At 42.2% G+C, this 64,656-nt stretch overlaps 6 protein-coding genes and 1 long non-coding RNA gene across 10 annotated transcripts; 3 read left to right on the plus strand and 4 right to left on the minus strand.

Annotated features, from left to right (window-relative positions):
- Positions 1-3,459: 3,459 nt before the first annotated feature.
- Positions 3,460-8,525, plus strand: LOC139667424 (NF-kappa-B inhibitor alpha-like). 3 transcript variants are annotated; one of them, XM_071546895.1, is made up of 6 exons: positions 3,460-3,788; positions 5,408-5,513; positions 5,758-5,968; positions 6,912-7,000; positions 7,284-7,544; positions 7,922-8,525. In XM_071546895.1, the coding sequence occupies exons 1-6, from the start codon at positions 3,535-3,537 to the stop codon at positions 7,955-7,957; spliced, it is 957 nt and encodes a 318-aa protein (XP_071402996.1). In that variant the 5' UTR covers positions 3,460-3,534; the 3' UTR covers positions 7,958-8,525. The 3 variants fall into 3 exon arrangements, with proteins under 3 accessions (XP_071402996.1, XP_071402981.1, XP_071402988.1); XM_071546880.1 differs by having other exon boundaries at positions 3,484-3,788; positions 7,284-7,565; positions 7,931-8,525; XM_071546887.1 differs by having other exon boundaries at positions 3,484-3,788; positions 7,284-7,550.
- Positions 8,526-10,293: 1,768 nt separating this feature from the next.
- On the minus strand, positions 10,294-16,671 carry LOC139667415 (proteasome subunit alpha type-6-like). The gene is made up of 7 exons (XM_071546869.1): positions 16,512-16,671; positions 15,427-15,521; positions 14,572-14,653; positions 13,757-13,912; positions 13,028-13,206; positions 12,180-12,274; positions 10,294-11,483 (listed from the first exon to the last, which is right to left on the minus strand). Exons 1-7 carry the CDS (start codon positions 16,585-16,587, stop codon positions 11,426-11,428), a joined length of 741 nt encoding a protein of 246 aa, XP_071402970.1. The 5' UTR covers positions 16,588-16,671; the 3' UTR covers positions 10,294-11,425.
- A 755-nt stretch (positions 16,672-17,426) lies between these two features.
- LOC139667593 (mitochondrial ribonuclease P catalytic subunit-like) lies at positions 17,427-30,781 on the minus strand. The gene is made up of 9 exons (XM_071547087.1): positions 30,704-30,781; positions 30,188-30,422; positions 28,150-28,436; positions 27,808-27,855; positions 27,097-27,229; positions 21,209-21,313; positions 18,575-18,723; positions 17,855-18,053; positions 17,427-17,632 (listed from the first exon to the last, which is right to left on the minus strand). The coding sequence occupies exons 1-9, from the start codon at positions 30,748-30,750 to the stop codon at positions 17,504-17,506; spliced, it is 1,332 nt and encodes a 443-aa protein (XP_071403188.1). The 5' UTR covers positions 30,751-30,781; the 3' UTR covers positions 17,427-17,503.
- Positions 30,782-32,624: 1,843 nt separating this feature from the next.
- Positions 32,625-37,297, plus strand: LOC139667574 (serine/threonine-protein phosphatase 2A regulatory subunit B'' subunit gamma). The gene is made up of 13 exons (XM_071547063.1): positions 32,625-32,774; positions 32,929-33,053; positions 33,581-33,685; positions 33,912-34,024; positions 34,128-34,225; positions 34,515-34,585; positions 34,698-34,830; positions 34,950-35,005; positions 35,258-35,333; positions 35,628-35,764; positions 35,970-36,107; positions 36,356-36,415; positions 36,653-37,297. The coding sequence occupies exons 1-13, from the start codon at positions 32,708-32,710 to the stop codon at positions 36,845-36,847; spliced, it is 1,374 nt and encodes a 457-aa protein (XP_071403164.1). The 5' UTR covers positions 32,625-32,707; the 3' UTR covers positions 36,848-37,297.
- Positions 37,298-39,770: 2,473 nt separating this feature from the next.
- LOC139667584 (uncharacterized) lies at positions 39,771-42,418 on the minus strand. Its single transcript, XM_071547075.1, has 4 exons — positions 42,012-42,418; positions 40,959-41,231; positions 40,720-40,826; positions 39,771-40,579 (listed from the first exon to the last, which is right to left on the minus strand). The coding sequence occupies exons 1-4, from the start codon at positions 42,290-42,292 to the stop codon at positions 40,344-40,346; spliced, it is 897 nt and encodes a 298-aa protein (XP_071403176.1). The 5' UTR covers positions 42,293-42,418; the 3' UTR covers positions 39,771-40,343.
- Positions 42,419-46,047: 3,629 nt separating this feature from the next.
- Positions 46,048-46,727, plus strand: LOC139667378 (uncharacterized). The gene is made up of 3 exons (XR_011696937.1): positions 46,048-46,166; positions 46,299-46,405; positions 46,546-46,727. It is a non-coding gene; the product is annotated as an uncharacterized lncRNA (long non-coding RNA).
- A 648-nt stretch (positions 46,728-47,375) lies between these two features.
- LOC139667538 (molybdenum cofactor biosynthesis protein 1-like) lies at positions 47,376-58,479 on the minus strand. Of its 2 annotated transcripts, none has more exons than XM_071547030.1 (11): positions 58,187-58,479; positions 56,675-56,777; positions 55,484-55,651; positions 54,190-54,354; positions 52,673-52,734; positions 51,852-51,963; positions 51,164-51,276; positions 50,523-50,633; positions 50,264-50,384; positions 49,745-49,792; positions 47,376-49,396 (listed from the first exon to the last, which is right to left on the minus strand). In XM_071547030.1, exons 1-11 carry the CDS (start codon positions 58,403-58,405, stop codon positions 48,270-48,272), a joined length of 2,349 nt encoding a protein of 782 aa, XP_071403131.1. In that variant the 5' UTR covers positions 58,406-58,479; the 3' UTR covers positions 47,376-48,269. The 2 variants fall into 2 exon arrangements, with proteins under 2 accessions (XP_071403131.1, XP_071403124.1); XM_071547023.1 differs by having other exon boundaries at positions 56,675-56,780.
- Positions 58,480-64,656: the final 6,177 nt, after the last annotated feature.

The raw sequence follows: 64,656 nt of genomic DNA on the forward strand, positions 1-64,656 counted from the left end.
TTGAATTTGTGTTATGAAGACTTTCATTCTAAAGCACTGTGTGTGCATCCATTTTGGTAAAAAATTCATAATATTTAACAACCACAGATGATTCTATGGCTATTATGTACATAACAGACAAACGACTGGTACCTTTTATAGTAATTCATCATGTGGTTTACATTTTTTTTTTTATATTTTATCTTTTGTTTTTCAGAATATAGAACCTAAACCTATAAGCAAACATAACGCTGAAGAAAAGAAAAAAAAAACAACACAAGGTAGAGACATTTAGACAAATTTCATTAGAGATAATTTGGACAGAATCACTTCATCATATCGGTATTATACCTTTCCACTGTTGACAAAGGCAAGGTTTCAGTGTAGTCAATGTAAGGTTGGCAAATTTTCAGAAAGCAGTCATATTTCTTCCTTAAAATATATGTCACATTCTCCAGAGGTTCACATCTATTCATTTCTGAGAGCCAAAGTCCTATTGAGAGGTGACAATAATTTTTAGAAAGGGTTTTGCATATGTTAGAAATCTTTTATTTTTAAGGGAAAAGTGTTATTGCTGTTCAACTGGTGTGTATCTCATGTTGGAATGTAACTTGATACAGAGAGAGTTTAACAGAGCTAGAGACAGCTTAAACCAGTATATATAGTGGATCCGGAGCTGGTAGTGTTATATATCTCTTTCAGGAACATTTACTGGGAGAACGTCAGCACCCAGGTAACAGATGACACTGTCAACACTGTTATCTTGGTATTCATGTACAGCCAGTACAAAGTTCCAAGGGAATCTTTTACACCATGAGAATGTTTTCTGAAGATTTTCAAAGTCCTGTGCTGGTGTTTCAAGCGCTGGTGGTTTGTCAAAGTAACTGAATCTGACTTCTCCTCTTTATCAACCATAAAACACACTGGCAGAATCTTTATCTTCAATGACAGAGATTAGGAGGATTTTTTCCCCCGGGGCTTTCCAATTAGAACACACTCCAACTGTAAGTGGGTAACCTAGGGGGATCCTGGTGACTACGTTTCGAAAGGCCCATAAAATCTGATCCAGGATCCAGGATCATTCTACGCTGTTGCAACCCCCTCCATCCACTTCCCCCTATGTCCTATAGGCTGCTTTTGCAAACCAGATATCACACTCATCAAATACTTGCATTGCTTTTGTTCACTTGACACAGTATGCAATGCATATGAGAATTTGCTTCCTTTACTAGTTTGAGAATCATTTGTGATCTTTAACCAATAAATAAAATCTTTCCACTGCCGTAAAGGGAGGGTGGATTTCCTAATCTGCTGGAAAATATTCACTTCCCTTTGTCTGAATACATTCTTACATAAGGCTGTGTGTGTGTGCGTGTGTGTAACTCCTTTGTGTTTTCCTTTCTTTCAGCTGTAGTGAACGCTACCTTTCTTTCTTTCGTGCATTCCTTTCCTCCATTCATCTGCCTTATGACTGTTCAAACAGAGGTATCACGCTCTCCCTCTTGAACATCTTTCCAGCCTCTCTTCCCTAACTGATGAAGCAGAATGCAATGTGAAATATTGAAATTTGTTGCAGAGTAATTTCTACTTATGTCAACATCAGCTGTTGCATGGCCAACTAGCTGAATTGCCTCAACAAATGCATTCAATTCATGCATTCATCACATATATATTCTGCACAAACTACTCTCTTTTCTAACCGAAACACTCAGAAAACAGCAGCATACTTGGTGTATGTGTGTATGTGTGTGTGTGTGTGTGTGCATGCATCGGCCCGAGCGAAATCCTTACATGTTGCTCAACAGTTGCAACCATGACAGTAAAATTGCAGTGAGAGAGCAGCCTGGGCTTCCCAGTCTAACTGGTCGCACAGACTCAACAATGGGAGGTAAAACAACACTGGAGTTTCCCCCAGGCCTCCAGAACATCGCGCTCCAGCCCGCGTTCGCTCTTTAAAGGGATAGCTCCGGGTTTTAAGACATCTTGGAGTTCTTCCACTGCCGTCCGAAAACAGAAATTGCACCGGGGTTTTTGATACTCGGAAGGAGCTGTTAGGGGTTTATTAGAGGAAGCAGTGGGAGACAGATTCATCTCTCTGTAAAACTAGAGCAGTCAAGTGTTCAGCTATGTTGTGAAAGAGTTGGCAAGATGTCCAGAATGTGCTTCATCTGATTTTAGTTGATACATGCAACCAAGACACTGAGGCTATGTGGTTTTTATTAACTGAAAAGACTCCCGGTTTATGATATCTAAGATAAAAGTCTAAAATCTGAACTGTTTTGGTGTTTTTCACATTAATTATATCAGTTTTATACATGAACTATATAACATTTCCATTTTCCTACCTGGTTTGCCTTTGTTAGCTGTCAGCCTGAGACATTACCTCAGCGCTGCACTGTGTTCTCTGCTGACATCCAGGCTTTTTATTTTCCTGACTCACTTACTAATAATTGCAAACAGGCAAAGTCCATGCATGCAGCAGAATTATGATTGTCCCAGCTCAAACAAGCATGAGTGCCTTTACTATTTATTTATTACAGGGGCAACTTAGGAACTGTACACTGTAAATGTTATAACAAGGTGAAATGTCCCTTTAAGAACAAGCAAATTAACTTGGCTGTGTGGTTCTGTGGCTCTCAGGGAAACTCCACTGCAGAGCTGCTGCTTTTTCCTTCTATATTATATTGTTATGAAGCTTTGATAAACAAAGTGCGATCAAATTAAAAAGGTGTCTGACTTTGAGGCAAGTTTTGGAGGAAAGTCCTGTGCATACTGCAGCCTCCTCCACATCTCTCTCTCTCTCTCTCTACCCACCCAATGCTGATGGGGTGTGAAGCAGCATTTGCATGTTGTGCTTTTGTTCAGTACACTGTGAAAGCACACAAGCTTATGAGGCACGTGGCTTTAGGAACTGCATGTATCTCATAATAGAATATTGCTCCAGTAAACGCTGTGCATTCAGTATTCTACTGAGGGAAAAGTAATCAAAATATATATGCTTTAAAATAATCTGACTTTCTGGGCTTGAGAGTTTTCAGTCCCTGATTGCTTGCTGTTACTGTTGCATCATTTTCACAAAACATATATTTTGCATGTTATCTGGTTGTTTTCAAAGTACTAACTGCAGGTTTCACATACAGAATAGAGAGAAAGAGGCATGTTTCTTTTGGAAATGTAGTAGAACTAGTACCCATAAGGAGGAAATACATATAAATCAAGTCAAAGTACTTATATAAATGACGATGTACTTAAGAAATGTATACTTTAAATACAGCACTTCGGTAAATGTAGCCTGCAAAGTTACTTTGCACCCCTGGTGACAGCGCATGCAGCCTGTCTGTGTGTATTTATATGCATCTCAATAGAAATCCCCTCTTGGAGCCAGCAATCTGTATGCTGTGTTATTCTAAGTGACAGTTTGCTGGAAATCCCCCACCTAGTTGCGTTGCCCCGCCCCGCTGCAGCCACACAGACAGAGGGCATTTACAGACTGCCTCACAACTCCACAAGGATACAACCAAGCGCACCTCGACTCGGCTAGCTAAAACCACCGCCATGGACCTTCACCGGACCAGTATATTGAATCAAATGGATTACGGCGAGGACTCTAAAGAGGGGAAGCCGGCTCAGACGACAGAAGAGCGGCTGGACAGCGGTTTGGACTCGCTGAAAGAGGAGGAATACCAGGCTGTGGCGGCCGAGCTGACGCGGCTCCGGGTGGATAGTCTGCCGCCGCAGCACAAACAACAACCCGCTGTAACCGGAGAACAGCAGGAATGGAAAGCACAGATCACGGAGGACGGAGATACGTAAGTTTTACCGGGAATAGAGCGTTAAGCTTGGGCTATTTTTGCATTTTGGGGGCGATAACTAGCCGTGCAGTGTCGCGGGTAGGCCTAGCTTTGCTCTTGGAGGTAATATGATCCCTTTCCTGTTGCGAATAATGTCTTCCTCTGCCTTGTCATTACAACACACAGGCCCAGTTTAGGCTTAGTTTCTGCATTGGGGCTTGTAAAAGTACCCGACTGCAGTGTTAACAATGCACAGAACTGGTGTCCAGTTTGATAATGGGTGTAGTTGTGGTCAGGCACGGAGGTATTGGACGTAAACAACGGACTATTATCAGAAGGGAATCTACTATGGCCGCGGGTCAGACTCGGCTGCCTGGGAAAGTCCCGGGCGCGCCGCCAAGGAATCCGACCGATGCGCGTCCCCGTGACGCGAGGGGAAAGAAAAAACTTTAAAATTCAGCAATAAGCCACTCGACGTTGTTGGCTAAAACGTTTTAAAATGCCTGTAAATCAGTGTCGAGTGGCTTATTACTTTTATAAAATAGGCAACACACCCCTTGCAATAAAAAGAAAGACTTCAAATGTTCAATAAATCATTTCGTTTTAAATAGGTAATAATTAACTGTCATTCTGCCGCCGAGCAATATAGGTCTTAAACAGTATAGTGGCTAAACAACGTGGTTGATTATTTTCAATCAGCGCAACTTAAATGAAGTGCCATAAGGTCAAAGGTGTACGTTTATTGGGTATTTTGCAACGGCTTCGAACGTAATTTAGCCAATCAGAACTGAGAATCGGAGAATCAGGTTCATACAAAGACAATTAAGTGTGAACCCTGCTAGTGATTTTTTTTTTTAATATATATGATACATTTCACCAGACTTTTCTGGACTTTCCCAGACATACAGTGTAGACAGCTATGTAATTCAACTAAGTGAACACAATTTCCATAGACAAAACCTTATCCAATGGCGGTCCGTGGCCCATTGTGTGTGATGAAACACCAGAATACTCCACAATTCCATTTTCTGGACACACAACTCCCATTGATTTCTAATGGAAATACCAGTTTTCCTGTTTTTACCCATATTTTTGTGTTATCTCCTTCAGTACTCAAAACATTATCAGAGATGATTTCATATATCTCCCAACACTACATTCTCTGCATTAGTTTCCATTTGACCTGTATCTGATTCAGTATCATGTATAATGTTGTTATCTGTACTATTTTTCAACTGTCCTTCCAGGTAATCAGCATTCTAGCATTCTCCAAGTAGAGTTGAACTGATACCAAGTTCAACTACTTTGTGCAGTCTTATGACACCAAGACCCAAAATACTAGGATAATGCTATTTGATGTTGCTATGATGCGTTGCTTTGATGTTAATCTTTATTAATCAAAGATATATGCATTTACCATTACCAGTTTTGTTGAAGGTGTTTTTTTTTTGCTGTCAGTATCTCAAATGTGTCACTAGTTCCCTACTAGTTGTGGACAGTTGTCCCTACAGGCTTCTAGATTTGAAGCCATAGACAGAATGTACCGGCATTTCCCCGGTGGCTAGTGCTAATTTCAAGCCCTGGTTATGTAAGTGTGCATTCTAACAGGTTTCTTACTGTCCCCTTTGTCTCTGCAGGCTGCTCCACCTGGCTATCATCCACGAGGCCAAGGACTGTATCAGAACCATGATCAACCTGTCCAGGAACACACACTTCCTCAACACACAGAATGACCAGAGACAGGTGCGTGAGAACCGCGTGTGTCTCTGAGGAAGATTTATACGAGTTATTTACCCCTCCTCACCTCTATCATCTATCCTTTCTCCTCACTCTCTCATCTCTCGCTTTCTATCTATCCACTGTATGTAGACTCCCCTCCACCTGGCTGTATTAGTAATCAATCCTGATGCACTGTATGTCTGTGATCAAAGGAAGAATAATGAAATGACATGCTGAGACAATAACTCACCTCTCCATCTCCATCTAGACTCCCCTCCACCTAGCGGTAATCACGGACCAGGCGGACGTGTGCGAGCGCCTCCTGGTGGCCGGCTGCGACGCCACGCTGGTGGACGACAGCGGGGACACGGCCCTCCACATCGCCTGTCGCCGCGGCAACCTGGTCTGCTTCAGCGCCATCACGCAGAACTGTCAGTCGGAGCATTTAAACACCAGCATGGCCGCCTGCAACTACCAGGGTAAGACTTGTCTTGCAGCAGTTGTGGGGGCGGTTTGGTTTTGGTTCCTTGTCTGTTCCTCTTTTTTTCTCCCCCAGTTTTGATAGAACTTGTACTACTCTAACTATTGTTATAACATTTTAGATAAAAGCACTAATTGTGAGCATTGGGCTTATACTTAGCTGTGTTTTTGGGGCAAAAATGTTACAATTTGGCACTGGTAGGCTAAATTACAAAGTTTCTACATTATTATTTTCTGTAGCAGTGGTGGTCATTTTCCTTCTGCGGTGGCTCATCACTGCTGAATGGAAACGGAGGAGACACTGACCTAACTGCTGTGCTCTTAACTACTATTTAACAGTAGGAATGGTGGGCAGGAAGAGAGTCATTTCTGCTGCACATTATCCCTAAATACTATGGTTAGGAAGGAGGAAGTATTTAAAATTTTTTGCAAGCAAGGGGAATGCCATAGCCTCTCATGCCCCACTCAATCACACGCTGACTAAAACCCATCCATTACATGGCAGATAATGTTAGACGCTCAGCTCCTAACAGAGAGGCAGAAAGTCCATTTTTAGACTCTCGCACTTGACATTTTAAAGCCTTTGGTATGGCATTGTTGGCTGGTGTGCAACCCTTTTCTCTAGGGAACCAAATTTTCAAAATAATTTTTCTCATGACCCAAACTGATTTTGGCTTATGTAACGAAAATGGCCTTTTTAGGTAGTCTGTTTCCCCCAAAAAAGTATTCAGCCTAATCATAGCAGGGACTTTCAGAATGCTTTAAGCAGATATTATTGCTGGAATACAAAATTATACTTCTCTAGTTACAGAATAACGTGGGGGCCCATTTTAATTCACCCACCTTTGGATCCCGGAGCAGTCCCTAGAAAAACACTGGTGTAAAATGACATGTGCTGGTCCGGTGTCAGTTGTTGAACTGTTCCTCTGGTGTTTTCTGCAGGTCAGAACTGCCTCCACCTGGCCTCAGTGCAGGGCTTCCTGTCACTGGTGGAGAGCCTGGTGGCTCTGGGAGCTGACATCAACGCACAGGTATACAACACACACTAACACACCATGTGCATGTCACACACACACACACACACATATACATACACATACAGGGTATATAATCCGCAACAAACAGTATTCAGCCTCTTCTACAGGGTGTCTGCAAGCCTAAGACATTTTTAGACAGTTTCAGGACTGGCAGACACCCCATCTGTGCTGTATTGACAGAATACACTAGAGTGTGACAGGAGAGAAAATAGACCCTGCTCTGACACTGTGAATCCCCGTACTGATTAAGTCCGCTGTCCCCCCTCCCCTCCCGCAGGAGCAGTGTAACGGCCGCAGTGCGCTGCACCTGGCCGTGGACCAGCAGAACCTGTCGCTGGTCAGGCTGCTGCTGAAGGGCGGCGCCGACGCCAACCACCTGACCTACGGCGGCCACTCCGCCTTCCACCTCACCTACGGTCGCCACGACGACGACATCAGGAGGGAGCTGTACCCGCTGACCAGCCCTGCGCTGAGGGAGCTGCCCGACAGCGAGTCGGAAGACAGCGAGGAAGAGGAGGACGGGCAGTCTGATGAGGAGGTGTGTGTGGACTGTATATATATGTGTGTGTGTGTGTGTGTGTGTGTTAAAAATGTTCAGGGCGACCAAATTAGGGTTCAACTGACATGAGCTTTTGAAGGCTGACACCAGTGTTTTTTGGATTGAAGCTGCAAATAGCCAATATTCATCATCTTGGAGTTTTTTTTCAATTCTGCCAAAAAATTCCCCAAAATTACCAAGGTTGCTTTTGCCAGATTTGTATTCATGTCCGGGTGTAAAAGCCTCTGAAACAGCACTTAGACCATCATGGGACACTAAAACTCTCCATTGAAAGCCAAACTAATGAAAACACTGGTGCAACCCTAGACCAACTAGTATAACTCTGTAACCGTTTCCTCTCCTCCGCCCGTCTGCAGGTGGGATACGACGACATCCAGTGGAACGGACATTAGCGGGAAGCCGGAAAAGAGGAAGTCGCAGAGGCGGGAGGCTGCGGTGACGGCGGACAACAGAAAACGGCCTCGGCGCGTCCACTTCCCTCCTGCGATGATGTCACAGGAGCGCAGGAACGTGGATGACACAGCATGGGCGCGTCCACGGACGGACAGACGGACGGACGGACAGGTCGGAGGGATGGACGGACAAGACAGCTGCGAGGGTGAATCTAACAAACCCGAGAGACTGACGGCTGAATAAACCAACGAGACCGCAGGAAGTGCAAACACATGTTCGGACGCGAAAAACACAACAAATTATGACGGGATGGGGGTTTCATATTGCTGTATGATAGCGGATCGCTTATATTCTGTGGACACTGCAAAAAAAACAAAAAAACAAAGTCACAAAACGTCCATCCACACAGATGTACCTGCAACACCTATGTTGTACGATATTGTAAATGCTGTGTATACAAAGATGTATTTTTTATGGAAGCTGTGAATGTGTACAGTTGAGCGGGTTGTAAATGTCAGACAGCAAACGGTCCAGCACACTCCAGTTAAATTAAAACACTTCTATTTAACTCAAGTTCAGTCTCTACTGTGTGTATTGTGTACCGAAGGGTTTCCAGGGACTGGGTCGGCTCCCGATTTTGGGTCACGGGAAGATTAAAACAGGTCCTTAACTTACTGTGGAGAAACAGTTGATGATTTTTGATTGGAAAATTGCATATTAGGTCCTGAACTAAGGATGGGAATTAAGGACAGAAATAGCTGTATTCACACATGTACATTAGACACACAAGCACCTAAAAGTAAGTTTAACACATACAACTCGTAGTGACAACCACAATTTAAAGGCTGTTTCCTCAGCTGTCCGTTCTTTGTATAACTTCATCTGATGCAAGCCATGACAGCTGAGTTTTGTTTCCCCGACTAGCCGCCTAAATTTTCATATAATGCATGTCATGCAGGAAACTGGCTGGTAAAGTGACAGCACACTTCTACTGTATGAGGAACTTGTGACCAATTCTGGCTACCGCACAGTTCCTCATGCTGTGTGTGTATGTCGAGGGAGAGATAAAGCAAGAGAAAGTGTGTGTGTGTGTGTGTGTGCGGAATGACACTCGGCCAACTAAATCAGGAAGTTTTGGGGAGGGCGGGGCTAAAGGGCAAGCAACAGGAAATTCCCAGAACAGAACAGTCAGCTGTTCCCGACATTCCTGCTTCTCAGCCGACAAGAAGGGAATCTCCGCTGAGCAACAGGATGTTTATATATTTCATTAGAATTACATTCTATTATCTTATAATCCAGCTTTGTGCTCCAAATTAATGTGATCAGGGTCCAGCGGCTCACTGCATACGCTGCAAGTTTGAAGTTAAATTGGAGACTTTTTAAGACCTTTTTAATGCCAGGATGAAATCCAAGACTTCTTTTGCAACTGAAATCAACGTGAATGAAAAAAACCAAACTGTAGACCTAGGAGAATACAGGTCTGCATTACTGCTGAGCCTATTTCTTACTGGAAAACCAGCGCACCAGAAATATTTTTAAGACCTCTAAAAGTGGATTTAAGACACATCAAGACATTTAAAGTTTTTAAGTTTAGACAATATGATTTAAGACATTGTAAGACTTTTCCAGGACCTGCAGACTCCCTGATACAAAGCATTTAATGGCCTCGTTTAAACCATCATTGATTCGATGTGTACTGCAGTGTTATTTAGTGTGGAGTGGTGTCAGAAAAGTTGGCCACCAGTGAGTTTGCATTACAAATTTATCTATTTTGAGCTAACAAAGACAATGGCATCTCTCTTCATCTCCCCTCATTACAATAACTAGGCTTGTACAAAATATTGTGTGATGTTTTAAATGCAAGCACAAAAGACCTTTTTTTAACTAACCATAACCACAGGAAATTAATTCTTCCTGTTTAAACAGCCATGGAAACATCCAATCTGTTCCACAAAGGGCTAAATATAAGATTTGCTGTTATAGTGTAAATGCATACCAACGCAGCTCTTGCTTGCCAGACAATAGGAGCAGAAACAATGTCAGTGTAAGTGTTACATCCAGGATGGATACCCACAGCCCAACCAGACTGATCACACACAGACTCTGGTACAACCATGATGATCCTATTCTAAATGTTAATACAAATTGCAATTCATAATGACATTGCCTTTCAATAATTTAATTCTGAAGAAAATCCACTTCCTCAACTGACTGTAATGAAACTGAACCGAACCCAGCCAAAGTCCACATCCACACCAGCGAACTATTACCCCCACAGACCGTCTAAGGAAAAGACAACATGGAAGCTTTTGAGTTTGTCAAAAACATTGTATTTTAATAGAACTGCAGTAATGTACAGCAATGGCAGGAGAGTGTAGGGGGATTGGAGCAGAGGGAGAAAGGGAGGGAAGGGGAGGAGTTAACTCCAAAGTTAAATATTCAGCGACTTTACACGGACGTTGACATGAACAGACTCAAAACATGGGGGTGCGACGGTGGTGACGACGATGATGTCGAAGTGGGAGAATTACCCGCTGCTCTGCCCTGGGTTATTGAAAAAGTACATCAGAGCAGAAACATCATCTTGGACCAGTGGTTCCCAATGCTGGGCTACAGGAGGAGGGGAGGGGGGAGGGGGGGAGGGGGGGCATCAAGCCTCAGAGACTTCGAGACAAATGAATGAAATTACAGAGACACGCGGACCTTGGGAGTTGTGGCAGCCCTGAGGAAAAAAAGATGGTTGGGAAGCACTGTTTTAAACGCAGTGACTCGAGACCCTGCTGGACCACTGGGCCCTGGCTGACATTATATACTTGAAGAGGTATCAAGTGTCACTGTACAAACGACCGCACCCCCATCTTTGAATCTGCTGACGTCACTGTCCGGTCATCGACTCGATTTATTTCTAGTTTTTCAATATCTGGTGTTGCATTGTTTATTCATTTGTTATATACTTAAAAAAAAAAAATCGCTGTCCAGTCCTTGACGGCAGCATTCCTGGTGGCCTACACTGCAGCCGCAAGATATCAGACTCGAGTGTCGTACGATGGGTCTGATCTTTGGATGTCAAACGCTTCTCCAGGCTCTGTGAGATTTGGCAGCTGGCTGCAGTGAGGACGTCTCAGTGGGACTAGAAGGAGAATGCAGGCGGGGTCGGTATTAATATGGCCAGTCAGGAGTGGGGTGGGGGTTTGTTGGGGAGTCCCATAAAGTCAAGATGTGCTCTAGATCATGGGAACACATTCAGTGCATCTACAAAACAATCAGACTACATTGTTTTGCTTTATGTCCGACTCAACCTCAACCTGTGCCTGTGTTGTACACTCCCATCCTGACTGGACGACACCGACTCCTCCGTTATCCTCCTTCTAGACGAGACTTTTGTGTGAGGGGGGGGCGGGGCTTCTCTGGTGTTACCGTTCATCGTTCATTTCCTGGGTCACGGCAAAAACGGCCGCCCGGGTTCCTCAGTCTCTCTCGGACAGAGCCATCAGGTGAATGTCGATGTCAGACTCTGACAGAACCCTGGAACACACAGACGCACGTGTTAACACGCATGGTGGAGGATTTATTATGCCAGATTTTGCATGTCCATAATATGTAGAGAAACCACACGCCCATGTAAGCACTTACTTTAGTCTTACCCCTGCTTTTGGGAAACTTTACTTACAACACTGGTTTCTTTTTCTCATTTTTTAATAAGACTCTTTAATAGCATTCCTGAGCTTAGCATGTTTTTAGCACTAGAAGTACTAAAAGTTACTTTTAGCACCAGGATGCAAGACTTCAAACAAGCTGTCAATAGTTGCAGAGCAAAGGCAGGAGGAATGGCTTCCCCCCAAAAACCTGCTGAGTGTTGCAGGGCCTTACTGATTTCACATTTTATGATCTGTTGTCTTAGTGTCTTTTTATTTTGTTCAACAGTTGAACATGTTTTGTTGAAAGGCAAACGTTACATTGCTTTTCTTTTCTTTAGTGAAACTTCATGCATGCATGGTCGTTTTCAGCCAACACCCAACTTGACATTCTGTTACACGCAAACACACCTGGCAGCTTCCCAGTAAAACCACAGTCTGCTACCGTTGGCCACTGGAAGCTGTCTAGTACGACCAGTTTTCTACTCTTGGTCAGTGAACAACTAGGATCAGATTCCTCACTTCTGGATGAGGACATTTTCCCTCTCTCTTTCTCTCAGTCTCATGAAAATATTCACACACTCACCTGAATCTAGGTTCTTCTGTAGTGATAACTCCCACCTCCAGCTCAGAGGGCTTGAAGTCGATGGACAGAACGGTAGACAGACAGGAGATAGCCGTCTGTTTTGGAAGGAAGGGGGAGAGGAGAGGTGAAAAGGTTAAGCGTTGCGTCAGAGAGAAAGAGACATTTGGAAAAGTGGAAACTGAAGCGAGTGCATGACAACTCGTGCATGAGTGAGCGAATGTCAGTTTGCGTTCGCAAGTGTATCCAAGTGTGTGTTTCTGTAGATGTGCGTGCATCTCTTATGCTGCAGTTATACTGTAGCAGTATAGCAATAGACTGCAAATGGCATGTTCACTGTTTTCAAGAAAGACTCACATTATAGAAAGAAAGACTCACATAATACTATTGTGTCAATGTCAGGGCTCCCACCATGAAATTTCCTTTACTATGGCTTTGCATAACTAGATCGGCATGCTTCCACATCTTAAAAATTTGACTCCCTCCTGGCTTATTCTTGTTGTTTTTCTAAAGGAGTAAACAGTCTGGTTTCTATTACAGTTGGACTTTTGGTAGAGAAAAACAGCTGAAAACCACCGGCTAATGCAGTAAATGTGAAACGAGTTGGAAACACATTCTGCTATATTCCTGTAAAGCAACCCATTTGTAAAATTCCCTCATATTCCCATATTTCCCCAGAGAACTGATCAAATTCCCTGACTCTTCCTGTCTGGAATACACCTCAAAATTCCATGACATCCCGACCAGTACGGCTTTCTTTAGGCCACATTGTGATAATGCGTCTACCAGGTTTTCCATGAGTTTGAGAAGCCTGGTGTTACATGTAGTGTGTGTGTGTGTGTGTCCCATACCTCTATGGTCTGTTCGTAGGTCCAGTCCAGTTTCTTCTTGACCTTTTTCTCCAGGAAGCTGGTGGCTTCAGTCTGTTTGACTCCGGCTGCGGTGGCCTTAAAGCCACAGTAGTAACCGGCTGGATCGCACTTATACAGCTGAGGACCCATCTCCTCATCCACTCCTATCACTATCATACCTGGAGGAAGGAAACAAGGAAGCAAAGGGATGGTGGAAAGAAAGGCAGGATGATAGAAAACAATAAGAAAGAGGGAAAGACGTCTCTTAACACCTCTGGCTTCTTTGTCTTGTTTACAATGGAAAGGATGCTGTTGACAGCCGTGAGATTAAAATGTGTTTCAGTTTTGGCAGAAAGATGCTGAACTCCACATAGTAGGGAACCACAAACCGTGCTTTACCCAAACCGTCTTCTGAGTGCTGCTTGGCTAAAAAAGAGGTGGCCTGTGGTCTCTTTAACAACAGTTTTAACAATCCTGTACGAGAATGTTAGGGCTAGACCTTTACATTTGACCATTTTCAAGCCACCAAAAAAACATTCAAGATTCAGGCAGGGTTGAAAAGCCTCTGAAACAGAATTTAGACCATCATGGGATGCTTAAACTCTCCACTGAAGGCCATACTAATGAAACTGAGTAAAATCTTCCCACACAACACTGGTCAGACATACACATAAACAATCCTAACAGACATTTATCTCTCTGACACCCACACACACTCACACTACTCACAGCAGCCTAGCGGCCTCATCTCAGCGTTCTGTGTGTAGACCTGGGAGATGTCAGCCATCCGTTTACACAGCATGTCCACTGGGATCTCATAGCCGTACTTATACTTCCAGTTAGCTGCCTCGTACCGCGCCCTCTGGACCTGAGACCTGCTGTCCGCTGAGAGAGACACAAAGAGCATTTCACACAAATGAGGGAATGAATGAATGAATAAGCTGAACGCAATCAAACAACCTGAAGTTATTACAGAGAAAGGTTATGGCTGACTTAATTTATATGGCTTCAATAACAGCTAAGAAAGGACAGAAGCTGAAGGTTTTGACCACTTGACGGTCACCTTCATACCCCGTCCATCAGCCAGTCAGGAGAATTTGGCTCTGGAATAGTTTTTGCTATATGATGAATCTGCAAGTCATGTCGGGTCATTTCTTACCAGTCAGAGAGGCAACATGTTTCATACTGTTTTGAAATGGATAGGTAGTTTAATCGACTAATGTTCTGTAACGTGATCCCTGTAATGCTGAAAGGAGAGTAGGCAGGAGACTAATATTACACACTGATGGTATCTCTGTAGCTCTGAAATGACAGCCGACTATTTATAATGAAGGACACGTTTCCAGCTCCTAATAAGGACAATGGGGAACATGGCAACAATGAGGCAACATAGAGTGGATGGGCAATTTTTGCAAACAATTATCCATGACAGTAGTTTTTAATATCTTTGTTTCTTAAAGCCCACTCTCTTATCCGCACTGATTTTGTCTGATTTGCCTGAATTCACTGTCTATTTACCATCAGCTGGACAGGCCATCACTTACCAGTCATGCCAGACATGACACAGCCGATGCTCTCTGTGATTCTGAACAGATGTGTGACTGTAGCGGAATCCAACAGCTTGTCCTGAGGAAAAACATGAGACACAGACATTTCTAACAGAGCAACACACACCGCACACTCCGCCAGTGATGGACACAACATTTTTGGGAAACAATAACAGTAATGATAGCTGGGGAGCATAATCATTGGTTGTGCATGGCATGGAAATACAAACTGCTCCCTCACAAATATGACTCCAGATTAAGTTTCCAGAATTTTTTTTTTTACTTTTTTTACCATTTGAACAAAAAAAACTTTTAACCCCCATCTCAACTTGCATTAAAATCAACTATATGTAAAGAATGAATAGTTTACAAAGACTGAAAAGTAAGCATTATTAGAGAAATTAAAATCTGAAACATGATGCTGTGCATTAATAAATCAGCATGTCAATATTAGCTGATTTACTGACTAAGAAACTAGTGATCAGTATTTGCGACAAGAAGACCATGCGTCACTTTGCTACATGTAAACAAAAATTGACAACATTCACAACTTGTAAACGATTAGTTGTTAAAATGAATCCATTAATTTGCTCTACACTATGATCCTAACAAGAGAAATAATGCTCTCTATGTTACCTCCATCTCTGGAAATTTTAGTGCGTTATCATAACAGAGTGAGTGTGAGTGTAATAAAGCAATATGTGGGTGAAGCATAAACTTTGCTGCATGCTAGTTGAAAACAAATCCAATCTGATCTTCTGTGGTTTTAACTGATGGAGGTGAGAGAAGAACCTGTGTGTGTGTGTGTGTGTGTGTGTGTGTGTGTGTGTATAGCGTGTCATTTGTACTGACTGGGACTTTCTTCTGCGTGACGACCACAGCACAGTCCTTCCCTCGGACAGCTACGGAGGTCAGTCCTCCCTGGTTGATGGCTTTGAAGGCATACTCTGGAGACAGACAGGGGAAACAACACACTGCTCATTAGCTGCAACAGTCTTTTCTCAGGAACCAAACTCATTTTGTGGGTTGTTGTATAGACTAATGCCTCTTCATCTAAGCACCATCATCTATACAGCCTGTAATGGGTCAGCGTTTTGTTTCACTTGATAAGAGTACTAGTGCATTTACTGAACCCAGGTCTGCTGCCAGCCATTAACACAACCAGTCCATGGTTATGATGACTTGCAAAAGATCAGCCATTTTCTAGAACTGTCTGTTTAGTAATAGTATGTTTAACTGAACTAAATTGATTAAAACTTAATCAATTTAGGACCTGGGTTGAGACGTTTAAGAAGCCCTGCTCTACAAATTTTTGCCTGTATTTGAACTTAAAATCGATGAGATGTAAGACTACAACAGAGTCCTGTGAAAACAAAACGTAATACAACAAGCAAAACAGGTAATACATACCACATATATTAACAAGGCTTGCTGTATCTATTGGCAGTAATTACAGATTCACTTAGTGAACTCATTAGCTTAAATTAGCCACTTACATCACACTGACAGTATCGCTGGTGGCTGGATGAACTCTTAAAAGGCATTGTTGTATTACAACAGTCACCAACAGTGACAACGACTGAAAACGTAAATTTAGTTATAATAAATGTTACATTTACGTTCAGAATAACTAGAGACAGCATTAAAGTAATAGTGCATTTCTAGCTATGTTAGCACAACTAAGATTTTTACATGTTAGCAATAGTGCTAATGTAGCTAGCAAGCTGTATCTTGTTTGCAAATTATTTAAACTAAATAAACCCTATGTTAAGTAACGTTATATTAGCTTTCTCGTGAGTAACATTTGTGGTATGAGTTATTTTTCTAGGAAACTGTGAACGCTGAATGAGCTAACAAGAGATGCTAGCTTGGTTAGCCGGCTAGCCTGTGGTGATGACAGAGCAGGTTAAGTTTTCTTCATCTCTCCCAGTACTGACCGACTTGGTAGAGTCTTCCCTCCGGGGAGAAGATGGTGATATGACGGTCAAATCCCGCACTTGACCCCCGAGACATAGTAGCTGGTAACAACTGAGGTAAACCGGTGTAAAATAAAGTTGAAACTAGTATATTAGCTGACAACAGAAGAGAAACATGGAAAAGCTCCGCCCCGGAAGTGTTCTGTCAGAACGAGCCTTTGCATATCCGGGTCAACCGGCCGGCCAAAACTAAAACTAACCAACCAACTCTAGCACTAATTAACTAGCTAATTAACTAACCATTTGACCAAATGACTGATTAACCCTATCCCTAACAATTAACTAATAATAAGTAACTAACTAAATAATCGACTGACTGACTGAGTGACTAAGCCTAACCCGAACCCTTACTAAGAAACAAAGGCTAGCCATAATTGACTAGTCTTAAGTAACAAATGAATGAAAAAACAAACTAACCCTAGACCTAACTGACAAATTAATAAACTAATAGATAGGATAGAAATATAACATATTTCTACTACATAAATTTATTCTCATGTCTATTTTTTTCTATTTTTTCCTCAAGGTTTTATTTTGTTTCCTTGTGAAATACTGAATATTTTTCAACCTCCAGGCCTCTGATAATGAATCAAACAAACAGCCTGAAAAGGGAAAATCATTCTTGCTGTGATGGGACATGAACCAGGGCCTTCCGCTTCAGCACAGTCTCCCTTCTCACCACACCACCCTGCTGCCCCTTTGTATTGTTGTGATAACATACAGTATTATTAATAATCATCATCATCATCAAACCCAATTTCGATTTCTTATACATTCTAAGATAAATAAAAAAGTATGGGCTCTGCAATCGTGTTTGTTTAAACAAATATTTTATTTACAGGTCCACAGTTACAATCAAAGCATATGATCCTTGGAAATTATCTAGCACCAAAAATGCTATACTTCCAGTTGAGTCAATGTGTGTGTGTGTGTGTGTGTGTGTGTGTGTGTGTTCAGTGCATCTTGGTGAGGCACAGCCATCTCTGTGGTACTTCATAGCTGCTCCTGTCCTCCGTGTCATCATAGGGAATATGCCAAGAGCCTCCTGCTGTCTGGACTACGGTGTCATAGCTGGGAATGCTCTGAAACACACACACACACACACACACACACACACACACACACACACACACACAGAATAGAAAGTCAATGACAGCCAACACATAATCTAACATTTAGCTAATTAAAGAAATGTAGATTAGATACTAGGGGTAAAGTAGTTCACGTTTCTCCCTCTTTCCACTCCCTCCCTCCCTCCTCTCTTACGACCCTCCATCCCTCCATCTCCTCCTCCTCCTCCTCACCTGAAATCGGACCCTCCTGCCCACCGCGACGTGTCCATCCACCACCAGCTGGTGGCCTCTCTGCCACTTGAAGAAGAGCCGCCTGGTGGCTCCGTCCGGCAGGCAGGCCTTGTGGTCCCTCATCAGGTCCTTGCTCACGAAGCGACAGTGGTTCCCAGAATGCAACGTGGCGTACAGCAGGAAGGGGTCGTCCTCCGAACTGGCGGGCGGCGGGACGGAGAAACGAACAGACAGACGAGCAAGCGGACAGACAGGTGTGAGGTAAGTGCTTTAGAAAAAAAAACTCATGGTGGGATTACAATGCGCTGACTGTGAGTTCACATTCCTTCTATTCTATTCTTCTATTCAGCCATCCAGGGCTTTGCAGCGCTTTGCAGCCTGTGATCACTGCGACCAAAAACATTGGAGTTTTGCTTTTATTGAAAAATTGCAAAGCTATTTGTGGTATTTATGTTTATTTATGGGAAAAAGCGGGCAGACTGATCAAAACTGTGTGTCAAAGGAAGTTGCAACCAGATGAAATGTTTGACAATTTTGCAAAGAACGCTGCGTTTCCACAATTCCCCTCCGAGAAAAGATTCACTGGCGGCCGCTTAAATGTTCTCAGTAAAAAAGCCGGTGTGCTCTCTGCTGTGTGAGCTTCATGCTGTGTCTCTAAGTAAGGACTGAGTGCCTACTGTGTCTACTGTATGCTGTTCTGTTCCGTCAGCAGGTGCTTACATGTTTTCAGTGAAGAAGCAGTGGGCTTTCTGCTGGATCAGGTTCATGTTGTGTCTGTCCCAGGACCTGGAGGGCCGCAGCATGTGTTTCCTCCCCAGAACCAGCACCGTCTGGCCCTGGCGCTCCAGCTCCGACACCACCGCCAGCAACTGGGACACACACACACACACACACACACACACACACACGAGTCATATATGTTTTAGCATGTGTTTTCAGATCACATAAGAACACATAAGATCACTTTTTTGTGAATGAAAACACTCAAAGTTTGTCTGACTGTATATTTGAAAGGACTATTATTTTTCTGAAAGGACTTTTAGATATAGCAGGGACACACTCATATCTCTCTCTCTCTCTCTCTCTCTCTCTCTCAAGCAAACTGTGACTAACACTCTTCACAATAGAGTGCAACAGTAAAACCAAGAAACGCTTAACAGTAGTCAATCACAGAAAGTCAAACACACATATCAATCCATTAATCATTGGACATAAAATCCACAACTGCAACACCACTTTAGAGGATAATTTCTTCCTCTTGTCTCACCTTGTGACAGACTTCTGTGGCACAAAACCAACAGTTTTCTATTAGGGGGACGGTTCTTAAGTGTATATTTATAAGTGTATGTTACTATTAAATGTGTGGAAATTAGCTGCTGTCATATTTAACGATAATGTGGCTCTGACTCCACCTCAAAACGTCTTACATCATATTACCAGAAGTCAAAGCCTCAAAAAGGTCTTGAATATGGTTATATGTAGTTATATGTATGGTAATATATGTTCAGCTTTAGAGACCTGTTTTATCGATCAAGCAGATATTCTGATCGGTCTGCAGCTGTTTTCATTTTCATGTTAATTTCAATTGGGTCACTGGTTTCTTATTTCTTTCTTACTGGCATTAAAAAGTCTTAAAAACAAGGTTCCCCCCATGGCCCCGATATCAAATTCCTTGACTTTTCCATGACGAAAAATAACCTAAAAATGTTATTCCTCCTTGGTTTGTTACTGTTGTTTTTCTGAAGGGGTGAACAGGCCGGTTTCCACTACAGCTGGGCAGAAAACCACCATCTAATGCAATGAAAGTATGAAACAGGATGTAAAAGTCTGCTATTTTCCTGTCAAGTGACCCATCTGTAAAATTTCCTGATATCCGCAATCCGCTGCACTTCCCCAGACAATTTGATCAAATTCCCTGACTTGCCCTGTCTGAAAGAAACCTCTTAAATTGGATATAATTCCTGTAAATGTACCAGGAATTATACTTTTCATTTCTCTGTTTCTAGTGCCAGGCTGTATCTGGATTCTGTCTGGGGTTTCCTCAGTTCAGCATCGGTCACGACGGTCAGGGAGCGTGGCGCTGTTTAGGGTCAAATACGTATTGCAGGGTTATTTTGGGATTTTGTTATTTCTCTCTCTCTCTCTTTCTCCTCTCATCCTCCCAGGACAGTCAGTCCATTGATAAGTCCGGTTCCTCTGCTGGGAACTTCCCTCGCTCTGGACTGCCGGCCTCAGACATCGACAAATCTATTATGCGACATTCTCCTATTTTTGTTTTTTTATTTAGTCTCCATCTTTGTTGCTCAGCCTCGTTGCTGTGGTGTTTCTGCTCTGCTCTTCCCACAGATCACCTGTCAATCAAACAGTGTGTCCAGCACTGTGACGTCTTCCTCCTTGGATTTGCTGTTGATGCAGTTTGACTTTCTCTTCTCTTTGTCTGTTCAGCCATGGTGGCTATCGCTGCTCATGCTAACTACCCAGTTCTTCTTCTTCTGTTTATTCCAAACGAACCGGCAACGTAAAATGCATCATTTCCCATGCGCTAGAGGATTTTTTCCCAGGAAAGAGCTGCCAAACTCTGGGTGTTTAGAACAGACAATGTAAAAGCTTTCATCAACTGGATATAGGTTGAATCACTATTGCGTATCGATATATCGATCGGTGAGAAAGAGTAGCAAAACATACATTTATTTATATAAAAATGCCGGCGTTTATTACTTTAAAAACACAAGATAGTGAAATATGTTTATCCGTCTCTCTGCTCTGCGTCTTCTCCTCTGTCTTGCACACACACATTTGACAAGAAATTTCTGCTGATTTAAAACACACAGAGTTTAGAGCAGAGAGACAGACTGACAGTCAACTAGGCGACCACACACACACACACACACACACACACACACACACACACACACACATTCAGACACAGACAGATGTGTGGGCAGGCAGACAAGTAGGCTAGGTGTTGCTGAAATAGGGCAATGGACAGTAATAAAGATAATCTCCCCAACTGCACACACACTTGCACTCTCACTCACACACATACACCTTGTATGGTTAGTCATAGCACAACAGGCAGAAAAGCCCCTCAGTTGGACAGACACTCATGTAGGAAGAAACCACTAAAAACTAAACTAAAACTCCTACCGAGCCTATTCTGAGTGTGTGTCTGTGTGTGTGTGTGTGTGTGTGTGTGTGTGTGTTGTGTGTGTGTGTGCGTACAGGGTAGACAGGTAAATTCCTGTTTTCCCTCTCGTTTCGCCCTTAAACATTTGGTTATCCCCTTTCAAATCACACTTTTTGTGTGTGTGTGTATGTGTGTGTGTGTGTGTGTGCGTGCGTGTGTATCGTCACCGTCTCTGACTGCTTGGCCCTCGTGATATTTGCAACATTGAGTCCATCTACGACCACATCAAACGGCGGCTTCTTCTTCACAAAGGTCTTGAATCCCTGCAACTCCTACACGAGAGAGAGAGAGAGAGAGAGAGAGAGAGAGAGAGAGAGAGAGAGAGAGAGAGAGAGAGATCAGTGGAGATGGGGGCAAGATAATAAGAAATCTCCCCCTGTTCTATTAAAAACAACAGTGTATCCCAGATGTTTTAGTCAAGTTGCTTAGTCTCAGTTTCATAGAGCTAATTGGGAAAGAATAACCATTAGTAATCCATGTATATTGTGAAGCATGATGATTCATGATGACTGTGATTTACTCAGACTCTTGTTTACTTGTAAAAAGTTATGTAAGGGTAAATGACCTCAGTCAGTGATCATTATAAGGAAAACAACCACCAATATAAACAAAAATCAATGATATTTTCAGAAAAACAAAACAAAAAAACCCTTAAAATACCCTATCCTTATATAACTTACATCAGCTTGACACCTCTCACTGTAAAGTATACCATGAATTTATGTAATTTAACCATAGAGAGTATTTTACAATGCAGTGTGTAGTCTCCAATTGAATTCATTCATTCATATGGATGCATTAAAATGCAGCAAGGCTGAGAACAACATGATAAACAATATGAGGATGCGTGTGAGCTGCAGCTTACTGGAAGACAATTTACGAGAATTTTTCACCACACAGCACTAAAAAATGACTACTTTATATAATCTGCAGATCATGGTCAATAGATGCTGCGGTTCTTTAATCGTTCATCGGGCGTGGCGGAAAATTACCTCAATTTAAAGTCACAGTCATTTCAGGAAAGAAAGAGTACAGAGTCCAAAAAAATCGGAAAATGTGTTGACGTCGAAAACCCTTTTTGAGCTCACTGAATATAACAGCAGATTTATTCATTTTTGGGAAATTATTCTCCAAGTTTTTGTGGGCCTGACTGACTGGAAAGCTGAGAAAATGCCTGACTGAATATGTACAGTACATTAGTGCACACCTCTCTATAAAAAGCAAAGTGTTTGTTCCTTATTGTGGCCGGGGAGCATGGCTGAACCCCAGCTGTGGACTGACTGACCTGACGGCTGGCTGCTTTTCTGACTCACTGATCACAAGACGCCTAACTGTAATAAATCTACCTGCTGTTTCCTTCTCAGAACTGACATGACAGAGTGCCAGCTAACAGCCTGACTGACAGGAAGATACGCTGTGCTAAAGTGCACAGTACAGTAAGCGTTCTAACATGGGGGTTATTTGGCACTTGACCGCCATGAAAACCAGAATATAATCTACTCACCATGATCAGATGCAGCTGGACGAGTTTGTCGCGTTTAGATTTTTACTTCCCATTCATTTGAATAAGGCACGAAAATACAGTAGAGTGAAAACTGACATTTAACACGTTGGTGAACAGATTCAACAACAGATCCTGCTGCTGTGATTTTCAACTAACTACGGGTCCAACATTTTAGAACATCATTTCACCAAATAGTATTTTTATTGATAGAAAAGAACACAGCAGAGGGATACCGTTTAGGAGAGGTAGTTCCTGCTTGGGAGACCGGATCTACATTTATTTTTAAATACTAATTTTAGTGTAAACCAAGAATAGAAATGCAAAATGATGAAGGAACCAGGACTGCTTTGTTGTCTTAAAAGCAGGATCTGTAGTTGAATCTGTTCACCAACGTGTTAAATGTCAGTTTTCACTCTATTTTCTTGCCTCATTCAAATGAATGGGAAATAAAAATCAGAACGCTACAAACTAGTCCAGCTGCATCTGATCTTAGTGAGCAGTTTATATTCTGGTTTTCACGGTGGTGCCAAATAACCCCCATTTTTAAAACTAAGTGGAATATTACTTTAAATATTGAACCTAGACTGATGTTTCCAAGCTAATATGACAAAATGTGACCTACTTTTACACTACTCAGCTATATATACTGTGTTAGGTCACACTTTTATTTGGATAGTCTGATGCTGACGCTCAAGTTTCTATTGAGTGACTATAATGTGTCACTAAAACGTCAACTGAGTTTCAGGTGAGACTCACAACAGCGTGAAAATGAGTCTATATGTATTCAGTGTCTGAGTCAGGGTTATATAGTCTGTAGGGATGCAGCGAATATTAATTTCTCACAAACTGCAGGCCCGTTTGAATCTTCTCGGCCACCTTTTGGGTCTTGATTGAGTCTTTGAAAAAAACACTGCGGCATGAGAGGAAAGTTGTGCAGCTTAGATTAAGGCTCCAGCAGGGGAACATTGGTGGTACTTTCACTTTTAGATAGCAGCAATATGGAAATAGGCTGCTGTGAATTCCCCTGGACTGACAATTCTCACACACACACACACACACACACACAAAGTGCATGCACGCACACACACACACACACACACAAACAAAGGGCAATAATATATATAAATGTCTGCTAAATAAGGTGTTGTTGGTGTTCCAATATCTCATTTTTTCATTGCTTTGGTTCAGAGCAATTACACACACACACACACACACACACACACATACACCTATGACACAATACCTGCTACCACTACAGTGTGTGGTTTCACACTGGGTAGAGTGGGGTGGTGTGTGTTTGTGTGTGTGTGTGTTGGGTGGGGGTTATTACAGAGAGACTGAGGTGGGGGGAGGGGAGAATGTAGAGCGCAAGACTGATGGGTGATGGACGGAGATATAGAAGTGAGGAGAGAGAGATGGCCGACGGAGGACGGGTGAGTGATGAAAAGAAACGAGTGGAAGAGAGAGAGTCGGCAGAGGAAAAAAAGAGAGAGAGAACGAGAGTGGGAGCGGGAGACAGAGAGAGAGAGAGAGAGAGAGAGAGAGAGAGAGAGAGAGATAGAGAGATAGAGAGGGAGGGAGAGAGAGAGAGAGAGAGAGACAGAGAGAGAGAGAGAGAGAGAGAGAGACGGAGAGAAAGTCCAGTATAATTATCCAGGGACTTTCCAGCGCTGATATGTGAAACCAGCTCATTGTGCCACTGGGGATAATATGACTGCACACACACACACACACACACACACACATTCACACTGCATTTACGCACACGTACATAAGCACAGTCTCCCACATATGCGCGCCATAATCACACATACCATAATATTATTATGAAAACTAACCAAACTGGATTACCACTGACCTACATAACATCCACATGCCAAAAACAAAAGGTGCATCATGCCTGACTTTCTGATACTTTTCAGGGTTCCACTATTTCATGCACTATATATATAGATTTTTTTTTATATTTATATATTTGATTCTATATTACTTACTTATATTGATGTATATAGCACATATTTCCTATTTAGTAATCCATATGTAAGTAAGCAATCAATACAGTAAGTAACATCTGTAAGTATCAACTGCAGGTAAATCCATACATATAAGTAATCCATACTCTTTCCCATGCTTCCCACTCATAAACACTACCTAACATGCAGCATGTTTATTTAACCCCACAATTGTTTAGATTTTGTTTTTAGTTTATATTGTTCTGAGTGTTTTTATTGCTTTTATTGTTTAAATTCTATTTTTTCCCTACTGTATCCTATTAATTTTGCTGCCAGTGACCCGGTTTTCCCACAAAGACCATTACATTTTCATCTTATCTTCATGTTTCATACTATAATAGTGCAGCCTGATTTCACTATGCCATATTTCATTATCTTGTGAGTCACCTGTCTATTATTGGTGAGGGTTTTATCTCGGATATTGCAGGGAAGCGAACCCAAAGTTATGAAACAGATCATTGGGCCTATTCTTTGTCATGCATTTGTTGACTGCATGGTGTGCAGTAGCAGTAGTAGTAATAGTAGTAATAGTAGTAGTGGAAGTTGTAGCAGTAGTAATAGTAGTAGTAGTAATAGTAGTAATAGTAGTAGTGGTAGTAGTAGCAGTAGTAATAGTATTAGTATTAGTATTAGTATTAGTATTAGTATTAGTATTAGTAGTAGTAGTAGACTTAGTTGCAGATCCTGTATATATCCATTTTATTTCTTTTTTTTTTCCTTTTTATTTCCTATGATTGTTACTGTTGTATTGCAGTGTAACATGCATTGTACTGAACTGAAATGAGTTAAAATAACACATTAGAAGACTGTATTCTTCATGGGGAAATGAGTGTTGCAGCCGATTCTTTACATACTAAAAAGACATTAGTCAGACACACAGATAGCACATTGTGTATCTGTATGGGTATATAAAGTTTGTGGTTATGTTGCGATAGCGTTGTCTAGCCTGAACAAAGGAAGCTACTGCTGGCAGAATAAAACATTATATGCTGATAGGTTAGTCACCTTGAAACAGTGCACGTTATACCTGATTAGCATACTGAATGGACTGCAAAAATGTGTTTCGGGCTGTGAGAAAGTGACTCTCTAAGTGTGAGAATACAGGTCGGCCGTGCTGAAACTCGCCACGTATGAACACAGCTTCTCTCCCTCTCTTCCTCCATCTGTCCCTGTTTCCCTCCCCGTTTTGGCGTGTGTTGCCTCATTGTTGTCTGAAGCACTCTGTTTGCCCTTAAAATCAATTGCTCCAAATGGGGGGGGGGGGGGATTAATAAAGTGGAGCTGAATTGAATGTCTGTCTGCTCGGCGGGAGGTACAGTAGCCGTGGTCTGGACTGATTCACATGGAGCTCCGCATGCTGGAAATCCCCTCATTTGGAACTGACTGTTCCATCAACAAACTCCCACCCCCAACGACTGAAAAAGAGAGAGGGAGATATTTCCACATGGAGAGGTATGCGCACTTGCTCTCTGTCCATAAATTAAAAATGAAATATCATTAACTTGATATAGCTAAGGTTTGTTTTTGGAACTATTTCAGGTGAGCAACCACAAATTCATCCACTGCTCAGTGACTTTTTCAGCTGCACAGTCTTGCATCACCCACCACCTTCACTTCCAATGGAAACAGGGAAAGTAGTTCCTGCTAGTTCAAAATGTTAGTTTTAGATCAGATTTTGTGTAAATTTTACAAATCTTCTACACAAAACTGCCAGGCTTAGCTGCATATCATTTAAGATTGCTTACCATTTAGCTTTAAAGCTGCTACAAGTTCTCATTTTCTCACTTTTGCGATAAAGCTAGTTGCCTACTATCACTCAACATAGTGTATGCTAAAATGTTAGCATGGAGCACCAGAGAGAATGATCTACCGGGGACAAATTTTGGTGTCTGTATTCTCATCACATAACGGTTTAACTGACCAATGAACCAATCTCCCAAAAACTTGGTGTGTTCCTTTAAGATCATCGAAGAACCCGATCTAAACATCTATTTTATACGTTGTCAACAGACTTTAAAATTGTAAAAAAATACAACCAGATATCAGACTCATGCCAAGCAAAAATTGAGAGACTAAATAGACTAGATAACCTAGCTGCACTACAAAACCAAATGAGTTTATAATAAGAGTCCGACAACTGAAAGACCCACTGTATCATCTTCTGCTTCTCAGACTGCATTAATGAATATCAAGGTCAGACCAGTCTCGAGAAACCTATCAATCGTCTTTGAACTGTTAATGGTGTTAACAGTTTAAACTGTCTGAACTACATTTCCCTTCAAGTTTCCCCTGAAGCTGCATCAAAAGGGGATCTGTTCACGAGCCGCTTTCCCTCTCACTCATCCAGAAAGTGAAAGCAGCTGTTCTGAGCAGCACAGAGTCTGTTAAACCTGCTTCAATTAACCTCAACTGCCCGGTTACTGCATGTGTAGCGCTGACGCCACCTAGTGGGGGTTAGGAGAGGAACTTAGGGAGGTTAGGGAGAGGATACCCTGCTTTACATAAGTGTATGTATGTGTGTGTGTGTTGTGTGGTGTACCTCGGGCGTGGTCTTCTTGAAGACATCTCGTCCCTGGATGATGTCGGTCATGACTCGGTCTTTCAGCTGTTGGTACTCCTCATTAGTCAGCTGGATGGACTCTAACTCGGACCCGCAACACCTACACACACCTCTAAACACACACACACACACACACATACACATGAATGATTGAACACACCATCACTCAAACATATACACAAATATACACACACATACAGACACACAAAGGCATGCAAGAAGAAACATATGCCACAAAAAAGGGTGCATGCAAGTAAACATACATAAAAACCTGCAGGTACATATAGATAAAGTGAACACACTTCACTACATGCTCTCACCTAAGACTGGACTGTTGACACTATACGATCCATTATGCATATTATACATCATTTAAATTTTGTTTATGTTGTACAAGGTTAAAGATGTAATAGATTCCCTCTGAAGGAGTGTGTAGGTATGGATGGTACAGTATGTGTGTATCTGTACATATGGACAGATAGAAATGTATATGAGGATATGTATGAATATAATTATAGATAGATGTACAGTATGTGGATAGCAATAGGTTGGTGGGTGGGAGAAAACTTCGAATATAGAGTTGTTAAATGGAAAAATGTCAATAAAATCTTTATGTATATATATATATAGATGTATATAAAATAAGCTGCTATGAAGGCATCATGATCAAGTGGGATGCAATGTATTTACTTCGGGGTAACGCTGGTCCAACTTCCTCTCCATTTCTGCCCTGCAAGACTGAAGACAGGGAGGGAGAGAAAGACAGAGAGGAGAGGAGGGACAATGAGAAAAAATACGTTAAGGAGGATGAAAAAGGAGAGAGAGAGAGACAGCCAAGAGGAAAGAAGGGAGGGAGAACAAACGACAGAAAACTAGGTCAGGCGTGGGCGTCAACAGGGTATGACGAGGTGTGGAGCTCACCATACCTTACCCTGAATCTAATATTCTATCACATTGACCAAATTATAATTAATCTTAATCATAATCTTAATAATAATCTTGTCAGTCATGTTTATCACATTCTGGTCGTACCTCTCGAACCAGGTCTTGATGCTGCCAGCCAGGCTCTGCTGGGGGTAAACCTGGTTGTTCCTCATGTAGAGCAGAATGCTCAACAGCCTCTCCTGGAAATCAGACCGGGACAAGCCCTCCGCTTCCTCCCTCGCTCCTCCTTTAAACAGAGCGTCCCACGTCTCGTGCTGTGGGCTCAGTCCCTTTTCGATGACCTCATCATAAAGCGCCCAGGCGGTGGCCGCGTCGCCGTGCAGCAACGCCCCGGCGATGATGTCGCCGTAGTTGCGTGTTGATGGGGTAAGGACCTGTTGGGATGACAACAAAACCATGTAGAGAGTAGGGTTAGACTCATATATCTATATTTTATTAAATATCAGATATTGGCCAGTCAGTGTCTTCCACCTCCAATATGATGTGGTTCTGACCATAGCTGTAAAACCTGCAATTGCACATTTTATTTAGCCATTTAATTGTTCAACTGTTTTTTATAAATTAACTCTTCATTTACAGGCTTAATGTATCCCAGAGTTTCTCCTACCATTGAATAGGTAGGGGGGGGGGTCGCAAGCTGCAAACCCTAAAATAATTTCATTATCCTGGGTTTCAGTGGAGAGTTTTAGTGTCCCATGATGGTCTGAATGCTGTTTCAGAGGCTTTTACACTCTGACAAGAAGAAAATTCTGGAGGAAACACTGAATCCTTGTGATTTTTGCCCTGTAAATAGTGACATTTTAAATTCTTAAATATTGGAAGAAAATATTGGCCATCCAAATATATCAGTGTTGGTATTGGACTTCAAAAACCTATATCAGTTGAAGCCTAGGACAGAGTATGGGTTTCTTCCATGCACCATTCTGCATCCCCATGAATTCAAAATCAAATTAAACCAAATTCGTACTAGTGGAAGTACAAAATGGCAGCAAATAGGACCTTGGATTGACTGGAACTAAAGCAGAGACAAAAAAACAACAGCAACAACAAACATTCAAACAGGGGGGTGTAAGGTAGTAGCACTTAAAAGTGTATGTGAGCACGGGAGAGGAGGAGAGAAAAACAGAGAGGAAAGAGAGGAGAGAGGAGACAAGTACAAGGAGGGGTGAGGGGAAAAAGAGATAAACGACAGAAAGAGAGAAAGACAGGAAGAGACACAGAGAGATAAAGAGAGGGAAAACAGCCCTATTTTTAGCGTGATGACAATGCATTTTTGACATGATCCAATGGGTTGTGAAAGAGTTTCATAAGAGCCGAGGGTGGCAGAATGTTCTCGACCTACAGAGGAACCTAGTTCAATGAAAGCGAAAACATCAAAATCACGAAGTGTATCAAATTACTATTCAAATTTCAGTAATAATATTAGCAGTTATCAATCAAAAAAACGTTTCTTTACTCCCTCTATATATATCAGATTAAGGGTGAACATCCAAAAATTATGATTATAGTGGTGGCAGTGGTGGCCTAAAGGTTAGAGAAGCCAGCTTGTGACCGGAAGGTCGTCGGTTCAATCCCCCGGACCGGCAGGATAAATCTTGGTGGGGAAAGTGAAAAGCAGCTTGCCCCTCCCTCATTACCACTGAGGGGCCCTTGAGCAAGGCCCTTAATCCCAACCGCTACAGTGGAGCTGCTCAGTGGCAGCAGATCAGACTGTGGTTGTACTGGTCAGCTTCCAGGTGTGAATGTGTGTGTGAATGTGATCAGGGTGTTCCTGAAAAAGAGAGCATTGCTCTCAGTGAAACTCCCCCTGAATAAATAAAGGTGAAAAAAAAAAAAAAAAAAAATCTCCATTCCCCGATTCGTTTTCCTCAGAATTAGTCGTTTCCCTCTCACACTAAGCTAGAAAAAGTGCAACAAGAACATTGGACGTCAACACAATTTGGTTCCCCTAATCATTCACAGGCTTATCCAGATTTCTTTAAGGGAAGAAAGGACGCAACTAGGCTTGGGCGATATCCAAAATTGAATATTGCGATGCTGTCCTGCCCGGGAGGGGTGTAATGGAAAAGTAGCGGCGGTATAATAAAATACTGCAACAATATAACTCTAGAATTGAGTCAGTCACCTTGTTAACCTCCTGCAGGACGCTGACGGCCTCCCTCCACCGCTCCGTCCGGCTGAAGGACTTGATGAAGAGGGTGGAGGCTCCCGTGTCCAGAGACGGGAAACTGCCCCGCATGATGCCGTAGACATCGAACGCCTCGTCGTCGTGGCCGCCGTGCACGCACAGCATCAGGTACCGGAGCAACATCTGGTAGGACAGCGTCCCCGTCTCCGTGGCGACAAACGTCAGCAGGGACCTGAGGCAGAAAGGTGTGATGGGGGGGAAAAAAAATGTGAGGATTTTCTGTTGACTTTATATATTCATTCCCTAATACCCCAACACCTATTAATATACACAGTGAGGCATCATGGTAAGAACATGCAACATGGTAAGAACTGTAATAGTAAGGCATAAGAAGAGACTGGTAGCATCACCAGCCCATTAGTGGTACCACACAAGTCCAGAAAATGGCCTGCAAAGACCCCCCCCCCCCCCACACACACACACACAAAACAACACACTCCCTCCTCCTCTCACTTGGCGATATCCAGCTCGGCCCCAGAGCGGAACAGCGCCGCCATCATCTGGACCTCGAAGTGTTGCGGATTGGCCGACGACTCTCTCAGCTTCCTCCACTCGGCAGCCGAGAGCGGCCGCTCAGGAGGCGGCACCCTCCCTGTGAGACAAACATTTTTCGTTTCAGCGGATTACACTATAAAGATGAATATGTTTAGGGTTTTCTACAGCCTCCCTGCTTTATAAGGACAGAGAACAGTGGAGAGAGTTAGGGGGCCAAAGGTCGCCACCTGTCAAAGGGGTGAAATCAAGTGGACTTGGACCTCATGACGCACTGGAACCTCATTTATCCAAACTTTCGACTTCCAAACTGAGCAGGAATAATGAACAAAATGATGTGGAAATATGTGATGATCCATAATTTGAATTGCCTTGTTCACATGCACAATTAAATGCATTTCAGCTATAAATTCTTAATAACCTCCATTCACAAGGCGTTGAGATGAGTGAGGTTCTTCTACAAAACACAACACAGAGAGAATGAGTAACATGCTCACATGCCCTGTCTGAAAATATATATTACATCTTAATGTGTGTAGAATACAGTAGAATAAGCTTCAGTTCCTACATCGCCAGAAATTACAAGCAACCAAATATAAGGAGAGCAAAGTTCAGGGCAGTTGCAGTCTCTCCTACCTGCTCCTCTAGCTGCTCTCCCTGCAGGCTCCTCCCCCCCCTCCTCCTCCTCCTCCTCCTCCTCCTCCTCCTGACAGGCCGAGGCTGCTTTCCTCCTCAGCATCTCTGCCGTCCTCTTCGCCGTCCCAGCGGCGAACACCGACTTGGGGAAGGAAGGCCTCTGTCTTACCACCGATGTACCGTCCCTCCGTTCCTCTTCCTCTCTGTGCCTGATGGTTTTATTTTTAAATCCACCCGGTCCGTCGGTCTGCCCCCTGATCCTTCTGTCTGTCTGTCTACTAGGCTTAGTGCCATCGGTGCACAGAGTCCGAGGTGCAATAGGCAGCTTTGGTGATTTTGACAGAGAAGCCACAGTCTTTATGGTGAAGAGACCTGAGCTTCCTTGGTGGAAGACAGGGTTTAGGGGCTTCAGGCATATTCTGGCTTTGGATATCAATCTGGAGCCCATTTTAGGTTGTCAAACCTCAGGACTAGCTGCCTGATGATAACTAAATGTAGATTATTAGCTTATTAAGACGCACATTGGTTCTTACCACGTCAGCTGCAATCCTGATTTTGCATACCACACACACAAACTGTCATAACTGTAACTGTAATACTCTAAAACAGCTAACTACAGAACTAGCACAGATACCTAGCTAGTGTACACTAATGAATAACCCTGGAAAGGACTAGCTAGCTTACTACTGTTGCTAGCATGCTGTCAGGCTGTCAGACTTTAGTTACTTAAAGACAACTATCCTTCTGTTATTGGCAACACGACTTTATAGTTATCATCATTTAAAGGCGACTCACACGTCCCTTCGTGATACAAGGTGAGGAATTAATTCAGCTTCTTTCTTTCAACATAACTTCAGGGACACACAGCCATGAATGTATTGCAGGAGGGCAGGAGGCATGATTTAAGTCGCACACCGTGACGTCATCAACACTTGACAGCTATTTGTTCAGTTTGTGAGCTGCGTCAAGTTTTCAGAGATAGCCAGAAAAAGACCGGAAAACCGACGATTTTGCCTTCAAAATAAAATCACAAATTTGTGACTGTTGATGTGTACAGAACATTTTGGAAAAAAACAGTTATATATTCATTTGATACAGCTTTCTAAGTTTTTTGTCACCTTTTGTATTGTGTGTTATTCGAAAAACCTTGCGACCACGACATGTGTTCATCGATAAGGGTTTTATTTGGAAAGTTTTGACCGGAAGTTTATTTCTAGTTTCGCTTGCTTTCGGTAGCTACTGTCGTCAGTTTATTTACAGACGTATTTACAGACATTTCAGATGAAAAAAATTATATTTATGAAAACTTAGTATAAGTTTGGAGCAAGCATGGCAACAGAAAACCCGCCTCACTGGTCGGATATTTTAAAAAGGAGGTTATCAAACTCCAAAAAAGGTGAGAAGTAACGTTAACGTTACATACTAGCTAGCAAGCTAGCCAAATTACTTTGAGTTGACAGCTAACGAGCTAACGTCAGCTAAGTAAGAGTAACGTTTTGATTTTCTTGTTAACAAGTTTTTGTTTTGCCTGTTTCTCCGTTTCTGTATAGATGAGAGAAGCGAAGAGGAAAAGAAAGCAGAGGAAACTGAACTGTTCACCAAATATTACTCAGAATGGAAGGGAGGGGGCAACAGAGACCGCTCCTACAAGAACATCCCACGCTTCTACTACAGGGTATCATTAAAAATATTAGATTTTAACGCTAATTTAACGTTGACTTCCTGAAAACTATTTCCATTTATTTCATTTTGATTGTCCTATGGTAAAACACACCCGTGTAGTTGACTGTGATAATCCTTCGTCCTGTCCTGTATTCATTCTGTTGCTCATGGACTTAGTTGATGTTCACTTCAACTTCAGTTCCATTTAATTTACAAGACATTTTTGGGTGAACTATTCCTTTAATATTGTTATGTTGTTGTTGTTGATAGTAAACTTGGTGATGTGGTGATGTGGTGACATTAATGATGATGATAATACTGTTACACTGAAGTAGGGTTCAATAACAGTAATTAAGATGATGGTTGTGAGGATGAAGACGATTATGTTGAAGATGATGATGGTATTGATGCATAGTTGTCAGCAGAAAAAAACTTTACAGTTTAATGTTGTTGAGTCTATACTGTGGTTGTTTGCTGAAGATGAGATGCAGAAGTGAAAATCAGTCTGATGATGATGTTGTTGATGATATTGTTCTGTAGTTACCAGCAGAGGATGAGATACTACTGCAGAAGCTGAGAGAGGAGTCCAGAGCCGTCTTTCTACAGAGGAAGAGCAGAGAGCTGCTGGACAACGAGGAACTACAGGTAAAACACACACACACACACACACACACACACACACACACACACACACACACACACACACACTGGAAGTATGTGGTGTCAGTCAGACACCACATACTGACTAACTACTGCAGTAAAAGTATTCAGTAAAAAGGTGTCTATCTGTGTCTGTCTGCCTCTGTCTGTTCTACCTTTATGTTTCTCTGTGTATCTCTCTATGTATCTTTGTCTGTCTATCTGTTTGTAGAACCTGTGGTTTCTGCTGGATAAGCATCAGGTGCCTCCAATGACCGGCGAGGAGGCCATGATCAGCTATGAAGCCTACCTGAAGGTGGGGGAGAAGGCTGGGCCCAAGTGCAAGTAAGTGAAGAGAGAAAGAGTTTTTGCAACAGCAGTACAGTTTGCGTAAAACTATTTGCCCTAGGTGGGTCTGAGTTAACATTTTCTCCTCTCCTCTCTCCAGACAGTTCTTCACAGCCAGAGTGTATGGCAAGCTGCTCCACAGCGACCCCTATGGGAGGATCTCCATCATGCAGTTCTTCAACTACGTCATGAGAAAAGGTCTGGACCTTCATCCTCTTTCCTCCTCTTCCTGCTTCTCCTTCGCCCTTTTCACATGTTTAGCAGTCTGCAAAAGTTAGAGCAGGCTGAACTTGGTTGACTTCACCTCATTAAATTTCTTTATTTTGTATTGCTTTGTTAGTTTCCCTTATTTTGCAATGCAGAGAAGCCTGTGTTTTGACAGAGAGACTGTACACCTGTGTGTTGTTTTAACGATGGTGTATGCTGAGATTGGATTACCTTATCTTGTTGCTGAAGGTCGTCCATTTCTGTGTATGTGTGTGTCTAGTGTGGCTGCACCAGACCAGAATAGGTCTGAGTCTATACGATGTTGCAGGACAGGGATACCTCAGAGAGTCGGTAAGCATTTCCATCAGTAACCAGCGATTTCAAGTAATATACGAACATTTTCCCCCATAAAGTGAAAATGTAATTTTAAAGGATGACTGTGCCTCTCTCTCTCTCTCTCTAGGATCTGGAGAATTATATTCTAGAGCTGATCCCCACTCTGCCCCAGTTGGACGGACTGGAGAAGTCGTTCTACTCGTTCTACGTCTGCACTGCCGTTCGCAAGTTCTTCTTCTTCCTCGACCCCCTCCGCACCGGTGAGAAGGTTAAAGTGGATGTGCAAGTGTGCGTTGAGAGAGAGAGAGACTGGGTTTACAGCCAAAGTCAGTGGTAGCATTTCTTTAACTGAAGCTGTGTGTGTGTCTGTCTTTTTCAGGAAAGATAAAGATCCAGGATATCTTGGCCTGCAGTTTTCTGGATGACCTGCTGGAAGTAGGTTATTTTATAATCATGATAATTCATGGATTCTTAACCTTTTTAAGTCCTGACCCATAGTTTTTCCTCACTTCTTCAAGGGTGAAAGCAACAAAAATGAGAATATAATTTTTAATAGTGTTCCAGAATAAATACATTAATTTGATATTTTACTATATGGATACTATGTTTTGTTTTACTTCCATGAAATTTAAAGAGCTACTATTACTGACGTCATTTCTTTCTTCACCTCTCTCTGTCTGTCTCCAGCTGAGAGATGAGGAGTTGTCTAAAGAGAGTCAGGAGTCTAACTGGTTCTCAGCTCCCTCGGCTCTCCGAGTCTACGGTGAGGGAAAAACATCTGTGTGGATGCTGACTTTCCTGTTTCATGTAATTTGTTCATGTGCAACGGGGACTGTAGGGAAAAAATAAAACAAATAAATATAATAATCCTCAGGAATAATGCAGGTGTTAAAATTGTGGTGTATCGTGTATCGAAATGGTGATATTAATCGTTTGCATATATGTGTGTGTGTCTGTGTAACAAGTACCTACACGTAGATCACAGACCACAACCTACCTGTGGCTGTACTTGTGTTTCTGGATGTTTCTCAATATATGTGCCTCTGTGTCTCTGCAGGCCAGTACCTCAACCTGGATAAGGACCATAACGGCATGCTGAGCAAAGAGGAGCTTTCCCGCTACGGCACCGCCACTCTCACCTCAGTCTTCCTGGACAGAGTTTACCAGGAGTGCCTCACCTATGATGGAGAAATGGTACTACATGTAACAGTACCAGTAGGAGTACTAACAATAGTAGTAGTAGTAACAGTCACAGTAGCTGTGGTAGAAATAGCAGTAGTTAAGTTGAAGTCCAATTTGAAGCAAACCTCCACACAAACACTCTCTGTCTCTCTCTCTCTCTCTCTTGCTCTCTATCTCTCTCTCTGTCTCTCTCACTCTCTCTGTGTCCCTGTCCCAGGACTATAAGACCTATCTAGACTTTGTACTGGCGCTGGAGAACAGGAAGGAGCCAGCAGCGTTGCAATATATTTTTAAACTGTTGGACATGGAGAACCGAGGATACCTCAACGTCTTCTCTCTCAACTACTTCTTCAGGGTATCAGCTGCATGCACACATGAATATGCATACACACACACACTCAAAATGTGAGACAGATACAGAATGTTTGTATTACTACGGGGATATTTCATCTATTACATTTTTGAAGTATCCACATATTCATCTTTCTATTTTTGTGAGGACCAAATTACAACAACACACACACACACACACACACACACACACACACACAAAGACGGTGCTGTATCAGTGTTTCACATTGGTGTTGTGTGTGTGTTCATCAGGCCATTCAGGAGCAGATGAAGCTCCACGGCCAGGAGCCCGTCTCCTTCCAGGATGTCAAGGTACACACACACGCACACACACACACACACACACACACACAGTCCAGTTAATGTTCATTAATGTAAATACTTAATAAACCAAATCATACCAGGCTGTCTACTAGGTTACTGCACAGCTCTGAAAAGTATAGAAAATGACACTTTCCAGGTTTTCAATTTGGAAATTGTGTTGATCCAGACAGGATTAAAATTACCCTAGGATGTCAGAGTAAAATGGTGATGTCACTCTCTGCACAGGATGAGATCTTTGACATGGTGAAGCCCAAAGACCCCTATAAGATCACGCTGCAGGACTTGGTGACCAGTTGCCAGGGCGACACGGTGTCCAGCATCCTGATCGACCTCAACGGCTTCTGGACCTATGAGAACAGAGAAGTGCTGGTCGCCAACGACAACGACGGCAGCAGCGCCGGAGACCTCGACGACACATGAAGACAGATTTTTTTTTGGGGGGGGGGAGTGAAGTGTAGGGATGGTGGAGGTCAGAGAGGAGGAGAGGAGAGGCTGTCCCGTAACTAGAAGGTCCCAGGTTGAAACCCATCGACAGCTATAGGTCCTGTCAAAGTGTCTTTGAGCAAGACACTGAACCCCTACCTGCTCACTCACTGTAAGTCCCTCTGGACACGCGTCAGCTAAATGCCTAAACTGTAAAAGCCTAGACAACATGAATGGAGGGAGGGTGGGGGAAAAGAGGGGAGATGAAGGAGAGAGAGAAAGATGGAGGAGTGGGTGGAAAAAGGACAGCCAGGGACAGTGGGTTATTTAAAGATTGTTTGTGGACAACTGTGATCACAACTCAAGCTAGCCTTGTTTCATATTGTTGTCCAGTAAATATGAAGTAATATGCATATTGTTTTTCATTGACGTTATTAAGAATAAATCTTTCCTGTTCATAAATGTTCTGATAACGAGCAGATTCTTTTCATGCGCCCTGGTGTTTTTCCCCCAACTTCAGCTCCAGTCTTGCATCCCGACTCCATCACAGGTTTGAGTATATATCTTAGTATTCTAGTTTCTTGTTTGGAGAGAGTTGTGCATCATAAATATTGATTGGACTAGCTGGGCTTTTTTATGCGTTATGTGGTTCAGGTCACAAGTGTTCTTTAACATCAACTGTTGATTTCATAGAAAAGTAAGCAGACTGCCAACAACATGGATACACACCAAAAGAAGTGAAAGAAGTAACAGTTCATCTGATATGGATGAAATGCCCCCAAATTAAAGGTAATAATTTGCAGTTTAACCTTGCAGTCACTGAGTCCTTTATTGACTGAGATTGTGCAAATTTAGTCCTTTATAATATTCGTAAACACAATGCCTTTTTCCACTGCTACACAGACGATACCCACATTTACCCATTAAAACCTTGTGACCCAAACTCCATACGCACTCTTTAAGGAAAAATCCACCTCCGGATGCTTTTACACCGGTAGATCTCATCAATCTGTGATGTTTCTGTGATTCCAGGAGGTTATTTTGTGATGAAGTGTTGAAATCTAAGTTTTGTTGTACCCGCTTTCCCTCAACCTGCCTCATCTACTTCAGCCAGAATGACTTTCAACAGCCTCCAGAGAACAGGCCTGAACCTGTTGCATTCAGCTGCAGTTGTACCTGTAGGTGGAGACACCAACAGCATAGTAACATGAGAGGCAAAGTAGCATGAGTTGTGCCCTTTACTCAAAACACAGCATGTGTTCTGGCTGCACTGCATTCTGGTCTATTGAGGCTTCTATAAATGGATAAATTGGTCTCTCTCCTCTTCTACGATGGATTTCTCCCTGTATGATTGTTGAATGTTGGTGCAAAATGGCGGCTTTAGAAAGAAGCTCTTACTCTTTGACTCTAAGGATTCTGCCTATACCGTTCATGTTTTAGATGCTCCAAGATCAGTTCAATATATTGAGTGGAATGAGACTTCTTATTCCATGTGGTGTGCATTTCTACACAAATGACTATTTTCTTTTTTTGGCCCCAGTGGGAAACAAACCTCTAACCCTGGCAGAGTTAGTATCACACTCAGCCCATTCCTTTTATTTGCACGGTGATAAAACTCAGAAGCGAAGTCACAAACACACTGGTCAGTATATGACGATTAACAATACACAGAATGAAGAGATGCAAATCATTTGTTAAGTTGTAGAAGAAACTCCAGGTACTAAAATAAAATAAAATAAATGAATGAAATGAACACACACACACACCACATTACCATTAGCCTTGACTACCACCAGCTCCATTATAGTTATTGTTATCATTTCTTTCAGCGCTTTCTGTCTTCCCACAGCCATATTTTGGGCCCCAAGCCATTCTTTGAAAAAACCCCGAGTTGAGGGATGATGCGACCTGAGGACCAGCACACATGATGGAGGCAGAGGGGCAGGCAAGTTCCCGGTGTCCTCATGCCAGTGGCTTATCTTATGAAAGGTTAAGGTCTCAGCTACAAATAAATAGTTTAATGTCCACAACTGTTTTCTAAAGTTAGATTAGATTCATGATCAAAGTCATGTTGTGCACTTGTGCCAACCAGCCCCAACACAGGGTTGGTTGGCAAATGTTATGGGGTTGGTTGGCACAGTGTTAAATGCAACCAATAGCACCCAATAGAAACAAGTCGAGCATTAAATTCAAACAAGAACCAGAAAACATGAACATTCAATAGAAAATAAAATAGAGTTTAAACCAAACAACATTTTTGAACCAGTTCATCTCTAGGAATTATTATTGCCATTGGCCATTCAAAATAATAAGAATTTAATTAAGTCAAAATAATTAGGCCATTCAAAATAACAACAATTAAACCTGTAGGCCCTGTTATTTCTCTCCCTTTCTCTTTCTCCCTTTCTCTCTCCCCCTCTCTCTTTCGTTGTGCATGTGAGTGTGTGTGTGTGTGTGTGTAAGTCCATGCACATGTGAATTAGGCCTTTGGAGTGTGTGCCAACCAACCCCGCTCACACTGGGACCCACCCCTCTGATATGTTACCCAGCTACCATCACTCATCACAGACTTTCAAATCTTATATCAAATTGTAGCAGATTCTTATCTCTGTTAAGTGGAGGTTATACAGTTCCAATATCTCTATCTAACACAGTTTTGTAATACGTTTAGTGTGGGGACCATTTGTTTTTTACTTTTGATACTACAAAACTGAAATGTTGCCCTCACCAAAAAGTGACTGAATTTTCAGATGTTTTAACATAATTTTTGATGTTACATTTTTGTGTCTGTGACCCTCAAAGTGCCAGAAAATAGCTGTGTGCCAACCAACCCCGGTCTCCCCCTACATGTTTAGCTTATATCAGCTCACATGAAAGCAAATCATCGAGCTCATCACAAAGTAAGCAGGAAGAGCAAAAGAAGGGAACAAATGAGTTTTATTCACAACAACAGAGAAAACAGAGCAATTACAATAAGATATGAGGCATGGATGTGACAGAGACTGTAATGAGGGTTAGAAAATGGGTTTGAGTGCAATACAGGTTCCTCCCCTCAATATATTATACTGTACTAGATAAATGAGCCTCGAGCCTGGTGTTAAACGCTGAGCCACTTATTGCTTTAACATGGTATTATACACACATCTAAGAACTAAGAACATAATCCACACACTGGTTTAAAACGGTAAAAATGGTGAGTCATGAATTGTCAAAACAGCAGCTTACAGCAAATATCACATCAGTTTTACCTAATAGCAAGTGAGTCCAAATGTATCCAAATCAATCCATCTTCCACACAATGAAACTTGAGTTGTGTAAGCATACACGTTTCAATGTAGCGCAAGGTAAATATACTGAAGGCGAGATAATAGTTAGTTAAAGCCACGCATGTTTTTCCAGGCAAAAATTACAAAAATATATTTAGACGGCAAGATAAATGGGTGGACAGCAGTATTCTTTTTTCTCATCCTTTTGGAAAAGACTAAAGGTCTATTCATCTAGGTTTACCGAAGCGCATGACAATTTCAAGTATCTCTTGATACTCCTCAGAATCTCTGTCAAGATAGCCGTGATTTTCCACATATTCAATGAGATCTCTTAATTGTTCGGAATTGATGATGCCCTTCTCGAAGTAATACTGGAGCACTTTCAGGAAGGCTTTCCTGTAAATTTCCATCGTTCTGTCCTTTGTAATTTTCGATTTCCTTTTGGGGGTTTTGTTGCCCATTTCTGTAACAAACAGAGAATGTATTTGTGAAGGAGAGTTCATATGCATAAACTACTTAACCAAATATCTAACACAACAGGTCAGACACAATGATATCCATCTTGTATACACATAAATGTAAGAAAAATGTCAGCGTACAAACCTGCATCATCTCTTATTTGCTGGGAAACATAAGGGTGAGCGATGATAAAAGCCTGTTTCAGCATTGGCTTCACTTCTCCTCTAGCAATTCTGCGTGAAAGCAGAAGCCTGAGAACACAACAACAAAACAATCAGAGAACAGTTAGCAAGTGTCAAACCAAACCTTGGTCCAGATCCACATGCACACATACAGTATACAGCACATTACATATGCAGTAATGTGAATGCAAGAACACCAACCTGCATTCTCTAGAGGCCCTGCTGGCACCAGTAGACAGAGCGTCTCTGTGATGATGTGTGGACACCTGAACGGTGAGCAGGTTCTCTCCGCGTGGGTCATTTCTCAAACTCAGCACCATGTTGTAAAGACTTGGATTTATGTGTTGGAGTGAATCAAACTCAGGCTGGTCTTCTGCCCTCCTCAGAGACTCCAGTGGTGGGATGTGATCCGCTTCAACGTAGCCTTTATCCCCGTCTTCACCACGGGAAAAATTCCTTTTATGACGTTTAATGCTAAAAAGTAGAAGACTGAATTAGTACATTATATGTCAGCATGAAATACCCCTAAAAGTTGTAGCTAAAATACATGCATTTTGTTTTAAAAGGTAACTCCAGACTGAGTCACTTTCTGTATGTGGCCTGGCCACACGGTACCAGAAATAAATCTTACTCAATATGTTGATAATACTGAGAATATAGCCAAATGTAAGACACATTAAAAGATATAGACAATCCACAGCTTGTTTATCTCACAAGTGAGTCACTCCTCACATGTTTATCCTGATGAACTAATGGGCTTTTGGCCAGCCAGGGAGAGTGTTACTGCCCTGATAACGTGAACCCGCCCCTTAATGTCCTTACATAACACCAAACTTGAGTGTTTCATACTTCCAAAAATAAAATGGAACAAAAAGCAGATTGTGGAAAAAACAGAATATTTTCTAATTTCCTAAAAGATTGTCTACCTATTAAAGTAATTTTGTTAGTTTTTTTTTTTTTTTTTGTCATTGTAGGTTTTTGTTATTTACTGTACCTCACCCTTGGAAACCTTCAGTTTGAACATTCAGATTATGAATAACATATGAAGTTAAAAAAAAAGTTGTATGCCTCATTTTGTAATTCCACAAAATGAAATTATTATTATTATTATTATTTAAATTATTATTACATAAGATGGGTCTGAATTCTCTAAAGGCACTTTATTTATCCAAATCACCACACACACACACACACACACACACACACACACACAGGCACACACACACACCACACATTCAGATCTATTTTTTTTACTTTGAGTATGTGTCAACAGCTCCAAGGTTGAGGTCTTCAGCCATTTCAGATGAATTTTTCTCTCCATCCTCCTGCTGCTGCTGGAATGACTTCCTCCTTTGGGACGGTGCCTCTCCAGAATTATCTGTGTACTCCTCTACCAGTTCCACTCCCTTTTTAATCAACTTGTATCCACCATAAACTGTGAGAACTACAGCTCCACCAACGGCAACAGGGAAAGCGTTTACAACTGCTCCGAATAGCCCTGTACCGGCTAGTACAGCTCCTCCAATACATGCCATTCCAAATGAGTTCTTCAGCTGCTACAATCTTGAAAAAGAGGAGGACAAAACGTCAAGTTACTGATATTAAACTCTGTCAAGAGTCTGTCCCTTTCCTTCCTGCTCTCTCGCTCAAAGGAAAACAGGAGGAGACCTTCCTTTTATGCCGTCTGCCTGGAGAAAGCCCAGTAGACAGTGACCAATGAAAATGTCCAGCTGTAAGGGGAAGAGACTCTAAACCAATAGATGCTCACCCTGTTTGCTAATGTGGAGCCTGCTGTAGAGGACATGATTTCTTGGAAGTGCAGACGGGAGGGGTCTGTTCCAGGGAGTTGCTCTCTGTTTGACCTCAGCTCTCTCTCTCTCACTCCTTATTTGGATAAATACAGTGAGAATTCAGACCCGTCTGTAGAATTACAAAATGAGACATGCAACTTTTTTTCTTTTTGAACTTGTTATTCAGCACACATTCAGTGAATGTCAACAAAAACTACAATGAAAATAAAAATAAAAAAGAAATATGTGCATTGCATTAGTATTCAGACCCTTTTCCTCTGGCAAAAGTTAATGAATTTGGAAAAAATGACCTTAATGAGCCACCATAGGAAGAGTATGAATGCTTTTGCAAGGCACAAGTAGATAATCTTTTAGGAGATATTCAGTTTTTTCCACAAACTTCATTTTAGAAATATGACAACACTCATGTTTGGTGTTATGTAAGTACATTAAGGGGCGCGTTCATGTTATCAGGGCAGTAACACTCCTGTCTGACTGGCTAAGTGAGGATACACATGTGAGGAGTGAATCACTTGTGGTATTAACTAGCTGTGGATTGTCTATATCTGTAATGTGTCTTACATTTGGCTATATTCTCAGTATTATCAACATATTGAGGAAGATTTATATCTTGTACCGTGTGGCCAGGCCACATACAGAAAGTGACTCAGTCTGGAGTTACTTTTAAAAACAAAATAAATGTATTTTAGCTACATTTTGGGGGTTATATCATGCTGACATATAATGTACTAATTCAGTCCTCTACTTCTTAGCGTTAAATGTCATAAAAGGTGTTTTTCCCGTGGTGAAGATGGGGATAAGGGCGACGATATTTGGCTGGTTAAGTCATTTATGCATATGAACTCTCCTTCACAAATACATTCTCTGTTTGTTACAGAAATGGGCAGCAAAACCCCAAAAAGGAAATCTTATATTTCAAAGGACAGAACGATGGAAATGTACAGAAATTCAGCATAAAATGGTGTTCATCTGTAAAGGCTTTATCAACGTTCATGTACACTGATAAAAGATGGGATAAGAACCTGAAGAAAACTGCATTTAGTAGTTTCCATAAGTGGCCTGTCTTCAGTTCAGTGCAGGACCTGAAGGGAAGCTGAACACTTGTGAATGACTGGAGTGCCCCCTAGAGATGCAACACTGCATTTGCACTAACCATTTCACTCTGCACATATCTCTAGCAAGAAAAGAAACAAACAACCTGCTGCATGGTACTGAAATTAAATCCATCCAATGTGTAGAACAGATTTTTTACTAGAAACTACAATTTCACATTTGGCAGACTAATTTTTACTAGAAAAATATTTTTAACTGAAAGAAGCAAGACTGGACAACCCTCTTAACCTGATCATTAAAGCAGAGATCTGAATCAAATAACACATCCAAATTCTTAGCTACTGGTTTGATGTTGTTGGACAAGTTACCAATATTGAATTGAAGCTGGTTGATGGAGTCTGGGGGGGCAAATAGAACAATCTCAGGCTTATTTTCATTGAGTTGGAGGTAATTCTGTGACATCCATCTTTTAATATCTGAAAGGCAGTCTTCGAGGGATTTGAGAGTGCTGGAATCGCCTGGTTTTATTAGGGTATATATATATGCGTTTCATCTGCATAACAGTGAAAGAAGTGAATATTATGTCAGCGGATAACAGAGGGCCTATGATTGACCCTTGTGGAACACCTAATTTCATATGAGCTGTTGAGGAAGTTACCTAACACAAAAGAGAAGGATCTATTCAGTAAATAGGATTTAAATCAATTCAGAACTGTGTCTATGAGCCCCACCCAGTTTTCCAGACGATTAAGCAAAATATCATGGTCAACTGTGTCAAAGTCTGCACTAAGATATAAGAGAATTAAGATTGAACAGTCACCTTTATCAGCAGTGAGGAGGAGGTCATTGGTAACCTTCAAGAGAGCAGTCTCTGTGCTGTGGAGGACTCTAAAGCCTGACTGAAAATATTCAAAGATGCTGTTTCTATTCATAAATGATATTAACTGAAAGGAGACAACTTTTTCCAGAACCTTGGCTAGAAATGGCAATTTGGAAATAGGCCTGTATAGACTATCTAAGCTTCTTCCTTTCACATGCTTCAGTACTCCCTCCTCTCATTTACAGTGGTACACAGTATGAAGTAGGGCCACATCAAATCTATGAACACATTAATCCAAATCCATAATACAACATAGTAAATATATATATAACATATCTGTAGTTGTGGATGGTCTACACTGCAATTAATGTATTTTGAAACCATTTTACTGGTAATACACTTGAAATGTTCCAAGGTAGAGTAGTGAAAACATCTTCTGGACCACAGACAGTGCAGAGTTCTCAGACAGGCAAAGGGAGTGAGTGAGTGAGAGAGCAACAAACCCCTCCCATCTGCATTTCCAAGAAATCATGTCCTTTACAGATATTACTGCAGTGAGCATCTATTGGTTTAGATTCTCTGTCCCTCACACCTGGACATTTTCATTGGTCACTGTCTACTGGGCTTTCTCAAGGCAGATGGCATAAAAGGAAGGTCTCCTCCTGTTTTCCTTTGAGCGAGAGAGCAGGAAGGAAAGGGACAGTCTCTGATAGAGAGTAATATCAGTAACTTGACGTTTTGTCCTCCTGTCTGTTTCACGGCACGATTGGAGCAGCTGAAGAACTCATTTGGAATGGCATGGTCTGTAGGAGCTCTATTAGGCGGTAAAGCAGAATTAGATGCACATATCCTAGCTCATGATGTGTACAAATGGATTAAAAGGGGGCAATCTGTAGAAGAGAGTGCAGATGATTCTGGAGAGCAGTCGCCGGAAAGGAGGAAGCCACTCCAGGAACAGCAGGAGGATGGAGATCTTAATTCATCTGACGTGGCTGAATACCTCAACCTTGGAGATGTTGACACATATTCAAAGTAACAAATAGATCTGAATGGGGTCGGGGCATGGTTGATGGCTTGGGGATTTGGATGTATATAATATTCACTAGTATTTACTAATGTATATGTAGGCCTAATCAGTAGAATATGTGGGAAGTCTTTAATGAAGTGTTAATTAACCTGTTAACCTGCCACAGTAAGTGGCAGGGCAGTAACACTCCTGTCTGGCTGGCCAAAAGGTTTTCCAGTTCAAGATAAAAATGTGACAAGTGAATCACTTGTGGATTGTCAATATTTTAAAAAATTTTCTAGCAACATATTACAGTGGGGTTGCATACAGAAAGTGGTTTTGGTCTGATGTTTCTTTTTAAAACAAAATGCATGTATTTTAGCCACAACTTTTAGGGGTATTTCATGCTGACATATAATGTACTAATTCAGTCTTCTATTTTTTAGTCTTAAACGTGATAAAAGGAATTTTTCCCGTGGTGAAGACGGGGATAAAGGCTACGTTGAAGCGGATCACATCCCACCACTGGAGTCTCTGAGGAGGGCAAGAGATCAGCCTGAGTTTGATTCACTCCAACACATAAATCCAAGTCTTTACGAGATGGTGATGAGCTTGGAGGATGACCCACGCGGAGAGAACCTGCTCACCGTTCAGGTGTCCACACATCATCACAGAGACGCTCTGTCTACTGGTGCCAGCAGGGCCTCTAGAGAATGCAGGTTGGTGTTCTTGCATTCACATTACTGCATATGTAATGTGCTGTATACTGTATGTGTGCATGTGGATCTGGACCAAGGTTTGGTTTGACACTTGCTAACTGTTCTCTGATTGTTTTGTTGTTGTGTTCTCAGGCTTCTGCTTGCACGCAGAATTGCTAGAGGAGAAGTGAAGAAAATGTTGAAACAGGCTTTTATCATCGCTCACCCTTATGTTTCCCAGCAAATAAGAGATGATGCAGGTTTGTACGCTGACATTTTTCTTACATTTATGTGTATACAAGATGGATATCACTGTCTGACCTGTTGTGTTTGAGATTTGGTTGTTTAAGCAGTTTATGCATATCAACTCCTTCACAAATATATACTTTGTTTGTTACAGAAATGGGCAACAAAACCCCCAAAAGGAAAGCTGTTATTTCAAAGGACAGAACGATGGAAATTTACAGGAAAGCCTTCCTGAAAGTGCTCCAGTATTACTTTAAGAAGGGCATCATCAATTCTGAACAATTAAGAGATCTCATTGAATATGTAGAAAATCACGGCTATCTTGACAGAGATTCTGAGGAGTATCAAGAGATACTTGAAATTGTCATGTGCTATGGTAAACCTAAAAGCTAGAGTTTCTCCATTGTTCTTTTATGTAAGGGACAAAGCAATGCAGTTAGCTTTGACTTGACCAGTGGATCTCAATCCCAGTCCTCAGGATCCAGAACCCTGCTGGTTTTCATTCTAGCCATCTAAATAGGGAAGGGCAGTCTATGATTTACACATCATATGGATGCTATCTGGTATGATAGAAAACTAGTAGTACTCTGGGCTCCAAGGACCAGGACTGGGAACCACTCAATAGAGACAAAATGCATGTGACATATAATATCACATGGATGCTGCACAAACTTTGCCATTGTTATCCTTAGCTCAAAATATATATGTGAATGTATTTATTTAGATCATATATATTTGAAAGTGCTATCATTTTGCCAACCAAGGACTTAAGTGAAGTACCATAGTGTGTTATAATTGTGTGTTTATAAGGGTAGTTGGTACTTTAATGTCACCCCCTTGATATCCTGTATCATCTTGAGTCACAACATGCATTTGTCCATTCTGTATTGTACAAGTAGACAAAATATCCAGTGTTGGTACGAACAGAGGTAGGAGGAATAAAACAAATGAAATAAAATCCAGTAAATGCCAGACAGAGTGCATATCAAAGTGTTTACTGCTCATGAATCAATTCACATCATGAATAATTCTCTGTATTTTTTCCAGTAGTGATTTTTAATATCGCAGACTATTAATGATGAAAAGAACATTGATGAGAATAGCTTACACGTCACATATATGGAGCAAAACAACGGAATTCATGTTGAAACATAATTCTAGAAAAAAAAATCATGGAGCTGTTAATTATTCCAGTGTAAATGATTGAGAGCTGCAACCAATGAGACTAGTGTGTCGAGGAATGTACATGTGATGTTTCACTCCAAGCCAAGACAAGTCACCAGGACACTGCAGTGTGCGCTCTGCTGCTCTCAATACTGTACGGTTACATCTTCCAGGTCAAAGCAACTGGCTTCATTCAGAATAAAATGGCGTTCATCTGTGAAGGCTTTATCAAAGTTCGTGTACACCGATAAAAGATGCATTTCTTTTAGAGGACTGATAACACTTGTGAATGACTGGAGTGCCCCCTAGAGATGCAAAGCTGCATTTGCACTAACCATTTCACACTGTACAGCCCCAGTATCTCTGGCCTGCTTCACTTGTAAACTGCTCAAACTCAAATGTATATGACAAGAAACAAACAACCTGCTGCATGGTACTGAAATTAAATCCTTCAAATCTGTAGAACATTACTAAATCAAATAAAACATGAACAGAGTTGAGATAACGTGTTTCATATTGTGTGGGTCTAGTGTACTGACTCTCAGAAAAAGCAAATGTAACAATGCTTGGAAAGGCAAAAAAAACAGAGATAAGCAATCGAGGAAAGTACAGGCAGTATGGTGTTGCAATGACAGAAAGTTTGATTCCATGTTCATTTAATTCAGTAAGAAAATGTGCACTGAATAAAGAAAAGCCAGGGTGCAGGGTGATAGGTCAGGGTTGACGGTGAAAGTCCCTCTTCCCGCCCGTCTTACTGACCAGCTCTACGTCTGTGATGCGGATGTCATGGCTCACCGCCTTGCACATGTCGTAGAGGGTCAGCGCCGCCACGGTCACGGCGGTCAGGGCCTCCATCTCGACCCCCGTCCTGCCCGTGGTGCGGCAGCTGGCCGTGACCACGGCGGCGTTCCGCGGCTCGTCGAGGTCAAAGGTGACGGAGGCGTGGTCCAAGGGGAGCGGGTGGCAGAGCGGGACGAGGGCCGCGGTCTGCTTGGAAGCCATGATGCCGGCTAGCTGCGCCACCGCCAGCGCGTCGCCCTTAGCCAGCTGGTTGTCCCGCAGCAGCCGGAAAGCGGCGGGGCCCAGGCTGACGGTGGCGCGGGCCGTGGCGGTTCGCCGCGTGGCGGGTTTGCCGCCGACGTCCACCATGGCGGCGCGGCCGTGGGCGTCCGTGTGCGTCAGCTGGGCCGCGGCGGGATCGTCCGGTTCGTGGGTGCTGGAGAGATCTGTGCCCGACTTCCGATCTCTCGCGCCTTGTTTGAATTTGGGGTCTTCACTGGAAGTCTGTTTGTGGCACAGTCTAATGCTGTGGTGTGTATTGGGACTTGTTTTGGCATTCTTAAGTAGTGTGCAAAAAGAGGGAATTCCTGGGGTCCTGATGGAGTGGCTCTTAAATGCAATAGCACCCATGGCTTGTGCGTACCTGAGACAGTCTGCATCAATGTGACTCATTACTTTTGTGCGTATAGCAGAACCCGCGGTCTTAGTTTGACAACGGGAGAAAGTGAGAGTATTACTGGACTTAGGAGAACGGAGGGGTGCTACATTGTGGAGGTCGTCGGTGCCGTAACGTTTTCCTCTGTTGATGTGCGACCTCAGATGGGTACCCCCACTCATGAGGGTTCCCAGGAGGCGAACAGGGGCTGTCCCTGTTAAAACAGTGCAGCCTGGAAGGCACAAAGCGCCCTCTCTATCCAGGATCGCCCCCCTGCTGGAGTGGCACAGCTGAGGAGCCGTTGTTTGAGTGAGGGATGTGGGATCTGTAAGCTGGGAGACAAGGGGGGAAACCCTCTGGCTGTCTTGTGACTCTGGCAGAGACAGAGGCCTTTGGGACGTGGCGCCTGATGGACAAGCAGAATATTAATCAGGGAGACAACTCCTAAGCAACGAAAGAGCATACCTAACAAATTCATAATTAGATGAAGATCCATAAGGAGATGCATTCTATTTTGCTGACAGTTTTAAAAAAGCGACAAAAGTTTGTGATTCTTATCAGTTTAGGTGTAAATGCATTGTCAAGCTGGATAATCAACTGTGAGTAGGAGATGATAAATGCAGAAAACAAAAAAAACAAAAACATGGCGATACAGCCCATAAACAGATGATGATCATATGACTCCAAATTAGGACTGAGGCGTGACAAGAGCATGTCAGTGTGTGAGAATTGTACGTACAGCCACTTCACCCACCAATGAGGATCATAGGCCTGTTCTTCATCTGGGAGATATTGAACATGCCTGAAGAGAGAAACAAGAAGAGATTGTATGTTTACCATCATAACACATTATATTCCATTAGCAAGTAACTCCCTTCAAGAATCTATGCATGTACACACACAAATGGGGTTGCCTATGGTCCCAGTCTGAGTAGCACTACTAGAGAGAGAGAGAGAGAGACAGGAAGACCACACCAGAGGACCAGAGAGAGTGGAAGAGTGGTAAATGGAGAAAGGGGAAGGAAGGAAGTATATTATGAAACGAATTATTTATTTATATATTATTAAGCTAATAAATAGATGTATTATTGCTACACTTCCTCCCGCCAAAACAGCACAAATCAGGTGAACCTAAAGGAATATAAAGAAAAAAATTCTACTCAGTTCCTAACCTTTTTTTTGGGCACAGAAAAGATCTGACAGATTAAATCAGTAACATTAAACAAATGACTACATTGGATTTATCATAAATGCAATATAGTGACATGTCTACCTGCATGTTGTTTCTTCTTCCTGCCCACAGCCGCCCCGATGATTTGCAGCAGCTCTTCGTCAGACGCCCCGGAGCGCAGGACATCTCTGAGGGACACCTCAGAGTTACCGAACAAACACACCTGGGGGAAGACAGAGACAGAATTGAGTATGAAAATGTAAAAATAAGTCCAAGAGATGTGGCACATCTGTGCTGCATAAACACAAAAACAGATACTCGCAGCTCCATGAAGCCCGACAATGTAAAACTGTGGCTTTACCTTGAGGTTGCCATCTGCGGTGAGGCGCAGGCGGTTGCAGGAACCACAGAAATGGTCAGACATGGAGGTGATGAAGCCCACCTGGCCCTTGAAGCCTGGTACTTTATATGTCTGGTATAGGGAAGAGAAGGGGGTCAAAAAAAACTGCCCCTGGGAGAACTACATTTGAAAAAAAAACATCTCAACCACTTGAAAACTGCTTGATCTGACTTCTACACCAGGCACTTGAGCAGACTTGAGGAAATCTCCCTCCCTCACAAAATAAGCTAGACCAAGCGTTCCCCCTTTTGTCACTGTCAAAACCTCAGCTGCTGACACCTTTGTTTCAGTTGGTATCAGTATTAGAAACCAAATATGTGTCTGGGCATGAGTTAAATATTCCTAAGTCCAACCACATTAGGACTCAATGACGTGTAGTACAGAATAAATCAATGTTCCAGAGGGAAGTCATGATGAAACTGGCAACCTTGTAGGAATTCAACTTAATGCATGTTAGCCTTAACATGAATGGATGGTATGTCATCCTAATTTGTTCTTATGGGGCAGTCAGGACGCTGAATATTTCATTTGGACAACTATTCCAGTACTTGACAGGAGCAAGTTAATAATTCAGAGATTTAGTCTGGTGGGACGGAACTGACCTTGGCTGTTTCTGCGTGTCCGATGGGAAGCATTTCCAGGGCAGGCCACTGCTGCCGTATGTGGTCCAGCATTTCCTGGTAGCTCACCATCTTCTTGAAGTTCCACTTGTTGCCTGCAAAGAGGGCGAGAGGCATTGCAGATCACTATAGGGTGAGACAATCCAAAAGCTACAGCATCTTTCAACTTATCACTCAAAACAAACCGGTGACTCGTGCCAAACTTCAGAAATCAACCAAACACACGCTGTACAAAAGCACATCAGTAATTCTTCTCTCAATAGGAATTAATGCTTTAAACTGCATCAGATTTTTTATCATGGACATGTGGTGTTTCTTTTTTTGTGCATAGCCATCACTCCCACAGGCTTCCGGTGCATCTGAAAATTTCCCTTAAACATCTTGAAAGCCTGCACTTTACCATACTTCATGTAAAAATCATGCTGAGCTCAGCTTGCGGACCGCAACTCTTGCTTTTCTCGACCTCTCACTCCGCTATCAATACTGCTCTCTCCACCTACACAGTGGGCGTGCAGTCATATATGTATTGAACAACAATTCCATGTTTCTCAAGATTTTTAGTGTAATCCCCAAACCTTTCTAGACATGGAAATGATCACATCCATTCTCCATACTTCTCCAGACTTTCTAGACGTATGTAGAAAGCTTTTTGTAGGAAGCGAACGCTCACCATCGAAGGGCATGTATTCGATGAAGCGAACCTCCAGGGGCTTCTTCTCTGTCAGGGCCACAAAGTCCAGCAGCTCGTCCTCATTGAGTCCCCGCATGACCACACAGTTGACCTAGAGAGGGCAGCACACAACAAGCTCAAGCATTTTATCATCCACCCAGGCATCTGCACAAATACAGCAGTTCACTGGAAATGTGTGACCCAGCAGTTAATTGGCTGACATAGCCTAGAGTTGAAACTTACCTGAAATACACCCAAAACAGAACACAACTCCCCAAAGCCATTTTATTCACATGAAAGCCAGAGTGCTTACTATGTTAACATGTAACTGGCATCATCAGATCACTACTAGAAGTTTTTTTCCCACTCGTGTAAGTATGAGGGATTTTTTTACATTTGACGTATCACAGGTTCATTCGCCCAAATAAGGGATTCTGGATAAAACTACCAATCCATGCCCTCCTCAGCAGGATTTAGGAGCTAAATACACTTCAGCTACCTCACCAGAAACAGTGTTTATATCCAGTAAATGGCCGCTCTGCTCTTTCAAACCTTGGTGAATGGCTATAAAAATACTCAACTGTGACATCTGGAGAAAATAAGTGCGATTCAAATCCACTTTCTCAGGGTTTTAAATCCCAATATTGCATTTTTTCTTTCTCATTATCACATATGATATGCAGATCTATCTGTTTGGATCTCTGAGGTTCCAGTAAACAAGGTAATTATGTAATGACAAAATAATGTACTACCTTTTGATTAGCAATGGCAAATATGTGTGAAATGTAAATAAAACATGAAGTAAGCTTGTATAATGCTACCTTGACAGGGTTGTAGCCCATCTCGATGGCCTTATCAATGCCCTCCATGACCTTGTGGAACCCTGGGAAAAAAACAGAAGAGTGAAGAGTGAAGTGTCTAACCAAGGATGAAGATCAATAAAATAATAAGCCTAAAGTAACAAATAAACAAAATTATGTAGAGTCAATTTTTTCAAATAGTGGATACATAAAGTAACAGAACTCTTCAAAGTAAAGATAAGAGTGCGACTGTTGGGAAGGTTGGTGAAAATGTACTGAGCCGTAAAACTAGCAACAGGCTATCTTGAGATAAGAGCTGACTGAAGCACCAAAGTGTCCCTGGAACAAGTGGACTGCTTCCTCGTTTACAGGCTTTTACAACATAAACATTGCTTTCTCTGTTCACCGCATTTTCACCTTGGACTGGGCCTATGAATTGCCACAAACCCCTATTATACAAACAGCTACAGCAAACCCCTTAGCAGCAGTCAGAGCTATTTAACAGCAAACCGCCAAGGTCAGACTCTCTAGCTGTGCTTTCATCCACACAAAACCCACAAATCTAGGGAGAATCTGGTAGGTTCCTAGGCTTATGTTGCTAATTTCTCACTAATACGTATCAAATGGCACATGTGCTGTGATTCAAATCCTAAACGAGCTGAGTGGAGGCTAAAAGGCATTTTATACTTGCTCAATCCTACAATGTGCAGTGCATGTGAAATGAAATTTGACACAAAAGCTAGTCTGTTGCCGATCTCTCCTCGGCCCGACCCCCAATGTCAACCTTTCACTGAAAAGCCAGCGCTGTGGAAGAGGATTGGCTCAGGTTTTGCTTTTCTCTGTGTGCCAGTACCGCTATCGCCCTCTTGTTTTCTCGCTCGCTCTCTCTCTAATCTCAGTCAGTCCATCTGTCTCTGCCTCCCAAACGCCAACCACCCAGAGCTCTGGCCCTTTGTCACCTCCACTCCACCTGCCACCTCCCCCAATGTGCGGTTAGAGTATCGACTTAGGTTGTAAAAAGTGTAAAAGGTGTTGGACAAAGAGAACGGCAACGCTAGAGCGATGTTAGATCTTGCTGTATTACTCTCTAGTGATCAGACCCACCCAAATGATGCCTCACTGAACAGTATCACCGTCTAACTTTAGCCTAGCTAACTCTGGTTGTCTTGGAGTGTGATAAATATATAATATTCAGAGATATAAGAGTGCAGCAAGAGTAATATCTAACTTGACGTACATAGACCTACAGTCTGTGTTGTGTTGAATCTACAGTGTAGATTAAAAAAAAATGAAAATGAAAATGACAGATATTTTAGCAAAAGTATCACACAAAGATATCTCACTGTTCATAGACTTATATTGAAGTAGGAGCTCATAACTTGTTTCTCTCTGACACTCTCTATTCTTGTACTTCTATCTCTCCTTTTTAGCATCACATCTAATATTACATTTCCTCCTTTAAAAATGGCTCCTATAGGCCTTGCTGCTGACATGACAGGTCAAAGCCTTTCTGTCTGTTAGCAGTCACTCTCCTGTACCTTTCCGCCTCACGATGAACTCAAACTTGGCGGGGACCAGTGAATCCAGGCTGATGTTAATCAGGTCCAGGCCCGCTTCCTTCAGCTTGGGCAGCAGCCGGGCCAGGTTCATGCCGTTGGTCGTTACCGCAATGGTTTTGAGGCCCTCCAACTTCCTCAGCTCCGCTATACGGGTTGAGAAAATACGGAAAGGCGAGAGAGAGACAGAGAGAGAGAGACAGAGAGAGAGAGCATGATTGTGATTACAAGTGTGCTATATAGTCTGAGAAACCAGCTCTACCTTATTCATTTATTACATACAGGTCACCCCCCCCCCCTTCCCAACACACACACACACACACACACACACACACACACACACACTCAGTATCACTTCTTGCTAGACAACAATACAGAAAACATAAAGGTCCAGTGGGATTATTGGTTCAACTTAACACTACAAATGATTCACTTCAGTGAACTTTAACATGGATCATGGGTCATCAAGTGATCACTGCTGATCTTCACAAGACTGTTGGTAGCTGCATAGATTAACCATCTTTCTACCACATCATTACCATTCCACGCTGGTTCAATCAGCCATGATGTGCTCCAGTTGTGCACCAGACTCAATACAATAGACGAATTCCTCAGATTGTGATCCTCTGTGGCCCAGATTGCCACGGTTAAGTCATAAATTAAGATAATAGATAACACATCACAGGACCTAACACACAGCTGTGGTGTAGCAAATCCATTTCCCTGCTCACACATACCACATATAAGAGGCCGTTCCTCTCCTCGTGTCACTTACAAAAGCTCTAAGTCAACAGGGGGAAGGAACCTCATGAATCATAGATAGCTTTGGATCCCAAACGTTGAATCATTCCTCTGAAAAGGCTGTCACTACATCCACTTAGTCATGCGGTGAACTGTACAAAACTATTTGTGTTGGGCACAAGTTGGTCGCAAGTGTCACAGCGAGTCAAAACAGCTTTCGACATTCTGGTTCTGTGATAGAAAAAATAGAAACTACAATCTTGGGAAATAGAGGAAAGCACCCATGTTTGTACATTGACCCCAAGACATGGGGAGCTAACAGGCCAGCTTACCTGTCAAAGTCTATTATTGAAGAATAGCAGGCACGGAAATATACTTGATACTTGATCTTACCCCTTTCAATGTAAAATCATAACAATTGTAAGATATACTTTCCCACATGAAGCATACACATTACGGGTGAAATAAACACTTCAATCACTCTTCTCCTCTGCATCCTCAGCACCCCCATTTTCTCCATTTACCAGCTCCTTACCAATGATGTCCAGCACATCAGGTCTGATGAGGGGCTCTCCTCCGGTGAGGCGGATCTTCTCCACCCCCTCCTGGACGAAGAGGCGGGCCAGGGTCAGCACCTCCGAGGTGGACAGCAGCTGGGCCCGCGGCGTGAGCTTCACTCCCTCCTCCGGCATGCAGTACTGACCTGAGAGCAGGTAAGGGGGTTAAAATGGTACCAAGGTAACAATAATATCTGACGTTCAGTGGATGCCTTTATGCTACAGTATCATGAGTTCACATATTTTTCAGTGTGGGTGGTTCTGGTGGGAATTGAACCCCTAACTGTGATAATGTCACAGTTAGGGTTACAGTCATTTCTAGGCTGACATCATCATTCCCATCATCATCATCATTATTATCTTCACCACCACCATAAACTATCACCTTAAAATAAGCTTTATTTTTACAAGGACAGATCCAACCACAATAACATATTGCACTCATTTGTCCATTACTCATTTTAGTTTATTTTCAGTGCACATTAGGTTCATTGTGACCATAAAAGCCATTGCCCGAGTCAGCACCCAGTACCCATCTTCTTGAACTGAGATTTAAACTATAAATTAAAACTATAACTTCAAATTTGCATTGCATGCAGCATACTGTACGAGCTACATTATAAATGAGAAACTGCACTTAGACATTAGCTGGCAATGGAGCATGATGCCAACCTCCATTAAACAGAAAGAGATGCTGAGAAGAGGCAGCTTTATAATGATGGTGGAGCAAACATTACCTAAAGGGGATTGCAATAAAGAGGCTTTTTAACAGGCTCTCATTGGTAGCTGTGATTAATAATAAATAACATGTCTGGATTGGTTGTGATTCCCAAAAGGTAAACCTTGAGGACTTGAGACAAACTGTACTGGCTTGACGTCAACAGTCGACCAAAAGGGCAATGAATTAAAAGGGGGCTTTTAGAGATGATGGATTATGGATTTTTGTTAAACACATATGGAACCAATCTGAGAGACTATGTTCAAAACATCAGTTCCCATATTATGCTGCTGTTTGCTCTATTTTAGGGTGAGAGTCCCCTAATGTTTGGAAAGACTAGTCTTCAATCAGATGACACAGGTTCAAGTCCCATGTCAGCAAGCGTCCCCCCTACTGAAGTGCGCTTGAGCACCTTTAAGGCTCTTGGCATGGCAGAAATAGGCCTACTTACAGCGCAGGTTGCATTTCTCAGTCAGGGAGATGCGCAGGTAGCTGTGCCTCCGGCCAAAGTTGTCCGTCAAGAACGCTGAAAAGGGGATGTTGTTGTCATTTAACTTCTGCCTCCGACTCCCAGAGGAAGCCAGCTCCTGGGTAACAAAAGCCAACAGGAAAAATGTGAAAAAGCTTGCACAGCCTTTGTAGGAACTAGTCTGAAGAATAGAAATAGATGGTAGTAAGACGATAGTAGCATCACCAAACCCTCAGACTGACAATTGCAAATGTTTGTGGCATCCATAAAAACAACAGTGTTCTTCTGTTAATTTACAAACACATTTCGAACCACTTAGCGCAATACAATGATGGACACTGTTGCCTACGTTTGAGGCTGAATCTGTGCCACTGAGCCAGGAAACAGTTAAGGCATGTCAGACTAAAGTTTGACCGTAAATGACATTTCCGCAACATGTGATAATCCAGAATGGCCACATTTTACGCTAATGTGTTGCGACACATCAAAGACCTTCACCAAGTCAACCATACTGAGGGAGCTCCACATGTGTTGTAAATGGCTTGTGAACTTTGGATGTCAATAATGGACTGCTGTTAGGTCAAAGGTTGCAAGTACAAAAGCAAGCACATGGCTCACCAGTAGGTTAGATACAGTCAGGTAATCACAGGATCCAGCCAGTTACTGAATCCCTATTTAATGCTATATGAATCCCCCCTCCTATTCCTGTGCCCTAGTAACTACAGTCTGAGGAGAATGGTTTTAATCCACTGGTCCTCAGTACATATAACTAGCCTAAAGGGTCATCTTCCTTTAATAAAACTTCTGGAAAGACCCTTAAAAAACAACAATGAGTTGAAATCATGCACTACCATTCATATTTATATAAATCATTCTTAATGGAAGCAATAATCATCTACTCTGCAATAGATACAAAAGGAAATAAAGATTGCCTGCAATAATGACAATTTTCTGACATTAAAAACAAGAAAACTCAATAAGCATAGTGTCATCTCTCCATTACTCTTTCATGTTTTAGGTAAAGGGTTTACAAACGTTTCCATTTCAATAGACACACAATCCATCCGCCTGTGTTGTGTTGATTTAGTAGCAATCATTATCGTGGTGTCTACACTGTAAGAAGGCACATAATATTAGAGAAAGTGAACCTAAGAATAGCCAACCTTAAACATTCTCTAGTTGGGCTAATTTCTAGTGAAATAAATTACACTGAAAATAAACCACTCTACATTTTGCTGGGCTCCACTGTTGTATGCTAGCTACTGGTCTAACATGTAGTCAGTGTAACAGAGTTAGTTTACATTGGGCCTGGACTGGGCCCTGGTCAGGACGCAGGTTGCGGTCTGTTACAAACTGGCCACAGCCTAAAGCCGTCGGCAAACCTGTCACTGTTTATTACAATATAACTACAGTAGCCTGTAGATACATGCCGACAGCGAAAACCTTATCGGGCAAGTATATAGGCATATAACTTTACTATCTTGAATTCATTACCTGCTTTGACCTGGTTTTCAGAGGTGCGGCGAAGTTGGGAGCGACTGAAGTCGAGTCTCCAAGTTCAAGTTCATTTTCCTTGTGCGTAGCGCTGGAATACCGTCGCAGAATTTTTCCATTTGCGCATTGTACGAAGAGTTTACCTACATGTGCTAAAGCTTCCCTGGTGCCGGTATGTCGGTCTAACAAGCGGCAGCACATGCTGCCGTGAGCAGACATGGTGTAGAAATTTCCTGAAAGTGCCAGTAGATGTTTACTGTGTCTGTTTAAGTCTCTTCTCAAGGCAGGCAGGCAGGCTGCTACTCTGCAGTCTAACAACGTCAGTTCACCCTGGAAAAGTGGGAGGGGCTTCCCGGGGGCGTGGCTACACCAGCCAATCATGTGGAATTACGCAAGTGCTGATGCTTGCTGGGTAATGTAGTGAGTCCATGGTTATTTTGGTGTGTGTGTGTGTGTGTGTGTGTGTGTGTGCGTGTGTGTGTGTGCGTGTGTGTGTGTGGAGTCAGTCAATTCTGTTCTGCATGAAATAACCATGTGGCACAGTCGGTCAGTATGCAGCAGAACAGCATCCTCTGCTGGATCTAGAAGTTAACTCCACATCAACTTCACTTAACAAGTTGGTGATGCATAACACCTACCTGAATTCTCCACAGATTCCTTGAAATGTTTCTTTTTCAGATCACTAAATATTCTAATACAGATCCCTGACTATATGCAACACTTGGATAAATTCGGGAACCTGGTTTGTGGGGGAACAGCTATCAAACACTTGCCTGACTCTCACCCTGAATCAGCATTTTGCTTTGCTTCATTCTTCTGGAAAAGCCATTCCTGTAACAGTTTTGAATGTATTGTTCAAACTGAATGCAACAACAGTGATTGCACCTTCCTTGTTTGTATCATTGTACCTACAATGTATCAGCTGGTGTCCTTTAAATGAAGAGGGGGATTGTGCCATGACCTTCCACCTTATTACCTTCCACCCTCTGAATAAATAAAAGAGCCAGGTAATTTGCTCTACATTTTAAGAATAGTAAAAAATTCATAGAACTAAAATTGGGAAGCTTGGTCCTGTCCTCTTTTACAATGTTCCTCTGCATAATGAGCCATTCATCAGCCTCCTGAAGCTGTAAAAAAAGAACCTGAACCTTGGAAGCCATTTGGATCTCATGCGCTCACATTCCCTATCATGATCTAGAGTCCATTCGATACAATGTGACAAGAGTGCTTCGTGCTTTTTGTATATAGATAATGAGGAGTTGCTTAAGAACAGACTGTTAGATGCCATGTTAATGAACCAGTATCTAATGATTAGTGCCTGGATATCTGTGAATCTGCATAATGAGCACTTACTTAATGAATCTGATTAACTCTGAATAAGGTGCTAAATGGCACATAACCAATAACAAATCATTACTTCCTTATTAGCTCCATATTAGTTCATACCTTTGTGTCCCCTTAAGTGAAGTAGTGCATCACCCTACCCTAAATGGTAACTAATGGATCATGATATAATTATGCATTTCTAGTTTGATCTGCTACTTTACTTGAGGGGACACAAAAAGTAGCCTATTAACTAATATGGAGGTAATGGACATTATAGAACAAGACTGACCAGGTAATTCTGGATCTTTCAAAGGTATCTGAAAGCTAAAAATGAAGTTCTGGTCAATTCAGAGGTTTCTTATACGTATACGTTTTCTATATTACAGTGGCAAATAGATTGTTAACGGATGGTATATGTTTTTCACCATTCCTTGCCTCCTCTCCATGCATGCAAATGTAGCCCCAGCTGCCATGTACTGAGTCATTCACTCCTACAGTCCCACTGTGATACATGTGTAGAGTCTGGCTGACCACTCGTCACTGCAATCTCAATGGGAAGAGATTTGTTGCAGCCTGTGATTTATACACTAGATGGCGCCGCTTTCTTGATTTTGCTTTTGGTGACACTGCAAGACAATTTTGCATTTATAACTGGAATGAAAAGGGGGTTTAATCCACCAGATGAGTGTGCTGACATCAGAAATTTGTTGTTCAAGTAATAAAAACCCCCTGAAAAGAACACTGACTGGAGGACAATGTGGGTGTCTTTCAGTCTTGCTGAAAAATGCCATCTTACTGTAAAAGAAAAGCCACCTATAATCATTTCAAATATGATGTCCCTATGCTCAAGATCAATCCATATTTGTGAAAATGAAAACTCTCTCCCAAAGCTAAAACCAGGAGAGTCAAGTGTCTTATTTATCTCTATGAAAGTCTATAGGGTCATGTAAGCTGATCACACCTCATCACACCTGACTGCTGATTTTGCGGAGCAGCAATGCTGTGTTCAGGCCTACTTCTGAATATCTACATTCCTACAATATCTACTTTTGCGTATCTACATTATTTATACTTGACAAGTGTCACTGGTTGGGAGATGTTAGGTGTTCACTGCACTGTGAAATGGGACACTACAAGTGAATGGCAGCAGCTCCAGAGGCTGCTGTCTTTTTAAGCACTTGGTCTGTTGGAAAGTATTACTCAGAATAAAATCATTTCATAAGTAAAACCTGGCAATGTTATTGAGACTTCAGTTTGTGCCTGAAATAGTGTGCATGTGCTTCAAATAAAACACAAAAATACAGTACATTGTATCTAAAATGACATTAAAAAGAACACCTACACCTACAATTTGTCTAGTCACTACGCCCAAACAACTGGGCATGAGCAGTGGGATGAGATCTGATCATACTCATACATAGAAAACAAAAGACTGGTTATTAGTGTTTATCCTGCTGTAAACACATGAATTCCCATGTGATGAGCACCAGAGAGCAGTTGGCTTCCTTTGCTCCTTCCTCTCCGCAGTGAGGTGAAGCATAATTACATAATCTTGACCCTGCAAACATACTGTACCCTTAGGATTTAAATTCAAGTCTGTATCTTCATAGTTATTGATATATAATCATCTAATAGTAGAAATCCCAGATCTAGATCACTACTAAAAAGGTAAATTCTTTCATACATTTTGGAGATATCCTGCTGACAGACAGACAGACAGACAGACAGACAGACAGACAGAGAGGCAGACAGACAGACAGACAGACAGACAGACAGACAGACAGGCAGGCAGACAGACAGACAGACAGACAGAATAATGGAACAATTCTCCAGCTTTGGGTGAATATTATCAAATCACTTCTGCTTCTCAACACTTGCCGCAATCCCTCTCTCAGGCTGTTTGTTCCTCCCCTTCTGCTATGGTGATAATATCGTTGGTGATAGCAGTTAGCAGTTATTTAAGAGCGATGATGGAAAAAATACTTTATTAATTTACCTGTTGTGCTGAAGCGGATAATTGTTCTGGATGATGACATCAATGTGCAATAACAGCAGTCACCAAGGCTCACTCAAGAAGGACATGATTATAGAACATTCATAAACACTGACACACTTGACATTGATTATAATCATCAAGATTGCATGGTGGCAAAGAAAAAACACAATGTTGGCTGCTTTTTTCCCCCCCTTTATCGATCATAAAGGTTATTGACTGCATAGTTATTGATCATCTTTTGTGTCCACACTGTTCTGGATATTTTAAGGAACCCTTCGTTTTCACTACCTTCCTCCCCTCTCCTTTTAGCACCTGATCTGCATCCAACTGCATGGACCGGCTTCAGCAGCCAGCCAAGAACACTGTGAAACATGCTGATTTTCCCTCAGTCCATCTTTGATTTTTTTTCTCTTTTTTTTTTTTTTTTTTTTTTGCCATGTCTCTTTGAAACGAGACACCCCGCCGGCCTTGACCTGAATGTAATATCTTTTTACCTCCGCGTGTCTTTCGGGTTGTCAGCTAAATGTAAGCAGGCCCCCCTCCTCCTTAGCCGGCCTCCGTGTCTCACCGCCTGGACACCGGAGACGGCTGATACCGGCGTGAGCTCATGCTGGATCTCGCCGCTGCCTCGCCAACCCGTTTTCAAATGCAAATGTGACACGCTGCATCTCAAATGTGTGCAGAGGTGTTCCACAAAGACTTAATTACTCGGTGAAGACCTAACCTAAAGCGAAGGACGACAGATAGAAAGGCTGGAGGATGACCCAAAATGACTTTCAACCAAATATCTAATGGAGAATCAATGAAAGCAGAGGCTTGGAAAGAAAAGAGAGAGTCCAGATGTATTATGTGTGAAACGCCTCTTTAACAGATGCTTGGTCGTGTTTTGAGCTGAATCCATTACATAACATAGCCTTGGTTGTAATGCGTGTGTTCTATCTGATCTGGATTGAACCTTTAAAGCGCATACGTCTGAACTTCTCACACATGCATGTCGTTCATTAGTGAAAAAGTCTTGAAATCAAAGAATGCTACATGGAGTCTGATGTTCATTTTGACCCACAATCCCCTGCAGCGCTACACCAAACAGGCAGGTGATGTTAGGTCGTCTGCAGGCCCATTAGTCCCCTTGAATGGTTGGAATGGCAGTGGTAATTATCTTGTCATGACACAGCAATTAAGCGGCGGTATTTAAAGCCGGCGCCTCTCTGGAAAGTGAATCCTCAAATGATAGGCTCGCTTCCCACTCCGCTCGTCCGGCGGCGCTCTCTCTCCGATCCTGCGTGGGCGTGACTTGTCTATTGAAATGGAGGGAACGTGAATTTGCATATGGCTAATACCAAGCGGTGTCACGCTGTAGCAGGCCAAGGCCCCGCCGTTAATTATGATCATTGTGGTGCCTGTCTGTGGGTTTGTTTTACGAGTGCTGAGCGGTGGAGGTGATTAACGCTGGTCAAGTCCTTCCATTTAACAGTGAACTGAGAAAACACTTTAATTTCTCTCTGGAAGATGGGTATATTGTTTTCACATGCCTCCTGTTTTTTTTTTTTTTTTTTTTTAGCTTTTTATGATTAAAGGGACTAGTGTTTTCTACAGGCAATTGTAGTGACAGACAACATCATATTTTATGATGTCAGAAAAGATGGAGACATGGAAAATAGCTTGTCAAATCACCTCAATGAGGACATGAAAGTTTTCTATTCTATTCTATTCTGTTCTACTCTATCCTATCCTATCCTATGCTATTCTATTCTATTCTTCTGCTCTTCTTCTATTCTTGTTACCACACCAGTAACCACACCAAACATAAAGAGTGTAGAATCAGATATGGGCAACTTAGATTTGACTCATAATTAATACAAACACATATTTGATGCACTCAGAAGAATCCCTCTCCCTCATCTGATTTTATTTATTCCACTTTTTTAACAAGACCTCCAGCTGAGCCAACCTTTCCAGTAGGGCTACAATTTGCTAAGTGGGTGTGTTTTGGTATGAAAAGGTTATAGAATTACCAGAAATGTTTTTCTCCTGAAACAGTAAAAATGAGGAGGTGGGGCGATCCTTACAACCAATTTGTCTTATTACACTGTGAGGAATTGACAAATTTTCTGTCTGCGGATTTGTTCCTTGGCAGCCCTGACTGAAGAATTACCCCTGACATTCATCTTGTACAGATCAGGTTGTTTTCCAGCGACTGGCTACAGAGTGCCAGTTAAAATCATTCCTGCCCTCAAGCGGGAACTCATTGTGGTGTTTGGCGCCGCTGAGCCACGCTCCGCAAGCAAATGGTGCAGGTCTATGAGGACATGTAGTCATTAGTCATTGGCATTTGTCATGCCATTTGGGATGCACAAAGCTCCTGTGTCCCTCACATACACTACCAGTCATAAGTTTGGACACACCACATTTTTCTTTATTTTTACCATTTTCCACATTTTAGAATAACAGCAAAGACATCAAAACTGAAATAACACAAATGGAATTATGCAGCGACCAAAAAAAGTGTTCAACAAATCAAAAGCTGTTCCCTAACAGATATTCAAAAAGATTGTTTACCTTTGTGGCATTTTATTCTGCATATATGAGTAGGGTATGAGAGTACTGAACTTCTGCCTAGACCTGTCTCACCATGCCTTATACATATAAGAAAGAAAGTACATGGTTTGTGCCGCGGTCCTCTGACCCACAGAGCCCCCCACCTGATTTATAAAATGTCTTAAACGTCAAGGGCGCTGAGACCTCTAGTCCTGGGGCAGCATCAGCAGGAGCTGCTGAAATATATGAGCAGAGAAATTATAACTATAATCACTGTGGCAAATTACTTGATACGAATGATTATTCAATGATTTATCGCTGCGTTCTTTGCTAGAAGGTGACTTTCATGTTTATGCCCCCCAACCCCTATCCCCAGTGATGCTCCAGGAGCCATGCTGGCCCGAGATAAAGACCGTTATTAGGAATCCACCCTGCACTGCTGTAGATTGGATTCCAGGCACGGACTCCAGGTACCTAAGGTCTCTACATAGAAACGTCCAAAGAACTGCAGTCTTTACAAGAAGAAGAATAAACAAAACTAGACAAGAGCACAGCGTCTGTTGTGTACTAGTGGTTTTAGTTTTTGTGTGTAATATCAGCCCAGACCAGA

Source organism: Centroberyx affinis, unplaced genomic scaffold, assembly GCF_046629955.1.
Source record: "Centroberyx affinis isolate AG114_WGS23_722 - 3 ecotype Tasmania unplaced genomic scaffold, CSIRO-AGI_Caff_v1 ptg000267l_1, whole genome shotgun sequence".
In the NCBI taxonomy this organism is placed as follows: Eukaryota; Metazoa; Chordata; class Actinopteri; order Beryciformes; family Berycidae; genus Centroberyx; species Centroberyx affinis.

Coding starts and splice junctions, on each gene's coding strand:
- LOC139667424 (XM_071546880.1), top strand. CDS start 3,535: ATGGACCTTCACCGGACCAGTATATTGAATCAAATGGATTACGGCGAG. Junction 3,789..5,407: donor ATCACGGAGGACGGAGATAC/GTAAGTTTTACC, acceptor TTGTCTCTGCAG/GCTGCTCCACCTGGCTATCA. Junction 5,514..5,757: donor CACAGAATGACCAGAGACAG/GTGCGTGAGAAC, acceptor ATCTCCATCTAG/ACTCCCCTCCACCTAGCGGT.
- LOC139667415 (XM_071546869.1), bottom strand. CDS start 16,587: ATGTCTCGGGGGTCAAGTGCGGGATTTGACCGTCATATCACCATCTTC. Junction 14,654..15,426: donor TCACGCAGAAGAAAGTCCCA/GTCAGTACAAAT, acceptor GTTTTTCCTCAG/GACAAGCTGTTGGATTCCGC. Junction 13,207..13,756: donor GATGAGGCCGCTAGGCTGCT/GTGAGTAGTGTG, acceptor TCCTTCCTCCAG/GTATGATAGTGATAGGAGTG.
- LOC139667593 (XM_071547087.1), bottom strand. CDS start 30,750: ATGATGGCGGCGCTGTTCCGCTCTGGGGCCGAGCTGGATATCGCCAA. Junction 18,724..21,208: donor GGGCCAAGCAGTCAGAGACG/GTGACGATACAC, acceptor TGTGTGTCCCAG/TTGCTGGCGGTGGTGTCGGA. Junction 17,633..17,854: donor GCAGGAGGGTCCGATTTCAG/GTGAGGAGGAGG, acceptor TGTGTGTTTCAG/AGCATTCCCAGCTATGACAC.
- LOC139667574 (XM_071547063.1), top strand. CDS start 32,708: ATGGCAACAGAAAACCCGCCTCACTGGTCGGATATTTTAAAAAGGAGG. Junction 35,334..35,627: donor CTCGGCTCTCCGAGTCTACG/GTGAGGGAAAAA, acceptor GTGTCTCTGCAG/GCCAGTACCTCAACCTGGAT. Junction 36,108..36,355: donor CTCTCAACTACTTCTTCAGG/GTATCAGCTGCA, acceptor TGTGTTCATCAG/GCCATTCAGGAGCAGATGAA.
- LOC139667584 (XM_071547075.1), bottom strand. CDS start 42,292: ATGGCATGTATTGGAGGAGCTGTACTAGCCGGTACAGGGCTATTCGGA. Junction 41,232..42,011: donor GCTGTTGACACATACTCAAA/GTAAAAAAAATA, acceptor TCTACTTTTTAG/CATTAAACGTCATAAAAGGA. Junction 40,580..40,719: donor GCAAATAAGAGATGATGCAG/GTTTGTACGCTG, acceptor TGTTTGTTACAG/AAATGGGCAACAAAACCCCC.
- LOC139667538 (XM_071547023.1), bottom strand. CDS start 58,405: ATGTCTGCTCACGGCAGCATGTGCTGCCGCTTGTTAGACCGACATACC. Junction 55,652..56,674: donor TGAGAAATGCAACCTGCGCT/GTAAGTAGGCCT, acceptor ACCTGCTCTCAG/GTCAGTACTGCATGCCGGAG. Junction 49,793..50,263: donor GAAGAAGAAACAACATGCAG/GTAGACATGTCA, acceptor TTCTCTCTTCAG/GCATGTTCAATATCTCCCAG.